The sequence below is a fragment of the Xiphophorus couchianus genome, chromosome 8, assembly GCF_001444195.1.
Source record: "Xiphophorus couchianus chromosome 8, X_couchianus-1.0, whole genome shotgun sequence".
NCBI lineage: Eukaryota > Metazoa > Chordata > Actinopteri > Cyprinodontiformes > Poeciliidae > Xiphophorus > Xiphophorus couchianus.
Window position 1 is genome coordinate 24665600 of NC_040235.1, and position 72089 is coordinate 24737688.

Below are 72089 nucleotides of genomic sequence, written 5' to 3' on the forward strand. Positions count from 1 at the left end.
AATCTTTGACTGAATGTCGTTTTTATGACCCAAGGCACTTCGAACCGCCTTATCGCTGAAATATACCATGCAAGTAGACTTGATTGATTGGTTGTCTCCTTTTCTTCTAAACTGAATTCTGGTTGTTCATTAGCTATATTCTGAATCACAGAAATGAGCAGAACTTTGTGGTTCTGAAAATATCCGCATGAGCCTCCTGAATGAACAGCGCGCCACTCTTCCTCTGAACCAATTTGCAAACTCATGCAAGCATGAGTTTGCTTGCATGCAAACTCATGTTCATCCGATATGAGCAGAGAGGGGGAAAGAGAAAAAGTTCCCTCTATATAAACACGGTGTAAATGTTTAAGTGCATCGTTGTGCTGAGGTTGTGGCTTGCTGTGGTTAGAGGGAGGGAACGAATGTAGAGCAAGACATCATAGCTATTTACAGACAGAGAATGCTGGTAACTAAGCACAACAGGAAGACATAAAAATAATAATAGCTCACAGAAAAACAAAGCAAGATAAATAAGAGACATTAAATGCAACAATAGTCTATTACGATAAAGCAGAAATGAGTGTGGAGGGGGGGAATTTGCCTCTGAAATATGGAAATATAATGTAGCGACATCAAAACGCTACAATTCACACAAGTCAAATAGCGTTATCGAAGGCTATGTAAATTAACTCAAAGACAAATCGACTTTGGTCGAAATTTAACTCGCGCCAAGTCTCAAAACTTGAGAAGTGCCTCGGCTCAAAGTCAAAGTTTCTTTCTTTTCCTATAGGCTGATTAATATGGAGGAAGAAGTCTCCGTATGGTCTTAAAAATAAAAACATGCCAATGACAAAGTCCATGAGTGGCCATGGCCGTCCATCCGTCCCGGGTGTATGATGTGCAACAAACTGCAAAACCTTTTAAACACGTTACAAACCGTAAAGTGAACAAAGACATTTAAGAGAAGCATGCCTGTCTAAACCGTCACCATGCTCCAGAACAGACATAAAAGTAGCAACAACAAGTTGCTTTCAAGCCTCAGGATCTGATTCTGAAATTAAAAAAACATTTTAATCTCAGCTTCTTCACCAGCTGTTGGATGTGCGACGGATGGATGGATTTCACTGCGGCTTCCACCTCTGACACGTGTCACCGTGCACTTGAGCATACCACTAAAACCCACGTTACCTACCAGTGTGTGCATATGTGTGTATGTGTGTGTGTGTGTGAGTGCTCAGTCCGACTACAAAGAGTCTGAATAGTACAATTGGGAATCCATTTACCCAACTGATCCATGGATCTCTGTCGCTCTTCCAGACTTTCAGAGGATCTTTTGGCTGCTGCTCCTTGATCTTGAACCACCGATGAAACAGAACTCAGGGAGACGTTCTAATCTTGGGACGTGGTTTCCGATTCTAAGTCTGCTTTAAGCTCTTCCGTGACATTCTCCCCGAGTTCTGCTGTGCTTGGCCTTCGCGGTGGTCTCATGTTCTCCAACAGACCTCTGAAGTCTTCACAGAGCAACTGGATAAGATATTAAGGCCATCGAATGCTCTGGGTTTCACTGAAAGGCGACTGTTGCCTAGTTTCGTCTGAGGAATGGCTCTGTGCGGTTCTGTGAACTATTTTTCGTCTATTCCCGTTGTGCAAGCGACCCGCACAACTAATCCGTACCATACCTACAGCCGGGCCCCTTCAGCTGTAGCTCCATAGGACGATGGTACGGTACGGTTGGGTGAAACAGTCATTTAATTGTGCTATGAAATAGCACAATGTAGGTGAAAAACAAGTAATACTGTCCTTTCAAACTAAAATGAGGAGGTTTATTGCCAAAACAGCAGAAAACAGTCAAAAGAAACCCTTTAAACATCCTGTTGGTAATCAACATGTTTCTTTCCCGGTAGCTGGTGTAAGTTTGCCGTCAACACTGTTCACCTTCACCTCCACAGCATGCAGTCTGTCTATGCTGTGGAGGTGTACAGTTTTATCCTTACGTAAGAAGTTAACATAGCAAACACTGAGCAGTGCACACAAGCAACCCAGAAGGCTCACCGCGTTTGAGTAAATAATTTATCATCTTGGGAGTTTCTGATGGAGTAAGACCACCTGGTGTGAGAATGAAAAAAACCAGCATCCAGCGGCAGCGTCGTCAGGTATCAGTTTTCCCCGGACGCATATGTTTATCTACCCTTCAATCAATAGCTGATGAGGCTTCGTGGCTGTTTAATCACTGAAGAGGCAACAACACCTGGACTCCCAGAGCATCTAGACCGTGCAGTCGGCAATACATGAGTGATTTTTTTCAGTTCCAGCTCAGCGTTGCACGTGTTGCAGCTGCGCTCCGTTAACCTCTGTTCAGTATGAACACGTATGAAACCTGACCAAGAAATGAGAACCCGGACCAGTTTCATTTCTGTCAGGTCTAAATACCTATTAGAGACAATTTAAACAAACACAGGAAAGACAAGAGAGTTAGATTCTTTTGTACTCGCAATTTCATTTCCAGTAAAATGGATTACAGTGTTATCTTGAAACTGGCAGTAATGTGAGTGACGGGAAAAAAAAAAAGAAGAAACAGCACATCAAATCAACTCTAACATAAGTGAGGGTTTCAAAGGCCAGCTGGGAATTGTAAGAGTACTGTAGTACTTTCGCAGAAATGAAACTGAACTACAGAAAAGGGGACTTTCCAGAGGAAGACAGGAGCTTCTAGGCTTCTTGCAGAAACGAAAATCCACATAAGCCTTTTATATCGCAACTTATCGTCTGTCTTTGGTCGGCAGGTAAACTTTATCTATACGACACCTACAAAATGTAAATGATAAACAGATGTGTAAAAAGGTGAACCGGAGATGGAACATAACCATGTAGGGCGGCGTTTCTCCATTCTGCCGCCTTGCAGTGTTTGAGATGTTCAGTGCTAGCACACCTGATTCAGATGATTGCATGACCTCCTCTGCACGCCACCGTGTGCTGCAGAAGCATGTCAGCCACCCACGTATTTAGGTCAGCTGTGTGGCAGAAGGAGAATACCTAATAAAAACAAACTCCAGGGCTGCGGTTCTTGAGCACAGGAGTTAAGAACACGGATGTAGAGTCAAATCAGTTTGCATGATTCATTTTATGGCTTTCAGGAGCATAAACAGAGATTCGCAGTTGTCTTCATTCAGCTGGAGAAGATTTTTTTTTTTTACCCATTTAACTTCTTATACAGTCGAATCACCTGCGTAAAGGAGTTGTACAACTGATTATCATCTGCAGAGCAGTGGCATTTTTAGCACGTAAAACAGAAATAAAGGCTCCAAAACACAACCCTGAGGTACGCCATAATGAGGACAAACTGCTTCAAATACTTTTTCTGCCTTCTCTTTCCTTTAATGCCCTCACTGGATAAAAACCCAACAGTCAGAAAACAAATGAAGACATAAGTGAAATTTTTTATGAATCTGAACAAATATAAATGTGACAAAAACTAATTCTTGAATCTCATTTTAATGAAAAACATTGTTTGGGAAACAACGTTGCGAGAGGAAAAGACCTTTCATGCTAGAGCTGTGCAATGTTTGGATGGGTCGGTGAGATTCGCTTCATTGCTACGTCCACAAAAGACGCGTTTTGTGTCTGCTTTCTTTTTGCTGTTGTTATCTTTGCAGCATTGTGCTGTCGTTTTTCTGTGGGATCGTTACAGAAAACGGCGTCGACATACTGTACACACAAGCCAACCGGTAATGTCAGCGATGCGTCGGGCTTTAGCTACACAAACAAACTTTCCGGAGAAAATAATCCATCCTGTAATCTACAGAGCAAAGTAAGAGTTAACAACGGGAGCAGTTGACACGAAGCTGTGGTAGCAAAAAAAAAAAAATGTTTAAAGAGTGGTGATGTTGTTCTGCCCTGGCCAACGGTTATGTTGTCAAGTAAACTGGCCTCCAATTGCTTTATTCAGCCTTGGAATAAGAAACAACACAGGAACAATAATCGTTTCAAACCCATTTCTGTTGGATTTTGACTTAAAATCTAACAGAAGTTGATTTTAATCCAGTTTGAGAATGTTTAATATCTGAAACTTCAGATTTTAGAGCTTGAGAATGTTGTACATGCCAGGGCTGCTTTAGGAAACACCCTGCTGTTTGTTTACCTTGGCACACGTTGAAAGAAGAAGGAAAAGAAAGGATAAACTGAAATTAAAAAACAAAATACAAACACTAAGAAATAAGATCCTACAGCAGTTCTCTTTGCTAATGTCATGGCAGAGAGCCACTGTGCGTACAGTAGGGCTGGGTTGCCAAATGTCCTATAACAGCAGAATAATCTTTGAATAAATACCAAATGGGATTTGTCCAAGTCCTCTTGAACATGGCACGTTCTTGACCAAACGTTTCTTTTCTTGCCTTCCAAATTAAATTTTAGATGTACAAACTTTAATAGTCACGGCACACACACGCTGATGTGAACCTGCAGAGCAGAGAGCAGATGCGTACGTACCTCTGGATAAAAGGACTCATAGGCACATTTCCTCCTGAGCTTCCAAGCTTCAACATTACACAACTGAGCAAACCGACGTAATATTGGTTACTATCTAAAACAGGAATGAGTTTGCTTACTCTCCGACGGAGACTTCTCCTTTCACAGCGAATGCAAATATTTGGTTTCAAATGCGCACTGGCTTTAGTCACAATAGCAGTTGAGGCAGAGGCCTTTCATTAGGAATGCCATGTTTCAAAACCTTCAAAGCACAAAAAGAAGGGAGAAAAAAAAACCCAAAACAAAACCGAGTCAGTACCAGAGCTTCCAGAGGGGAGGAGACGACGGAACCACCTTCGCTCCACAATCATGAGAGATTGTGTTGGCTCATAACTCATGGCCTAACCCTGAGTGCATGAGAGGAGGAGAACAAAGGTCTGAAGAAACCTTGACTGCGTCTGGAGGAGGGAAGAAGTGAGAACATTTCAGGACTGAGTGATGTGCAAAATAGTTCTGGTAAAAGACGTGTGAAAATCCAGCTCGTCATTTGTCAAAGTATCACACTTTCCACAGCCGTCTTCGCCAGTAATGCAACACTTCGACCTCTACTGTAACATATTTCTATGCTCTCCTCTCTATAGCACACACCAGAGTTTTTCTACAAGACAGCCAAAGTTGATAAAAGATTAGATCATTTATTTCCATTGCGCGAGCGTACAATGTAGAAGCATTGCGGAAGTATTCATTAGAGTTTCCAGCACTATTCTTAAAAAAAACCCTCAAACGCCATGTGTCCTGGGTGAGTACGGTCCATCGGAAAGTTGCGTCGTGACAGAAAGCTCTGGTCATCGAGGGAGGGAAGATGGTGGCTGATGATGGTTTTTTTGGGTGTTGGGTTAGTGGTCAGAGGGTTACCCTAACCCTATCCTCTGACCAGCGTCAGAAGGCGCCTCCTAAATGTTGCGGAGAGACTTCCGGCTGGTGTCGATCTCGGCGGTAACGAGCTCGTGTCAAGGCCTCGTCACACCGACAGAAGAGCAGCTCACAACAGACAGATGAACACTTTAGAGCGTTTCTCCTTTTTCAGTCATGGGAATCGAGCACAGCTTGCTTGGCAAGCGGTTCACCAGCAAAACCCTACGCTAACCACGCACTCGTCTCTTCTACTCCTCCCTATTTATCCGCATCAAAAACACGAACGTCGCTCTCTACTGTCCTCCACGCCTAAAAGGGTTTCATGAAACGCACATAGCAGGTGCTGCTGGTGCATTTGACAACTTGGTTCTTTTCATACCATTGTTATCAAGTCAGGTCTTGCCCTGTCAGAACACACCTTTGTCTCACATTCCATCGTTTGTCTTACGATCACAACTCCCTGTTGGAGGAAACGTCTGCATTGCTCTCTCTGGGTCAGAGTAAGTCTCTGCCTCAGAAGTGGTGGCAGAGACATTATCTCGTCTGCATTATTTACCGAAGGCATTGTGTCTTCCTTCGCCACAGAAATGAAAAACCCAATACGCAAAAGTGTGAAAAGAAAGTCAAGTGATGTTTATTTCAAAGTGCTTCGCAAGATCAAAGTGCAACACAGCAACCAACCACGAAACAAGCAACCGGCGTTAAATTTTTTTTTTTCAAATAATAATCATCATGAATTATGCTCCAAATGCATTTGTCAGTGTTCCAGTTATTAATCTAACTCTAAAAAAATATGGGGTTTATCTTTGATTTGAAGGAGCTCAGTGTTTCGGCTGTTTTGAAGTTTTCGGGACGTTTGTTCCAGATTTGTGCTGCGCAGAAGAAGTTGGATGCAGCTCACAATCAACCAAAAACTCACTCTTTGCAATTTTTCTCGATTGCTTTCGTGCAGCTGCCAACTCAAGTTCCACGTTTTCAAAATTGCCGACACGCAGACAGTAACGGAGGCGCCTCTGGTCAAAGTGACACGTTTTGTCTGCAGAAGGCTTTAACCGGGCCGAAACACGGAAAAACGTGAAACGGAAGCAGCCTGACACAAATGCACAAATTGTTGTTGAAAAGGTTGATGCACAGAGTGTTCATAACGTGTCTTTTCACATAATTTCATGTTTGCTTTTCACCTGTTTGTTTATTCTTTAGAATAAGTAGAGTTGCTACTCTTCTACCTCAAAGGGAGTCAGTTGAGGTCACTGCATTCTGGGCTCATCTTTCGAAGGTTTTCTGGGTACCCTCCGCTAGCAGAAGGCCCCTGCAGCAGACCAAGATCTGCCTGCAGGGACTCGATTTCCACTTTATGATCACCCAGGAGGAGCTGGACGGATTCCCTTTTCGACCTTCTTCCCTTTTCCATCTGACCTCGTAGAAGCAAAACACAAAAGGTGACTTTTCCCTTCGCCTAACGTTTCGTGGCTGACGCTTACCCTTTCTTTGCAGCCCATCCACCTCTAAAACAGGTGGGTGGGAACTTTAATCTGCTGAGGGAATCTTTTCTAAGCAGGTTTTCCTTGCCTTGACTAAGATGAGTCGTGTGGGACGAAGGTTTTTGTCTGACACTCAAAGTGAAACGTGCACAATTCTGGCCATTGAGGTCTCTGCACGGGCAAGCAGCACAGAGTGAGGAAAAGGTTGAAGCTTTAGGCACAGCTTTGTGGCCCCTCGCTGACCACATGTCTCAGCGGTATTAGGTTTCTACCAGGACTGCATTGCTCGGCCTGCAGCAGCCCTGAGTGACAGTGTTGGACATTGTGCTTGTTGGCAGCAAACACACACACACCTCAACACCAAGTACTGCACTACAGTGTCTTCTGTTTTAAGGACAGTTTTGTTTGCATTGGCAGCGGCTCAGGCTTAAGTTGCACAAGGAAATCGGTGTATAGACCTACTGGAAACATTCCAGAAAGATTTCAGTTGACTAACTGGTTTCTTATGGTGTCAGAAAAAAAACAACAACCTCTAATCAGCCTCTAATTAAAAGGCTGATTAGATCTCGTGGTTAAGGTGTTCATGAGAAAAAAAACTGCTTACCTGACACAAATGAGTTTCCTCCATAGGTGTTTAGGCTTTTCCTCATAGGGTGAGAACCTATGATGGGACTCTGAGTAAAACCGCCGATTTTCTACGTCAAGAAGAAGCAGTTGAGGTGGCCCCAGCATCTGATTAGGATGCCTCCTGCATGGACGCCTCCCTGGTGAGGCGCTCCGGGCCCGTCCCACCCAGAGGAGACCTAGACAGGAACCAGAGGAAGATCCAGGATACTATATTCCTCAGCTAGCCTGGGGTCGCCTCAGGATTCTCCCGGAAGAGCTGGCTCACGTGGCCAGGGAGAGGAAAGTCTGGGCCTCCTTACTTAGGCTGCTGCTTCAGCAATTCAACTCTGGATAAGTGGAAGAAAATGGATGGATGGATGGATGGATGGATGGAATTGTGTGTTTAGGTGTTCAATTGTTTAAGCGTGTCCACTAACCTGCTAAGTTCTCTTGCTTATCTTACGTGTTTCCATCATTCAGCCACATTTAGGCCTCCTGCTTGTTGTTTCTGAGGTTTTGCTAATAGCTCTGAAGAGTCCTGACGTGTCGGGGTCATCTGAGCTCTCCACCTGTTTCCATGCGTCTGCCAGTGAGTCATGAGGCAACTTCACGGTCTGCTATAGGCTTCAAGAACGCCGACGGCTTTCAACCCTGTCAGACACTAAATTTGCTGACTTTTTAAATATGTTTTACTCCTTTAACTCACCTCTGAACTGAACCGTTTTAAGTGTAAATCGCAGGTTTTTCTTTGCTGCAATTTACAGCTTTTCATTTCTGCTGATAAAACCACATTGTTCTACATTGTTCTATCCTGTTTATGCTGCCACAATGAAACTGCTTAACTTACCTGCAGGTCGGCCTTTCTGTGGAAATTACAAGCAAATTTCATTAGAGGCAGGAGAGAGTCTGAAGTTTTTTGTTCAGCTTAACAAGTTGGCTTCTCATTGTTCTGTCGCTTGGATCACCTTAGCCGCAGGTAAGTTGTGTTTTTTTTTTTACAAATTTATTGTCCTGAAACAGATCTACTATTTTTTTTTTTTCTGCAGCACTTTTCGCAGCGAGAAGTCCAACATTTAGCCGTATGTTTTTGGATCTAAAAGAGTCACGTTCAGTTCCTGGCAGGGACTGAGTTGCTCAAAATGCTTTGGTTTAAAAAAAAAAAAAAAAAACTGAACCTGGCGCTTTGGTTTTCATTTGCATTTTGTCCAAATTTTTGAGGCCAATGAGGAAGAGAAACTGACCCACAGCATCACTGATCTTCCGCTAAACAGTGGTCGTGAGGATCTTTCCCTCACGTTCATAGTTTGTTTCACACCAAACTAAGCTGGAGAGCTGCTGTAGCAAAGTATATTTGTAATATATTTGTAATAATATAACAAAACAAAGCTTTATGATCGGTAACTCTAGTGTACAGCTGGCATTTAGTAGTTGCTATGGAAACAAAAGGACCCTGAATAAACTTCTTTTTGCCACATTCTGTGCAAACAGACTTTTTTTCTTTTTTTTGGGAGATTTTCACCCCTTTTTTTACCATCTAATCAAAAAGGATTTATAAGAAATGAAAATCCTTTGGCCACATTAATGGGATCTTTTAGGAGTCTGATTCCTAAAGTTGGGATTATTAGTTTGAGATCTTGTTAAAGTCTCAGTTAGAGATCTCAGCTAAAGATTTATTTGCTTTAAAAACTGTTTGCTCGTCTTTTACAAGGGTGTAAAAATACAGCAGCCATTCATCGCCCCTCTATGTGCCAAACGTCAAAATTAATCTTTCAAAATGCAGAGACATAATGTTTTCGTGGAGTGTGGAAAGTAAAGTCTGGATTACAGTTTTTCTTGGTCGATTGGGCCCGCTTCAAGAAACTGCTCGATAGGTTTTAGTTTTGGTTCACGTTTAGAGTATTTCCTGGAATTTTTACAGTTTTATTTTTTTTTTCAGCTTTCAGTCACAGTGTGGAAAAAAAAGAGAAAAGGTAATGGAATCAATAAAATATGCATCAAAACATTTCTGATCCTGGATTAAACTTTTTCCAAAAAGAAAAAAAAAGTCTAAATTAGGCACTGAGTGTTGCATTTATATATATATATATATATAAATATATATATATATATATATTTGCCCATTTTTAACGATTGATTGGAACAGCTCATGCGCTTGGCTCTAAGTTGTGTTGTTTGCTTCTGTTTCATATTTTAAATGTTTTGGCAGAGTTAAAGCCTTCTGCAGACAAAACGGGTTTATTGACCACAGGCATGAATGTCTTACGTAATGACACACGCTTTCATTTTACTCACTCAGTGGTACATATGAATAGTTAATGTAACTAAAATAAACTATGAATGACAAGGAGTAGGAAGAAGTACAAACCATTCACACTCAAAGAAAAATAGCCATTCAGCTCATAAATCAATTGCAGACTTGTTTCAAATACACAGCAGCTTATTCAATGCCATTCCGCTTCATCGTAATGATTTAGAAATGTCTTTTAAATGCAGAGGAAGGGCTTGGATTGTTTCATCTCACTGTCAAAACTGTTCTTTGAACTGACGCCGTTCTGAATCGTAATCATTTGAAAATCTCAGCTCCGTTCAATTTGTGTTTCCTTTCTCTTTTTACAAATCTATTTTTGATTAGTGGTTGGTAAAATAACTTTTTTTTTAAATATGTATGCGCTTTGTACTTGAATTTTAAAACATCGTGTTTGATCAACATCCAATGAGTTTAACTGTATAAATATTTGGGTTTGTGTGACGTCTAGATCCAACTTCCACTTCTATGACACTCTTGATGGAAAAGTCAAATCAAATCCCAGCGCCGCACTTTTACGCAAATGCCGTTTAAGGAGGATCTTTGCTTGCGCTTCGCATTTGAAACGTCCGCAAACAGAACCGGTGTTGCAGCTGTTCGGTTCAGGCCCGTGTGGAATCTGCAGCTGAAACGTTTTACGGTCTCGCCCACTCGAGTGACTCACACTGTCCACCGGCCAGCGGTCATGATTCCCTTTCGCTCTGCTGAGAGTTTCTCACATCCCAACATCTCATGTAACCCTCCAAAAACGATTCCTGCCGGGGGCCACTGGGCCCCAAAGCCAAACTTTCCACCTCCCAACACTGAAGCGTTTGTTCGTGTCGGAGAAGACAAGTTGCTCCCCGTCGGTAGGTGCTGCTGCCACACAGATATTTTTTACTCACACACTTATCTTAACGGCGATAACAAATCAGCCACTTTCTTCTATACTTAAACGCAAAGCGTCACTATTTCTTGTGGAAAGTGGCACGAGTGACACTTTAGAAGTACATTTTCGGTTTGGATTTGATTTTAGGAGGTTATAGTTTGCAGCTGTGCTCATATATAGTCTATACAGAGCAGACAGCTCAATGTTTCCAAATGTGCTCAAATGGTGGGCGCCACTGCCACCTGGTGGCAACTCCGCCGTACGACAACTTCCGCTCAACTTGTCAAAGTGGAGCTAACATTTCAGTGAAATTCAGTCTTTGTAGCATTAATGATTCAAAATCTGTTTACAGAAGTCTAACACACATGGGATGAAAAAAAAAAACAACATATTTTTTATTACTTACTGTCTGAAGTTAAATCAAATGAAACTTCTCTTGTTTGAGCCCAGTTATTTTAACCAAATTATGTTTATTTGCTTAAAAGCAGAAAACTTTTTTTTTTTTTACAAAATTGTTTTTGTCACTTTTTTCAAATAACTTTTTTCCACACAATTTATTTAAAATATTTTTTTTCTTTCGCTGTTAATTTTAAAAAAATATATATTTTAGTGTTCTAAAAAATATCACAAAACTACAATTGAAAGGGCGCAAGTTTGCAGTTTTTTGTTATTTGTTGACATGATATAAACTGATTAAATTATGTGTATGCTCACGTTTAGTTTGTACTTTATTTTTGCCTTCATAAAAGCTTTTGCTGGACATGACTCCTTTAAATCAGGACTGACATCCCACCTGGTTAGAGTTGCATTTGGTTAGTAGAAACTGAAACGTTGATCAACATATCTGATGCAAATCTGCACTTTGAACTGCCTTGTTGCTGAAATGTGCCTTACAAATAAACTTGACTTGACTCACTGGATGGGACAGTGGGGAAATCTGAGGAACTCAATAGATTTAAAAAAGGCCAAAAGATTAAAACTATTTGGAAAAGTCTTTTGGAATCATTTCTTCCAGTTTAAACAATGTTCAAGTTAATCCTATTTTTCAAACTGTCCTAAATTCATTGGGATGTTTAGGAAAAACCTGACTTATAAGAAATTTAACTTCCTAATTTAACACCTTCAAATTGGGTCTATGTCTCTTTAAGAAATGTCTGATCTTTCTGACCTCATCACAACATGGCTCCTCTATGATGCCTTTAGCAACGTTTTACCAGTGTTGTACTGAACAGTTGCTCCTATAATGAGCTCAGCAGATGTGCAGTTAAAACAGATGTTTGCCGATTACTGTTGGCTAGTCTGAAGGAGCAGAGAGGCGGATGCTCGCTCTGTGAGGTGGAGGAGCATTTGCTTGGAAACTGCAGCTCTGAGGAGGAGGGGCTTCATCCTTCGAAGGCGGAGCTAGGTTCATCCAGGCGTTTTTGCACAGCTGAACGGTTGCCATGGACATCAAAGGATTTCTCAAACATGCATGAAGTAATCGAAGCATCAACTCAGGTGTGTTTTCGATGAGGGAATAAGTTTATAAAATGATATAAAGCAGAAAGAAAATGAAGAAAAAAGTGGAGAGATTTTCTGTTCAGGAAGAGGTCTCACACATACACACAAACTCACACACATCGTTTTTTCCCCGCTCTGGTGTTGTGACTCGTCTTTCTGCTCCATCTCCAAGCAAAGCTCCAAACCAGACACCCGTACAAAGACGGGGGGTTTTGTTGTTCTTGTTTTATTTTCTTCTGCCTTGAGCGACGCAGCAGGTGGGGTGTTTTAGTAATCTACTGTTGTTGAGTATTTGATCACATTATGAGTACAAGGGCATGCTACGCTGTCCTTCTTCTTCTTCATCGTTTGCCTCTGAATCCAATTAAAAAATCCTTTTATACTCTCACACTTATGAACTAAAACTGTAAAGTTATTTGAAGTAAAATGGAGCAATAATTAATACCAGTTGAAATGGGAGAGGATTTTGTTTTCTCGAAAAGAAGATTATTCTTATTTTTGTTGACGTCCTGTATAGACTCTTTGTAAATGTTTTTTTTTTTTTTAATAATTACTGTATGGCAGCCTGGGAGCCTTTACATTCTAGATTAATTTCTTAACATTTTTTTTTTATTTTTTACAAAAAACAAGGACATTTTTGACTTTGAAAAGTGGAAAATTTACTAAAAAAGAAAAACACCCAGAAATGTTGAGATTAATCTCAGAAATGTTCTAGAGAAAAATGTGAAATTCCTGAATTTTACAAGTTGAAACATTTTTTTGTTTGTTTTTTGAAGAAAGCAAATTTTCAAATGTCAAATTTTCAAACTCAGAAATTTCCACTTTTCTAGAAAATTTCTGAGATTAATCTAAAAGTTCTGGAGCTTTTTGGAGCAAATTTTTCACTTTTCACACTCAGAAATTTCAACCTTTTTTTCTAGTTTTTGGGCAGAAATTTACTCATCCTGGTTTTTTTCTTGTACGCTGTAGTACTGTTGTAGTACTGTTGTCCTTCAGCCATCTGGAGAAATAAACCCAGTCAGAAACAACCAATCAGAGTCACGGGGAGGAGCTTAGCGCTGTCAATCACTCTCACTCATTACTCTCTTTTAAAGGTGTTGTTTTGTTGAGATAGATCAGCGCATTAAACTGCCATATTATGCCCTTTTGCAATAATAAAGTATTTAAACAAAGTATTTTTTTCCTCTTAATCTGAAAGAGTGATGACTTAAAATTAATAAAGTAATTAGCTGGACAAATAATTTCTTTCACAAAACTCACATGTTGTATATTGGAAAAATATTTATATGGGTTTTATTTATCAACTGAACAAGTTATTACAATTTACAACTTGCTTCTTAATTACACAGCATAAATATTGAGGATAGAAAAATCAGACTACTTACAATTTAATTTTTATGGGATTTTTTTTCTCTGTAATTAGACATTTCTCAACATTTCTGCATCTTGGTGAAGTAGGAGCAGCAGCTTCAGAAGTTGGTCCGCAAGGACATTTGGTTTCACTCAAAGAAACGATGAAACGAATAAAAAAAAGAACACTTGTATTGTGTGGTGGTCAGTGAATAACCACAAAAAAATTAAAAAAAAGCAAACTATTTCTCGAATTTAGTGGTCCATTATATTTAAGGAGCATTTTAAAGAGACGATCTCTTATATTCCACAAAGTAAAGAAAAGATAAAGAAAACCTTATTAGAACAATCCTTGAGGATTTGCAGGGCCAACGTGTTCTGCTTTAATAGCATTTCCATGGTGACCTCTGTGAAGAAAGGAAAGTATGATTCAATATATTTTGGTATTCCGAGAATGACCTGTGGTATTAAAATAATCAGCTACTTTTTGTGGAGGGGGGAAAGAAAGAGGGCGGCTTTAAGAAAAAGTATGAAATAATTAAAATTCCCCCCTGACCAAAAACATTCCCAAGGCTGTGATGCGTTTTTAAAGTTTGAAGGAAGAAATATTTTCAGCGTCCAAATGAAGCCCACAGTCTTAAATAGTTGTGAACGTTTTTTATTTTGTTTTTTTTTGCATTATTGGTTCAGTTTTTCAAAAGCTTCTCTGACGTTTTTGCCGCTGTGACACGTTGCTCCGAGGGTCGTAAAACGTTTTTCTACAAGGAGGAAGAAGAAATATCAAACATCAAGGTTCTTTGTTTCATTTTTGTATTTTGTATTAAATCCCTTTCATTTTCACCCTTGTTCAAAACAATACAAATTTCTCAAATATAGGAAAGAAAACCAGGAAAAAAATGAATCCTTAAGGCAAAATGCTGGATGTAAAGGTCGTTATTACACCTCAGATTTATACGTTTGTTTTTGCAAAACCTGAGAAATTACGTACATGTATGAACACAAGTGTTGCACTTTAATTAAAACACACAGTTTGAAATTGTTCACGTAGGAAGTTATCATTGATTACTGATAACTCTCAGTGATTTGTTGCATTTTGAGGAGTTTGGGCTTTTTCAAAATCTTCCAGCGAAAGAGCACAGCAGAAAACACAAGTTCAATTATTGCATGTTGAACATCAACTAAATTGAGCAAAAGAAGGTGGAGAATACATAAGTCCTTTGAGCATTTCAACCATGTGACAGACAGACCAGAGCCCAGACAGGTTGATGCTCCCTCTTTCAAACCTCTTGAAATCTTTCTCTGAAATTGTGGTGATGTTGTTATTTTGCCTCCCCAAAGACTCTTAAAGCTGCTGCGTGGACCGGGTTATGTTTACCAAAGTGACTAAAACCTTAAAAGTAAAGGAAGAGAAAGAACATGAGCGTTGGTTGTCACACTAGCTGCATTTCAGTTACAAATGTGCGCAAAACCTTTGTCAATATTCTCCTAATGTTGGACAAAAAAAGACACAATGTCGCAATAGCTGTGTTTCCTTTAAATAGGAAACTCAATTAAAATCACATGAGTAAGTGTGCTCATGTGATGGGTGTTTAGAAAACATGCCGCTCCAAGATCCTCCAGCTACTTCCCGTCATCTTCTTCATGATTCTGGTGACATCCAGTTGTTGATCATGTGACTCGTGATGCGAAAAAAGTGTTTCCATTGCAGTTTTGTGAAATAGGCTAATTTCAGTACGGCAAAAAGAAGCCGACACATCATAACTTATGTTCAAAATGTCAAATTATGCAATGACAACGGTCAATGGAAACATAGCTATTGCTTGTTACCACAAGGCAGTGGCTGTATTTCCATTGATTGCACTACAATTTGACACATCGAAAATAAATTTGCAAAGTAGAAATGTGCCAATTTTTAAAAAAAACTCTTGTACGTTGACAAGTTTTGGCGTTAGGGTGAGGTGAGTTTTTTTGGCCCTTTGGAAATTAGTTTATTTCACAAAACTGTAAAAAGAAAAAAAAAACCTTTTTTGCATCACGAGTCACATGACCAACAATAGCAGCACAAACCGCGAAGAAGAGACAGGGGGAAGTGGAGCGTCATGTTTTTAATGAGTTTTTTGTCTTTTTTTTTTTTTTTTTTACTCATGTGATTTTAATTGCACTTTTTATTTAATGGAAACACCTCAGTTTGCTAAATTAGGTTGTTTAGCAGAATATTGAGAAAGTTTCACACACATTTCTAACTGGAATCCAGCTGGTCTGAAGTTCTGTTGCTATAACCAATTTAAATTGACCGTTTTCCCTTTTTGCTTGGGTCACTTTGTTGAAATCACACCAAAGTTTATGAAGAATGTTTTTTTTTTTGTTTTGTTTCCATGTGCCCAAAAACAACTAAACCAGCTTGCAGAGGTCGAGACAAGACGAGCAGAACATGAAACTAGAGCAGATGAAAACTGAGGCCCTTTTATACAGAGGAGATGTGATCAAAAGCACAGGTGGCATTCTGGTCATTACTCACATTTTCCCTCAATATTAAGACAACCAATGATTTTTTTCCCCCATAGTATTTATTTATTTTTCCTAATTTTGCTGTTCGTAAGAGTACAAAATAAAATTTTTCAGGTTGGTGTACCTGTTCATGCGACAGACTGGCGACCTGTCCAGGGTGTACCGCGCCCCTCGACCGGAACGTTAGCTGGAGATAGACAGCAGCCCTTCCTGACCCCTCTAAGGGTGTTAGAAAATGGATGGATGGATGTCGGTGTACATGGCCAGAATGTTCAACCGTTACATTTTACTTTTCTGCTGCAAAGAAAAACAACTAACCTAAAATATTCCAACAGGAGGTGTTCCACTTTTTTTCTTCAAATCAACAACAGTTCATCTAAACTGTTTCCAAAAGTACAAACAGCAGCCGCCTTCTCTAACGCCGCATGAACCCAACTTCGCACATCTGTTTGCAAACGGCTGAGCATTTCTTTACGTTCCGACGTTTGTTCGGTGTGGTGGATATTTGTTTTGGCACGTCGCTTGTTTTGCGGAGACTGCTGGACCTGAAAGGAAAGCCACCGATTGTGATGAGAGGTGAAAATGGAAAAAAGTTAGTTTTGAAGTAAAATGAATGAGAAAATAAAAGGAGATAAAGACTATTTTCTACATGAAGTTAGAAAAAAATCATAGTTAGAAAATCAAAGTGTTTTCTCCATGATTTCAATCTTTCTATTTTCTTTTATATAATACTTCAAAAGACTGTGATTATGTGGCTCCTTTGTTGCTCTAATGAGATGAAAATTGTTATTTTATTTTATTTTTTTCTGTACACATTTTTTGACCTTGATTCCAGCAATAGTGACATTCTTAAGGAATCAATTCTCTGGATTCATAAAGCGCTTATTATCAGCATTTTTATTTCCCCGTCTGGCCCATTTTAACTGTGAGTAACAAAGGTTTGACTTTCAATTCATCCTCGATCATTTGTATCCACGGTTCTCACTCTTTTTTTTTTTTTTTTAGCCTTTTTGTATCTAAAGCTCTGATCAGAATACATGCAGTACCGCTTGGGGTCCACTTGGTGGTGTTGTGGCTGCACAGAGGAGAGTAAGGTCTAGATTCAATAAAAGATAGCATTCACGTCCTATTGTGTCCTGTTAGACAAAAAAAGTTACAGTATTAGGTTTCCGAATGGCAAGAGTGTGAAAGAAAATGAGAAACACGGATGTTGTTGATTAAATGTTTGGTAAAAGGCAAGGGATCATCGGATCTAGGACAAATGCTTGTAGACTATCTGGTGCTTTTGGGTTGCATTCGATAAAGTAAAACAAGAGGAGGAAAAGAGTTGAACATTTTTTTCCAAGTTTATGTCCCATTGCCAAAACATTCTTACCAGACTTCGGGAGCAACTCAAGTACGATAATTCACAACTTAAAGGAATTCAACTCCAAAACGTAAAATGCAATAAAGTGGAAATAGTGTTAGTAAAATATACATATATATTTTATAACGACAGCTATGTGTTTTGTCAGAGAAACTGCTCTCCAGCATTGTTCAGGTGTCATTTTGAACTACTCTTGAACAAAAACTGAAAGGTACTTAGGATGCTATTTTATGCACTTTAATTTTGAGTTTCTTCCATGGATTTTCACCTGAATTTGGGTGAACAGAAAACTTTATTGACCATGTGATCAAGCTACCATTATATCTACTGTACTTATGTTCAGACTCTTATCAAGAACGTCTTAGTGAATGTGATTATCATCATCCCTTCCACTGTAGGAAGCATCCAGCACCACACACACCATAATCCTCTCACCTCCAAACCTAAATTGTAGGTAAGGTATTTTGGGTTAGCCATCTCTCTTGGAAGCAATGACAGTTTGCTTTTTCTTCAGCGGTTGAGTCTTGCGCAGTATCAGTGCATGAAGGTTATTGATTTCATGGGGAAAAACGGCACCCTTTTAATTCCAGGCATTTCTCAATCATGATTAATTTATGGTGAAATCACGTAGCTCCTGAACTGCAGTCTCTTACTTGCCCTATTGAAACATTCAGATGTTTAGAAATATATCTGGGGGCGTGCTGTGGTGGCGCAGGGGGTTAGCACGCCCCACGTTTGGAGGCCTTAGTCCTCGACGCGGATGTCGCGGGTTCGACTCCCGGTCCCGACGACCTTTACCGCATGTCTTCCCCCCTCTCCTCACCCTCCTTCCTGTCTGCCTACTGTAGAAAAAATACGAGCCACTAGCGCCGCAAAAACTCTTCGGAGAAAAAAAAAATGGACAAAAAAAAAAAGAAGAACTATATCTGTAACCAGTCGGGTTGTTTTACAATAGGAAGGTTACGTGCAACGTGAGAGAGCCCTCTGACTTCAACCATTTTGTGACATGTTGGTTATAAGAAACCTTTTCATTGGCTATCAATTAGAACTAAACCGATCAATAAAGGTTTCTGCTGAACCTTATTTTTCTTAGTGTGTTGAAAATTTATTCCCGGTTTCATCTTATTTGCAATATCTTACAACAGAACACAGTTGTGTTGTGAGACATCACAACATTGTGACATTACTAAATGGTATTGTTTTCTCTTAGGTGTTTTCAAACCACTAATTACCGTTGTATTGTGTGTATGGATTGCATGCATTACATTGGGGACATGAAATTTAAGCAATCTTACTACCTGTTCATTCTCCAACTGTCTCATTGACCGTTGGAGATAGGAACCAGCCTCCCAATCAGAATGACTCTACAAGGTCTAGACATGTACAGACAATGGCCATCACCATGTTTCGCTGCAGGGACGATGTGTTCAGGGTGATCTACAGCATTATTTTTTCAGTAAGCATTGTTTTTTGCACAAAGCTACATGTTTGTCGGATCTCTCCAGAGCACCTTCTTTCACATCTTGCTGTGTCCCCTAACCCAAACATTAAGCAGGACTAGCCTTTCTTTTGACTACGGCGTTCTTCTTGTCATCCTTCTTTTGAGGCAAGAATTATGGAGCAAACAACACATCCATTTTCTGTGAAAACAACATACTTTTGAACATTGAATCTATGTTCTCCCTGTCTCTTTTGCTGGATGGTCATGCTTTATAATAGATTGAACAATGCTTGATGACACGATAAAAGGTTTGGATACAGTGGACGACCCAACTATTTGTGGTTTAGCATTCACAGATTTTTTGTGTGAATCTTATGAAAATATTTGAAGAAAAATGCAACTTTTGAAGCTAAACTATGTGTACCTAATTCTATGTGGTATTTGCATAGCAGCCTATCCAGGAGAGACCTTTATTTTCTTTGGCACTGATTGGTTGTTCCCCTAAAACTTCTAATATAGAAGACTGTTGAAATGAAATTCTGCGGTTGTGCTAAGACGTTTTCCACTGTACGTATGAATACTTATTAAGGTATACTTTGTGTCTTAATTATCAAATTAGACAAGTTTCTTTCAGTATTAATTATTTACGGATCTTATTTAAAATTTTTGAAGGAAAATTCAGCTTTACAGATCTTAAACAAGATAAGCGTAAGTAAGCGTTAATGCTATATGTCCAACTTTGTAGATTTTTGGATCTTTTTACTTCACAGTAGCTCTGTTTTCATTCACCATATAATTACACAAATTGGAATTGGAAATGTATTTATTTATTTCAAAAATAAATACATTTATTTTTTAAATTTATTTCAAAACTAAATTTGTTTAATGGAAACAAGACATTTTAAAAAAATAAACATGTTTTATTTTAAAAAGTTTTTGCATTATAGACTGAGGTGGTTTGTCATCTTTATCAAAATTAGTGTATTTAGCAAAACTGCAATGGAAACACTTTTTTCGTCTCGCGATAACCGGATGTTACTACTGGCAGAAAAGACGAAGAAGAGTCAGGAAGTGGTCAGAATGACTTCCTGTGAACTAATTTATTCACACATGATTTTAATTGAGCTTCTTATGTAATGGAAACATCGCAGTTGCAAAATTGTGTTTTTGCGACAATGGCAAAAGATAGTTTGTGCACACTTGAAATGGAAACGCGGCTATTGATGCAACACTTTGTGTTTCTCTACCACATAAATCCTCAGTAGAACAGAATGAATTTATGTTTCAGGAATCAACATGAAAAAATAACATGAAAACAACATTTTTGCATAGTTTTACTTAACCTTCTACCTTAAAAATAATATCTTGTGTTGTTTTTCTTTTAACAATGAGCACACACAAATTAGGTATTTTCTTTACATTTTTTGCCCAAATAATTCAATTCAACATTTAAAAGAATAATAAGGAAGTTGCTCAAAAAAAAAAATCAGCATCTGTAGTTTCTCTTCACCAGAGTGTCGTCATTTCTGATATCACCCAGACAGATGTGACTTAATGTGTCCTAAAGGTGCCCACCTGGGTACATAAACACTTGGCCTGACGGACCCGGCCATGCATGGCTTGCCTCCGCTCTATTTATTTTATGGCATGGCGTATATCACTTTATGGCACCCATCTATCTGGCAAACCTTGAAAAGGCTGTTGAGACGCCGAATAAATCTCAGGGTGACGCTCTGACAGTCCCTGATCTGCCTGTCCGTGTTGCCTGAAATCTCTCTCGGCGATCATAACTTTGCTCTCTCACACGTCCTGACACATTCCTCGCTGAAGAGGAGGCCCGGGAAGAAGTGTTTGCGGGTGTGAATGTGTGTGTGTGTGTGTGCGTGTGTGTGTGCATGCGCGCAGCATCAGATACAACACCTCTGCTCTAATGTCACCTGTCAAGATGCGGCTGAAAGGGAAACGCATGCAGGAATCTTACGCGGTGTGACACGGCTCATTTTGGAGTTTGGTGCCCCGCACGAACGGCGGTGATCGGAGTGTTGCGCTCAAGTTTGGCATAAATCCATGTTTGTGTGTATAAAGGAGTATCTGGGTGTAATTAATGATGTGTTCCTCCTCTTCATTGGATAATAGGATTTACCCACCCCGGGCGGTAAAGGGAACGGACGGGGTGGGAGGAACGGCTCCGCACATATGTATGCAGGAGAAAAGGAGAAGAGTGTGTGTTTGCTGCGGAGTCAGTGAATGGGAGCCCGATGTAGTGATACCAATGTGTGTATGCGTGTGAGTGTGATAGGGGCAAGAGAAGTGGGGGGAGGGAGGGAACAAGCGAGTGATTTATAACAGCTACTTCAGGTCTCTCCTCTCTACCACAGCAGCACCATAAACACATCCATTACAAAAGCACTGATGTTAATGGGACGGTTTGGGTGTGTGTGTGGGGAGGGGGGGAGGGGGGTGTAAGTTCGTACGCAAGTGTTGGGGTGTGTGTGTGAGTGAGAGAGAGACAGAGAGAGAGAGAGAGAAAGAGAGAGAGAGAGTGATAACCAGATGCTTCTGGGTGAAAAGGAGGTGAAGGTTACCAGGGTTGCTGGAGGTTTACTGGAGCACAAGTTTCTTATGTTTGTGTGTGTTGGTGTGTTGAATTGTTTTGGATTTTGTTTTGCAGAGAAGGCTCATTTCCAAACATTTCAGGGGTTTTTTCTTCATTTTGTTCTGTTCCTGTGTGTGTGTGTGTGTGTGCGTGTGCGTGTGCTTGTGTTCCCTGCTCTGCTGGAGATACGCAGCTGAGGAGATGGAGTGATAAAACCCAGAATTGAGGAAAATACTCCAGAGAGTAAACAGAGGGAGCAAAGAAGAAATAAATAAAGAGGATGTAGAGCCTCTTGGTAATGGACTGGTGGATGCTGGGGAACACATCCGAGCTTGTGTGTGTGCGCACAGGGGTGTGCGTGTGTGTGTGAGAGAGAGAGTATATATGCTCAAACAGTGTGCGCCTGTCTCCTCTCACATTACCCTTTACATTAAAACCAGTCAGGAGGAAAATTACTGCAGACCTGGGCCACCGTCTGCCCACCTGGCCCCACAGAGAGAGGGCTGGACGTGCAGCCAGAGGATGGGATAAAGAGGGGGATAAGGGGATGAGGGGGAGGTGGTGAGAGGAGAGACTGGGGGCAGGGGGGCTGGTCAAGGGATCTGGAAACGGTCCAGACTGCCCGCGCTACTGGTCCGAAGTCAAGCCAGGATTTCCTGTGTGTGCTTCATGGCTGCATGGGAACTCCATCACTGTTGTCATGGTTAAAGGGACGGGTCCTGCTTTCACTTTACACTCTCCTCTGTAATGTGGGAGGTGTGACTAAAAATGCAAGTGAGCATTATTTTAATGTCATGACTGCTGGAAGCGGAGCCAGTTCATTAACGTCTGTCTGTCTGTCTGTCTTTCTGGAAATGAGTGCCAACATTTTTCTGATGGATGTCTAGAAACCTAGCTAGCTAGATAGCCACCCAAAAAAAATGTTGGGACTCATTAGTAGGAATTTTTGTTATACGTTACATGATTATCTCCCCAATGCAGCACCACCATATTTGGCCATCCAGCTAGCTAGATATCTGCCTAGTTATTTAGCTAGCTGCCTGCCTATCTGGGTTCAACCAGGGTGCCATTTATGTAAATAATGCTGCTGGTCTAGAACAGATTGAAAAAAACAATAATATTCTGATTTACAAATATAGTTTTTATACTTTTTTAAAATATTGCATTACTGCTTCCTGTTTGTGGATCATTTAGTTTAAACAATATCAGAATATTATCAAGAATAAAAGAGAACAGAGTCTGTTGATTTAAAAAAAATTTTTTACCTCCTTCCTCTAAAACTGAGAAGTGGATACAAGCATTTAAAAAACAAAAAGACAGTCCAGCTAAGAGGACTAAAGATATTAGTTTAAAACGTCCCAAACCCTACAATTCACAAAGAAACTGAACACATAGTTTAGATTTTAAAGTAGAGTATTGAATTTTCTTTTGTGCAAATGTGATCTAGGAGGGACCTTTTGCACTGTGAGAGCTCAGATTAGTGTTTAATCCCTCTGTAACTTCAGTTCCAAATCCAAAGAGAGGAGCCTCCGGACATCCAGGAAGCAGAGAGAAACCTCCACCACTGGTCCATCCCACAGGCAGCCGTCTGGCCTCTCAACCAGCTGCTTGCTCCAGGAGAGATTTGAGCATCAGTGGTGAATGTGGAATCATACATTTGCAGAAACCAACGGGGGTTCCCAAAATGCAAGTAGGCAACAATAATGCATGTTGGACCAATAGTAAGGAGTCTCACACCACCAAGTACTGGTGGTATGAAACCAGCAGCTGATGGATAATCAAGACGGCTCCAAGTTCACCTTTTATTTCTCTTTCTTTTCCTAGAGTGAGATTGATAAAATAGGTTCTAATATAAAAGCCTTTTCCTTTTGGCTTTTAGCTTTAATTGCCATCACTTGTGCACTCTTTTACTCTTACCCTTTCTTGCTAAGTAGCTTGCAGATTAATTTATGTTTTCTTTTCTTTCATTTTAGTCAGTTAGCTGCAAATAATAACTAATTCATGAACTCATTTGTTGCTTTTTCATTCACGGTAGCCTCAATGTTTCCTTTACGACCTTTGGGTTAATTTTTCAAGTTGATTTTTATACCATGTGACAAATACTCTTTAAAGCTAACAAAACCTTCAGAAAATGTTTGACAGATCCTGGTCTAGACTATAAGACTGATTCATATATTTACATTATCAATGTTTATTGTAGCTAATCAACATTGATTACCCATGCAAATGCATTACGTTAAATTCCCGAATTTAACGTAATGCATTTTCCAGTTCTGCTCGGTCCGAGAAATCCTTTCATCTCCATCTCAACCAATCAGCCGTGCAGAACGCCTGGATGTGCAAAGCGCCGCCTCCGAGACCCCTCGATTCCTCCACTCAGCTCCTTTAGACTAGCCAGGGGCAATTAGCAAACACCTGGTGGACACTGAGCACCTGCTAATAGAAGCTACTTCTCGCTGCAACTCTGGTAAAAACGTTATTAGAGGGTTAATAGAGGAGCCATGTTGTGATGACTTCCTGAAGGCGGATTTTCAGGAACAACAGGAGTTTCTTAAAGAGACAGAGGCCCAATTTCAAAGCTTTAAATTACAAAGTCAAATTTCTTTAAGTCATATTTGATATATGTATCCATTTTTATAACTGGAGGTACCATAGTTACTTTATTGTGCTACACAATGGCACTATGTGTCTGGAAATTTAATAATGCCACCCCTTAAACATATGATGTATGTAACTTTACCTAGAATGGACACTACAAACCATTGGACCTTTAAGAAAATTTGCCTAATTCAAGCGCATTACCCTGCAATTATTCATCACAGTTGATAGGGATGAGTTAATTGAAACTGCTTTGCATGATATTGGGTGTTTAGCTTTAAAGCATTTCATTACATTTAACAAGCTTATCCTGTCTCTTGTTAAGACCTTAATGGCCGAGCTAAATGGTAGGTAGGTCATAGCCGCAGCATCAAATTATAGTCCGGCATATTAAAATGTCTACAAATGAAAAGATCAAACTAAAAACAAAAAAACAACAGATTTTCACGTTTTAAGAGAGGTTTTATTATCAGTGCTATTTACATAGAAATAATACAGCCTTGCCCCTTCCATCCTCCCCGCAAGTCCCCCCTATGCTCCTTTAAACCAGCACGCACTCACACAATCACCGAGCACGTGCACACTCACTCACACACACACACACACACACACACACACACACACACACGTTGGTAACCAAGAATTTCTGGAGATAAGACACATTCTTTCTAGATCTCATACAATGTCCAAAAGAAAACACAAAATGATCTGAAAACAACACTACAGCAAACTCAGAGGTGGCATCGAAGGAGGAAGGACTGAGCTGAAATTGGCAATGGAGTTAAACTTTCTTTAAAAAACAAAAAAACAAACAAACAAAAGAACCCAGGAGCCCTGATGAGACTTGGTCGTGAACTATTACCAAAGAGGAAAGGGTAAAAAATATATATATTGAAAGGCTGTTGTCCTCTGGTGCACAAGTCAAACTGAGACCCCGTGCGCTTTGAAAAGGCGACCACTAGATGGCAACGCGCGCCTCGGAGGAGACAGCCGAAATGTCACAGATGCTGTCTGCCCCCTCTTTTGTTTTCCGCCTTTAGAGGAAGGAGACCTCAGCTGCTGAAGGACATTCTCCATTATGGGTTCAATGTTCTTTTGAAAATCATTTCCATTAAAACATGTTTTTTAAAAAGGGACAGTAACAAAAGGAAGGTCAGGTGAAGCAGTGAGCGGAGCAGAACTATCAGGGCCGCCTCAATGGGTGTGATGTGTGTGTGGGGGTGTGTGTGTGTGTGCATGTGTGTAGGAGGGTACAAGTGTCTGTATAATTGTGTTCGTGTTTTGAATAATAGTGCAGACATCCTTCTTTCAAGTTATGATCAAGAACACTTTTTGAGCATTAAGGGACTCTAAGCCAGGATGTGTGAGGGAAAGTCGGTGCGTGTCTGTCATGCAGCAGCTGTTGATTTGATGTTTTGTCTTACACAAGCAAAAAAAAAAAAAAAAAAAAAAGCATGTTTAAAATGAGATTAAACATACACTGCCTGGACTGCGACGGATGCATCTGACTACGAGCGTTGAGGTCCAAAATTGTCGTTAAGTGGCAACGAAGACATAAAGCGAGAATTGAAATTGCTTTGGAGCAACATTTTTTTCTTTAAACGTGGTGTGAAATTAAGAAAACTAGACATGTCCCCCCTTTGGTGTTTCTCACTAATGTGTTCCTAGAGAATTAGAAGATAAGGGGAAGGCGAGAAACATTTCTGCTGGATGGAATCTCTTATTCAGTCCCGTACCCAGCAAGGGATATATGCTTTGGAGCATCTACCGTGCAGCAAAAATAAAATTTTTCCTGCTTCGCGTTACGTTCTTTCCATCAGTTTTTTCAAATGTTGAGATGAGTCTCTGATTTTAAAAGGTTCTCTGTAGACATTTCAGCTGTACTTTCCCCTTCTGACGACGATGTTGATACGTCTCCTGAATTAGCCGGGCAGACATTCGGCCCATGGTTGGTCCCTGGTTTTTATTGTTACTTTGTCCTTTCACCAGGCGCCTGTTTCGCCCATCTCCTGGCCCTGGTGGGACATGGGAGCGCTGTAGCTGGAGTTACTGGCCAAGGAGAAAGGGGGACTGGGTCCGCCCCCGTATGCGTCCCCGGGGACCGGCTGAAGGGAGCTCGGTAAGCCCGGTTCGGGACTGGGGGTTTCCGCGTGAGAGATCATGTCCGTGTACCTTTGGTCGTCTGATGGGTGGTGTCCGGACCCTTCTATGGCTCCGGGCCCAGAGCCCAGGATGTAGGGGGACTCGGCCGGAGACTGGGCCTGAGAGGACGGAGGACCATGGGGAAAGAAGTCGTAGTTGCTCCCTGGTCCGTAGTAGTCGCCTTGGTATTCTGTGAAGAGAAACACGGGAGTTCATTTTTCCTCAGACTTTAAACACATAAAACATTCACAGCTCGCCCTAAGCAGTACGTGTGGTTTTACACACAGCTCCACCCCTACCTAAGTGGGGAAATTGATCATGTCCAATTTCTAACCAACCAGTCTCCAACAGCCTCATTTGAGTGTATAAACAACTCCACACCTCTCCACCTCAGTTCTCTCGCCTCCTCCACAGTGCATTCATCTCCCCCTCTCATTCAGCTCGCAGCCATGCGTGCGCCTCGATGGATTCTCCCGCTGAAAACTTCTGGGTCTAGATTAGAAATTCCAAAATGAGATTCCAGTCTCCCCGGCAGATCTGCCAGGTCCCGTCGACTGCATCTCTCTGTCACGTCTGATAGAGCCTTAGGCACCGTCCCTCGGCTCCGCTTCGCTAAGCCATGCTTATTTCCAAAACCGCACTCTATTTTCAGCTCTCAGCTGAGCTACGAGCTGCTTCGTTTTATCGGTTCATCTAAGTGTTATTTTTAATTACCCAGCCTGCGTCTTCGTCACTTTTGTCTAACCATCAGTTCATTAACTAGTTTGTCCGTATGTTTGCACTTAGTTTTCAATCCTGTTGGACCGTCTGTACGGTGTTTTCTGATGGCGGCAGGACAATATTAGTTTGGGTTTGTTGAAGTAAAGTTATTATTAGACAGATTTCTCTTACTTCACCATAAGTCAATAAATTCTCAGACCCATTGAAAACTAACAGCTCGTGAGATGGGAACCCTATTGCTGATTTTAGTTGTTTAAAGCCACCGAAGCTAATTATTTTAACAAGTTTTTGCAGATATTATCCATTCACTTTTTCGAAACACACTTTTACAAGGCGAACTACGCTGAGAATAGTGTAGTCCTTTGTTCTACGCTTCGTACGGTAGAGTTTGGGCTCTTGGCTATTGAAAAACGATTACTTCCTGGAGGTGTGGACCATGTTGAAGGTTTAAATCTTACCCAGTCGCCAACATTAGACGTCTATAATGTGCCAGTTTGCTGCTATGAAATTGCCTGCGCTGTAAACAACCAGAAAGATAAGCGCCGAGCCGAACAAGATGGCTGTTAACGTTAACTCAATATTTAGAAATTTGGCCAAAACAAACTGAATGGCTTTGTTCACTTCCTCCGCTATCATTACTAAAAATGCAGGCAGACTACAATTCTAAAACCGCGCAGAGAATTAACGTCATCTTTTAAAACCCCTCCTGCAGCTTGCTGATTGAATCCTACAGAATAAATTGAGCTGAGTGGAAAAAAGCCCAGATGAAGTGCTGAAGGAAAATAAGTTGAATTGCGTAGGAAGGCAATGGCCAGTCTACGTTGACAGAGTTTGTCAACTTTGTCAGCTTGCTGATAATTAGTTCATTGGCCTCACTTCTAAACTACAAGAAGAACTGGAAAAGCTTGAGAATGAACCATCTTGTAAATGACAGCCACTTTGCAAATTCAAAAATTTTACAACACTATTTGGGAAGTTAGAGAGGACAGACAAGTTGCACCGATGCAGCCGACAGCCTCACAAAAAAGAATTCAGGTTGTAACATGGACATTGTTCGGCTGGGAAAGGCAATCTCTTGTGAAAAGTGTTATGCAATATGTAAAGGTAATATGTCACGATAAACAATAAATCAATTAATCGCACGATAAATTAAAACTATCGACGTCATTTTAATTATCGGCATTATCGTCTCTTCCGGCCTTTTTCTCTTTCTGTTGATGACACTGAATGAAAAAAGGCTCAACTCCGGTGCTCTCCACTGACCCTCCCTTCCTCATTTTCTTAGTGTAAAGCCCAGCGCACACTACACGATCTTAGAGCTGTCGGCCGATTGTCGGCCCATTTTCAAAACCTGACAGACCACACATTAGCCGACAGAAATCCTAGGTATAACGGTTTGATCGGGTTCGTTCCTGCCGTGTGGTGTCCAACAATGGGCACAAAATAATGGCTACAAGTCCAGTTAACTAATTTTAAAACCAGGCATTAATCAATGCTTTACTACAATCTACCTGCGATGCGTGTGGCTAGTGTCAGCGTAAAGTCCTGACCGAATGAAAATCATTAGAACCTATTTATGTCACGTTAACGAAGAACAGCTGAAAAGTTACCGGGTTTATCAACTGCGGCAGCAATTTCGCTCCAACTCCTCCTCTTGTCATTTCTATATTCTTTGCATGTTGAATAAACATTAATGTTGTTTCCACACTTCGGGTTGCGCCGTGTCAGTTGTTTGGGATTCCCCTCTATAATTTCCCCTCAGAAAACACAGAGAGGAATCCTTGCTTTCTCATTGGCTACCTGTCACATTCAACAGGCTGCGTTAACGCTCCAGCCATGACGATCTACCGTAACACACCACGCACTACAGGATGATCGATTATGAAATCACAAGAGTCAATTTTAGAAAGACCAATGTTCTAAGATTGTCATAAGGGGGAAAATCGGGGCAAAAAACTATTGCATCAGGTAGTCAGATATGTCCATTTTCTCTATTTAAATTTAATTATTACTGAAGGGCAACATAGTATACAGACTTTATAATCTGCCCTCTTTTGGCTGAATGCAGTATTTATTTCCACTTTGGCTTTATGTTTTTTAGTTTTTTTTCCAGTACATTTTTTGTTAATGGAGACTGAGAATCCATTTTATTTTTGTTTTTGGTTGTTTTGTTTATTTTGTTTATCAGCTCCAGTGTTTAGTGTTCTTTTGAAAATAATGTGTATCTATCTTTGGCAGGAAATCGCATGCATTATTACGTCATTTCCATTAAATCAGTGTACAAAGGTCTTCAAACAATATTATCGTTTATCGCAATAATTTTTGAGACAATTAATCGTTGAGCAAAATTTGTTATTGTGACAGGCCTAATATCACTAAGGCCGAACGGAGTTACGGAGTACCCTGGACTTTGAAATTCTGCTAATTTTAAAGGCTAGCAGCAAGATTCTCTAGTAATCACTCATAAGCGATTGATACTTTTATAATGTTAGCTATGCAAAGCTCGCCACTTGCTAATATTGTAGCAATTAGCTGCGATATTGGAGTCAGAGTAGATTCTCATTCATCCCAAACATGAAAAAACAAAGTGTTTAAATAGAAGGCAACTGGACTTCCTGTCCTCATTAAGCTAACATAGGACTTTTAGGAAAGTTAAAATAACAAGTTATGCTTTTTCTTTGTTTTAACCCCTCAAAACCCCTAAAATGCTTTCATGTTATCAAAGGAGGCCATGAGAACAATGGGGATAAAACTGATACTAAAACCTTGTTATAAATCAACTGGTCTCTCACAGAACGGCATGCTTTCCCCATGGATACTAGGAAAAAACAGTATTTGATTTAAGATATCCTTCATAAAACAACTAAAGAAAACCTGAAGTCAGATTAAATTGGTATCAGTAGATAAATAAATTTTTTCCGTTCAATGTGAATGTTGACACTTGGAGACGGTGCTGCTATCTTGCCAGGTCGCTCTTGAAAGAGAGTTTGTAGATCTCAGCAAGGTTTTTATCTGGTTATTATTATTATTATTATTATTATTATTATTATTATTATTATTATTATTATAGAATAGAATAGAATTACTTTATTCATCCCAGCAGGGAAATTATTTCGCAGTTACAGCAGCATAGAGACAAGACACACAACATCCACCACTGAGTATCAATGTAGACAAAATAAAAATAAAATATAACATGCTGTCAATATAAAAAGCAGCTTAGAGCAGTCCTGGCAAAGATTCAAGAGATTATTATTATATATATAACATATTTATTATAAAGATTATTATTATTATTATTATTATTATTATTATTATTAATAACGTTTCAGAGGAATCCAGATCAGAAATTATCCACAAGATTTTGGTAAGTGCAACACTAGTTAAAGTTTGCTAATAGAGCTTTGATTCCACAGATATAAAGATTTAAAGTTTAAATTTCTTTTTAAATGGAGAAACTGTTAGCCTTACAACATTAAGAATTTTACCACTTTTATACATATTTAATGGTATAAAGTCTTTCCAAAATAGGTAAGAAAACTCTTTTTGATACCTTCAAAAAAAATCCAGACATTCTCTTTACCTCCAAATATTCTTATTGTCTTGATTGTACAACATCCAATCAACATTATAGATGCTATAATAAGTGAGCATCTCAACGGAAGTCCCTACTATTACGCAGGGAAAACGTATGTGAATCACATTCATGTTATTGTCCGTTTTATCCATAAAAGAATTTAAAAGAAGCCAGTCGGATCTGTGAACACGGTAGCTCAACGTTGAGCAGTTGTAGTTTCCGTCAGCTTTGAGGATTCGGACTCGGCGCGAAGTTGATCATCTATCAAATTATGAAGGTAAACAACGCCTCCTCCCACATCTTTCCGAGTGGCGCCTCCGTCAGCTTTGATTAATGACTTCTTTTCCCGGTCCTGTTAAAATTTGTCAGCATTCAAGCTCCATCTCTTTACCTGCCGCGAGGAAAAGTGACGCCTCGCTACCAGAATCCAGTTGTTTGTGAGTGGATTCCTCTCTTTGGATTAGCATGTTTTGTGTCTAACCTGTGACACTGACTGGCGTGTTTATACCCCTGAGAGGTCTTAGCTTTTGTTTTGACTCGGCTGTTCAGGTTTGACGACACCGGGCTTTATTATCGCTTGTCCCTCTACGAATACCGTTATTAATAACTCGTATTTCTCAATCGGTTGACTTTATAATTAAGGGTCTCATTAACTGGTTTATGATAAGTTGGGAGATGTAGAGAAGCAGCGGATCTGTTTCTCAAAAGGCATTATGAATTGAATTTTTTTGCTCAAGTGGAGATTAAAATTAGATCTTGCTCCATCCAGTGTCAGACGCAGGCTTTGAAACGAAGCTACGAGAGACACAAAACATTGCGGGTAAATTGTGTCACTCAAGCAACAGTCTTCGGTCAGAGGCTTCTTCAGATTCGTTGGAAGACTGACTGCTACTGGAGATCCTACCTACCAACAGCATCACCAAAAAGTATCTGATTACCTTATATTTCATGAAATGCATCTCAAATTCATAACCGATGACACCTCTGCATTAAATTCCCACTAATATTTCTCATGAGGACTGGACAGAACCAGATATGTTTTTTGTGTAACTTGAAAGAAAACAGAAATATTCAAATAAATAATTCTTGTACAATCAATCCCACACTGTAAGTCAAAACGATATATTTAGTATTATTTATAAATCAATACAAAAGAAGTTGCTCTTTTTTAAGTTATGTCATAATAACAAAAAAAAACCCTGAAAATAAGGTGCTGCTGTAGGACGGCATTGAGAAATACAATTTATTCACGTTCAAATATTAACTAGAAGTTTCAAATAAGCAAGAAATTCGTTTTTAAAAAATAGAAATATCCCTTTAAGTTAAATAATTACTAGAATAAATTGAGATTTCACACCTTCAAATCCAATATGGCTACTACATGTTTCGCTTTTGATTATGGATCCTGGGCACTAAGTGAATTAATCAGCAAATATATGTAACACAAATAAAATATATCACTCCCAGATAAAATTCTGACTTTAAACAACATGAGTCTTTTCATCTGCTTAAGTTTTGTTCCTTCCCTCAATAGGATCAGAGCCAATTCTGCTACAAAATGACACATTGATGATACATGAGCTAACGTCTATATTTTCCTGTTCTTTACTTGTAGAGGTCCAAGAAAATTTGGCATAACCAGAAATAGGCAGCTTTCACCTGATCTAGTCTTATTAGCTGATGTCAAAAGATTCCACCTGACTATTACACTTAAGTAGTTTCAAAATGCTAGCCAAACTTTTTAATTAATTAGGCAGAATGTTTTTTGTAAATATTCCACACTGACAAGAAGCACGCATAAAAAAACTTCTCTATTTCACCAAAATAGGTTTCCTGTTGTCGTCTGTCACCTTGGTGGAATGATGAGATGCAGTGCAGGCCTTTTAGGGTGTTTTTCTGTTCCTTTAGAACAACTCTGCGCTAATTGAATTTATGTTTTGCTCAAATGTTTAATTAAACCATGAAACATAGACTGAGCTCTGGGTCTGAATACTGCCCGTAAATCTCTGAATGCTGCCAACCTGAAAAAAAAGCGAGATGGTTTTTTGAGATCAGATTTGTGTATTTTTCATGCGGATAACCAGTCTGAGTCCTTTTCAAACTATCCAAACAGCGTGACCATCAAATGTTTAAATCTACACAAAACACAAATAACAAAAAAAAAATAATACCTGCGCTTATGTTAACCTTTTGATTGTCTTTACTTTATTGATTCATACATGGAAAAAATAGTTTTGTGATTTTCAGAAAATGGCCCAACGTAAGTCATGGATTCGGACATGAATGGTAAAGTTTACCAACTTTATTTTGGTCTGCAAAATAAAGCAATGTGACTTTGTTTATGAAAATATCAAAGAGCGTTTTAATTTTTTGCTGTTGTCAGCAACAGCTTTAACAAAAGCAGAATCTGAATCTTTCTTTTCACATCCAAGCCAGCATCAGCACTGCAGCACAGTCTGTCACTGCAGGAAGTTAGAAAGGTTGCAGTTTAACTATTGCGCTACAATTAAGGCAAAATGTATGGGATTTTTTTTCTTCATTGTTTAAAACTTTTTATATGGTTCAGCTGGTAGACAGTGGCTAAACTGTCTTATATGTTTTATTTGTGCTGAAAATGTTGTAATATATTAATAGTAATATCAGCTATTGTTAGCCAACATGACAAACGTTCCTCTGGCGTTGAGTTCTGTGCTGTCATTCCCTGCAAAAATGATTACGTTTATGAAAGCTGTCATGTTAATAACTCAAAAAGGACCTGAACATTTATTTACTGCTCCAAACCCTTCGCTTTCTCTGCAGTGCTCAGCTCTGCACACATGAACACATTTGTTATGTCTTCTTCAGCATCGTTCTACATACAGTAGCTGATACAAAACTGACCTTTGAACCCATTTGTTGCTTAGTGGAAATCCAGTTAGATTTTTCTTTTTTTGGTAGGAAATTGATCTAAAGAATATCTTAGTTGCTCATAGGTGAGACCTCATAGATCTCAGCAGAGGTGGGGACTCGAGTCACATGACTTGGACTCGAGTCAGACTCGAGTCGTTAAAATCACGACTTGAGACTTGACTTGAAAAAATGCTCAAAGACTCGGACTTGACTTTGACTTTCATGCCATTGACTTGGGACTTGACTCGACTTGAAGCTGTTTACTTGAAAAGACTTGATATTTTTTACTCAAAGTCTTAAAATTTAAAACACATTATTTATAAAGTGGCGTCATTAATTAATGTCACTCATTCCGTATCAATATGCGCAGACCGTCACTATGGTTTTCCTCTCTCCTTATGTATGTATGTGTACGTAGCTGCAGCACAACCAATCAAATTAACAGGATCTGGACGTTTAAAAAAACGCGGCAAAGCTACAGAGCTCAGGGAACGAAATACGAAATAACCGCTCGAATATGCTTCCGCGAGTAATTTCTTTTGGCTACGTAGGTTATGAACTTTCGACTAAAAAACGAACTGCAACTTGTAAAACATGCAAGAAGAGAATATCGGATGGAGATGCCACGACGTCCAACTTTGTCCGGCATTTGAAGCTTCACAAAGATCGGTAGGTGGCGCTTTTCTTTTGCTGTAAGATAGCTGACTTTAGCTAACTTCGTGTTAGCATGTGTACTCCGGGTTAAATTGGTGATTATTTACCATAAATCCGGTCCTTCAAATGCCTCCACAAATAATGTGCACCGTGTTAGCTCAGGAAGCTGGTGGATAGTGAGCGGGGCTCCGGAACAGAAAGCAGATTCTGGACCTGAACACAGGGAACAGAGTCTCTCTGTCCCATCATGATGATGAGCCGGGTCTAGTATCATCTAAGGATGGTTGGTGTATTTGAAGACATCTACGTTGGGAAATTATATTGACAATATATTGTTTTGACAGGTCAGAGAAAAGAGGAAAAAACTGCTGTTATGGTTCTTTGTATTGTGCTGTGGAAATGTCAGCATTTTCCTCTTTTTTTATTGAATATCAAGTTTAACAGAACTGCGCAATAAAGTGGTCCAATTTAAAAATGTTTTTTATACTTTGTGTTCAGCTACACATGTTCTATCATTTGAGATAAATACATATTTTAAAACGAACAAATGGTCTATTATTTGAATTTTATGTATAATTGCAAATTATAAAAAAAAATAAAATAAAAACGACTCAAAATGACTTGAAATTAAAGGTTCCTGACTTGAGACTTGACTCGACTTTTGCCTGTCTTTACTTGAGACTTGACTCGGACTTGAGGACAAAGACTTGAGACTTACTTGAGACTTGCAACACAGTGACTTGGTCACACCTCTGGATCTCAGAGTCAAAATTGGATCAATTTGGTTCAAATGTGGAACTTTTATATTTGTCTTCACTGTGCTATAGCCATCCCAACACAGAGCAGAGCCAGCTGCACCATTAAAAATGTCTTTTTTTGCAACATTTGATGAGCTGAAAACTTTTTCTGACTACTGACAAAGCCTCTTTACTTGATGAGCAATACATCAGCATACCTCACAGTGCACAGCAAATTAATGTGCCAAAGCCATTTCAAGATTTTATTTTTGATGTTATGATATTAACGACTTTTCTTGTTGTGAAAATTAAATGAAAATCCATTCTTCGCGTGTCTCTGAAACGTTCCGTCAGAGCCGTGTCGTCTCTAGCAATCCGGTGGCAGCGGTGCTGCCGCAGACCTGGAGCCGTTCTGGTCGGAAATTACAATTCATGCCGAGCGATTGACAGTTTTCTTTAAAGACGGCAAACAGAATTTTGTCTCTAGTAATATCGAGACAGCGTCTTGTCAGAGAACAGCCTTTACAGACTGAATGTTTAACATTCTGGTTAATGTTATAGTCTGAAATTAGACCACTTTAGACCAGGCAATTTACCTGCTCTAACCCTAAGACAAAACCGATACGAAGTCATATGTAATACACATGTTTACTATTGAGTCGTGTCTAAATGAGGTCTATGTAAGGTCCTAATGAAGAAATTGGGTTTACTGATCAGAGAGGAATCTCTGAAGTAGGTCATATATTGTGAATTTTTTATATTTTTTTAGAACAGAAACGATAACCTGCGCTAAGTGTGAGACTAAAAGAATATAGATTCTTCCTATTTAGGAAGTACTTCTGACTGATTTTTGAATTGTTTTTTTTGTTTTTTTTAAACTACAGACAGAATTTAGATAAAGTTTATAGATGACTACAAAACAACAGAAGAACAAAACAAAATGGTCCGGTTTGGGTTTTTTTTAAGAAACTCAGTGAATTATAATTTGAGAGCAAATCAAAGCCAAACATTTTAACGTGAAGTTGAGAAACTACAATGCAAAAATGACAAAAGTTCAAGAGGAAATCTGAGACTAAAGCAGGGGTCTCAAACTCCAGTCCTCGAGGGCCGCCGCATGTCCTGCAGTTTTTAGATGTGCCACAGGTACAAAACACTGGAATGAAATGGCTTAATTACCTCCTCCTTGTGTAGATCAGTTCTCCAGAGCCTTAATGACCTAATTATTCTATTCAGGTGGTGCAGCAGAGGCACATCTAAAAGTTGCAGGACTGCGGCCTTCGAGGACTGGAGTTGGAGACCCCTGGTCTAAAGTATCGACTTTGTCACGCTAGAATTGAGCCGATACCAACACAGACTGAGTTTCGATATTATCGATATTTTGGACCGATCCACCCACCTGTGACTCTTAAAATGGTCACTCTGAATTTGAATCTTTTATTTTTACTACTTGAAGATCATTTCAGAACCTCTTGCTCCATGATTTTTAGAATCATTAAACCAAAAGTAGCACAAACCATTTAAAGAGGATTAAAGCAACACCTGTATGCTGCTGCTGCTTTAGCTCCATTAACAATTACAAACCTCCATCTGCCTTCTGCCTCTCACCGCCTTCCTGTTCTACAGTTAAACTAAAGCCATTTTGTCTCAGCAGCACTTTGAGCCAAGATCGACTTTAGACTTTATCCCGGCGCCCCAGATGTTGCACTCGCATTTCTCCGAGTCCCGCCATATGTTCCCCGCGCTGGCATCCTGGTCCGGAGCGGGGAGCAAGCAGGACCTAACAGGTTAGATATCCGCCACCTGATTTCAATTTCAGCGTGTTCTGCCTGCGCACGCGCCCAATAAGAGGTGACGTCGCTCTCCCCGCACGTGCTAATTATCTTATGTGCCCAACAGGCCCGCGCGCTAGTTTGGGTATAGAGCCCGTCGTGTTGTGAATGTGAGATGTGTTGAGGGGAGTGTTGGAAACCGCAGACTATAATTACACTCACACATTCGGCAGCATCGAGCCGCACACATACACACCCACCCACACACACACACAAACACACACACACACACACACCCCGGCAGCCCTGACGAAGAGAGGCGTCGGCTCAGATAAAGGGGAATCGGCCGGCCTGTGCCGCCGCGGCACAAAAGGGTGTGAAAAGCGGCGCGCGGAGACAAGAGCGAGATGAGAGAAAGAGAGAGAGAGATGGAGGCATATAGGTTTTGTCCTCTGTTTCACCCCCTCCTCCCAGCTCGGTTCCTCGCAGCCTTGGCGGCTCCACTTTATTGTATCCTCAATGCCAAGGCCTCCTCAGGTAGGTGTTGCAGCTGTATGGAGACCACGGCGCGCGCTCCGACTGTCCATCAAAACAATATAGCTCTTAAACATGACAGTTGCGTCTGCTTTATTTCTCCTGTTTAATTCGGTGCCGTAGTTGTAGGTCGGTTTTGTGCTCAGATATTCCTGTCTGTCCGTCGAGCGCTGAATTTCTTTTGGCAAAGATTTATTTGCTAATGCTAATCCAGCGGGCGGGTGATTCTACTGTATCTGAGCAGTAGTGGTGTCTTCTTCCGGGTTACAAAAGCTCTCCCAAGTTTTTTGTTTCAATGTAGTGATTTCTACTCGTTATTAAAAAAAAAAAACACTAGCACAAATGTATTTATTATTATGGGAAGAACCTGGAAATCTAAAATATCTAAGGTTCACCTGTAACGTGGATTTTAAGTATTGTTTTGGTGAAGTATAATATTATATAGTATATATATGCTAATCCTCAATAAACTGCATGTTACTAACTGCATACATTTTGAGGCCACACCCCTGATGCTTTCTAGAACCTGGACTATTGATGCCACATTTTTCAACCTGAGACTAATAAAGCCACATGTTTTAATCTATGAATTTCATAACTCTAGCACGTTTTGATGATAATTGTGGATAAATGTATAAATGTTTATCTGATATATCATATTAATGTTCAACTTGCAAACATCATATGGCTTTCTTTTTTTTATGTGACAGTGTTTCAATTATCAATAGATTTCCAGGTAACTCCCCAAATTTCTAAGGAAAGTGTCACATTTTCAAACCTTTGCGATTTGAAAATGGCCAAACAGAGGTGGTTCACTGTCATAAGAGTTTACACAATACATTTTCTTTCTCCGACTATGTTTGCCTGCATGATTGCTAGGAAGCATGGGTCAGCATGAGATTACCACAGTTTGATAACCAGGAGTGAACTAGTAAGGGCAGCGCTGCATGACGCTATGATTCAAAAAGCCGGAGAAAACTTCAGTCGTTTCGTCACTGGCGTCGCCTTAAAAGAACTTTCAACTTTAGGAATGATCTCAGTTTTGAAACTGAAACTTTTAACCCCTTAACTGTCACCCTCAAAACGCTTAAGTGCAAGTCAGGGGGGCCCAAAGCGGGTCCTGGAGGGCCGGCATCCTGCGTGTTTTAGTTCTCTCCCTGGTTTAACGCACTTGGATCAAATGATGGCTCGTTGGAAGGCCTAAGGAGAACACTGACGTGCTGAGAAGGTTGTTGGTACCACCAAGGAGAGAACTAAAACATGCAGGATGCCGGCCCTCCAGGACCCACTTTGGGCACCCCTGATGTAAGTCAATCGGTTCATGAGGACGCCGGCGTCTGTATGATAGTTAAAAGGGTTCTGATGTACCTTGATAATGGTAACTAGTCCATGATGTTCTGCCATGCAGGCATAAGTAATCTAATACAAAAAAATGGTAGATGCACTTTGAGAGCATCTACATACACATTTTATGTTGTCAATGTAAGGTTTATTCATACAGCAGATTAAAAAAAAAAAAAAAAAAAAAGTAGTTAAAACAATACAATGAGAGCCAATAGAATCAATTTAAAAGTTACAATTAAGGGAAAAGTGAAAAAGATCAATTCAAAGCAATGATTTGAAAATCTCTATGTTCTGAGTTGTGAGCTCATGAATTGATAGAATCAAAGGGTGGGCAATATGGACTGAGAGCTTTATCGCGATATTTTGCAATGCTATTATGATAGCAATAAAAATAATTATGAAAAACTATTTATTACTGTATGGCACAATGTCATAGCTCCACAAAAATACTGTTCTTCAAAAAATTTGAAACAGACTTTTACACAACATTACTAACTTAAAGAAGTGTGATTTGCATCACTAAGCTGCACATAGTAACTCCATTTAGTGATATTTTAAAATTTACTGATATTTATTGATGCAAACAGCAGAGAGAACATTAAAAATAACATTTACATTAAAGCCAGCTTTTTTAGAATCGATAATTGAACTTTATCGTGATAACGGTAAATCAAAATCCTCACGATAAATGATAAACGATACGATAAAAGTCCAGCTCCTTCGACAGAGTATTCCCTAACGTTGGACTACCAAAGACAAACCGGCTGGTGGACCCGAGTTCTCTCACTGGTGTGTGGATGTAGCAGAGATCATTTAAATAGGGTTGGAGCAAAACTGTTAAAAGCTTTAAAATCAAGTGATAAAATTAAGAAATCAATTTGGGATGGGACGTGAAGCCAGCAAAGAGAAGCCAAGACTGGCGTGATGTGTTCACGCGTCTTAGTGCCAGGTAAAATCTGATCGGCAGCATCACAGTGGTCCAGTTGTGATGTGATAAAAGCATCAATAACTCTTTCCAGCTCTTTAGCAGGTAAATAGGGCTCAACCTTGGCAACAACTCGCAGATGGAGGAAATTTCACATCACATTCTTAAGACACCACACAGAGCATGATTCCTTTGAGATAGCAGGGTCTGTATGCGAACACTGCTGATATGCTGAGTAAATATTTATTCCACATCTTTTATCTGCGACATGAAGCGATTCCAGAAGCTGCCTGACCAGCGTCTGCGTAATTTTTTTTCTTTGTTTCTCTCTTTTCTTCTGGAGACCTGTATCCTGGATTTTTTTTTTTTTTCTGAAATGAAAAGCTACCTTCCCGTTTACCTTTTGTTCAAACGGACGTTGTGTCATTTAGTTGCCGCCACGGTATTTGTTCGCATTTCACGCGTTCTTGTCTTTTGTTAATTCCAAAAATCAACTCTGACGTAAAAGAGGAGAAAAGAGACGAGATTCGAATCATACCGTACCAAATCACACACAGAAACCAAGATTATCTACAAATATTAACTTTTTTATTTGATGCAACCCATAAATAGTGAAAAGTACTTTTTAAGTTCAATTGCCTGGGTCAGCGATTTAGCAAAATGTCACAAATGTACGTGTTTTTCAGCCATCCATACCTATCAAATAACCGAGAACCATTTTAAACGGATCTGTTGCCATGGATTTTCCAAACAGACCCCTTGTTGCTCCTAGTTATTTATGTATTTCATTTATTTGTTTGTCTTTTCAAACATAAGAAATTGGATATTTCAGCCACAGCTTTTCTAATTTGGATAAAAACTTGTTTGAATTCCTCCGCATCCTGCATCGGTTAACTTCTTTGCTGATGACATGTTCATATTTAGAGCAGAAAGTTAGTAACTTTGGAAAGCAAAGCTTCAGAAATATGTAGTTTATTGCTGCTTTTTATCAAAGAAAAGTGGTACTTTTATACGTAATGATGGTCAGAAGTGCATCCTTTTAGGCATTTATCCCAAATAAAAGGACTTTTTTAAAAATATTTTTCGATCAAATTTGTGGTTTTGGTAATTAGCCAAAATACTTGGTTTTTTATTTTGATTTGGCAGCTGGGTATCTGATTCCAACTGAATAGGTGGTATTCAATCATAAGCACAAAGATATATTAACAAAAGTGTCCTTTTATTAAAAATATCAACAAAATGACTGGTGTGTGCCTGAGTCAAATTAAGGTCTTGGCTGTATTTCTGAACACAAAAACAAGTAGCTAATGGAAACTAGTCTGATATCCAAAAACACTTTCATTGGACTGCGTCCACAACACCAGCACAACAAACCATTTATATCATGTCTTCCTGTCTTTCCACCCACACTGATAATGTCAAGTTTTTGATACAGATGTTCAACCTGGATATGGATCGTGTTTGCTTGAGGCCGGATAAAAAGCGTGTGAAAATGAGCAAAAGAGTTTTTCCCTTCCTACCTCCATAGTAACCGTAGGGCCCAGGTCCTAAAATGTCTGGATCCTCCAGCCTGCCTCCTAGAGGCCTCATCCTCCTGGGGCCCCTGAAGAAGGCGTGGCGTCGGGCCCCCAGGGCGCTCAGCTGCTTCATTCGCCGCTCTTTGGATCTTCTGTTCTGGAACCAAACCTTAAAACAGCAACAACAACAAAGAAACGATGACAGAGCTGATCAGTGGCCGTTTTTTCCCTGCAACCTTTTAGCTTTCCATCTGGATTCTGTTTCTGAAACTCTCACGCACTTCTGAGATCCACCTGATCACATCTGTGGCAGAAAAAGTAGACGATGCACAACTTCACCATCACTTTGTTTTGTCTTTCTTTCTTTGTGGCACGGATCCATTTTGTTTTTTGAGCTCTTTTTTGCAGAGTTTGAACACTGAAAGCCGTCATTCCCATCAGCCTTGACTTTCACTCAAGTTTCTGCCTTCCTTGAAAAGCCATATTCAAAACGGCGAAGGAGTGTTTTTGAAAAATAAAGGAAGGATTCACTTCTGACCTGTTTGGATCCCGTTTTAAGACACCTCTGCCCCCATTTGCACGAGTGTTTGTGCTTTCTTTTGTGATGCTTAGGTTCTTTGATCTATGAATTAATACGGTTCAAGAAACTCACATTTTTTTCTTTTAACCACACTTAAGATTAAAAGTAAAGACAGCAGTAGGCTGTGAAATGAAACTTTAGATTAATTACAATAAAAGATTTACAGTACTAGGACTTTACTGTTAAAAGCTGGAATCCTTTTCTCTTTTTTCGTCGGTGCCGGAGCGCACAACAAGGCCTGCCACGAAATTTTTCTGGACAATGAATTTTCCCATTAGTTATTCCGAGAAACAATGATGTTGTTCTTTTGAGACCATTTTTTAAGTAATGGTAACGCCGTAAAATGCCAGAAAACCTTGTCAAAGATCGGTAAACTTTAAATCCCTCTTAACATTTATCACTGGAACTGGAAGACTTTTTTAAATATCCAAAATGAATAAACAAAGCAACAGAAACAACATATAAAATGAAATATGAAATCTCTGTAAACAAAACTGTCCTTCAAAAAAATGGTAAGTTGAGACCAAAGCACCAGACTGAAGACGTTTGTCATTCAGTTTTTAGTAGAAAGAGAGAGAAAAAATTAATGCAAATGGGAATTATTAAGCTTTTAAATTATCATGCGATTAATTGATCTTTTGCTAATTGCGACAAGCCTAAGCACAACAAATTCAAACCAGACATAGAAATTGCAAACGGAAGAAAAAAATCCAGCAGATAAAACACCCTTTGTTGCATGTTGCAGTTTATAAAGGAGTTTTTCTCTTTGTTACACTACTTTAAGATGAGCCACAAAGCAACAGAAACGGTGCGAGCCCCCAACGGCCCCCGCGCCGCAAGTTCAAATAAACGGAAGAGAATATGCTTAAATAAACTATCTTTGAAAAGCAACAAAGGAGGATTTTTTATTTCTTTCTTTCTTTTTGAAAATTTGCAAAGCCTCCCGCGCCATATGGAGGAATGCTCTTTGCATTACAAGCACATAACAGGTCGCGTTTGCGCCGTTTGCATCGCATGCTGCATAATGATGTATGTTCACACCATGCTAGGCTACACCAGAGGCAGAATCCCACTGTGCTACAGATTAACAAAACAACACACACACACACATAAAGAAACAGCCAAAAACCACTTAGGCTGTGCTCTCCGTGCTCCAGCGGCAAAGGCAACACCTGCTTATTGAGAACAATCGTCTAACTGTAGGGTACATTTTTATGGAAATGCTCTCGCTTCCCTTGAGAGAGCCTTGCTTAGGGATTACATCCACATGCTGGAGAAGCAGCGTGGCTCACAGGGCTCCCCGCGTCGAGAGCTGCGGTATTTAACACACACCGAACGAGGAGGGAGATGACGAAACGCAGCCTCCATTTTGGCTCTGAGCAATCACACACACACACACATATATATATATATAAAGGGGTGTGGGATGAAGGGAGGGATGGTGCGGCGGACTCACTGACTGACTTATTGACTGGCTTTGGTGATTGACTGTATGATTGAGCTCTCTGTCACACACACACACACACACATACGCGTACAGAAAATTGCCTGCAGTGTATGACATAGACGAGGCCGTGGAGATGCGGAGGAAACAGGCTGGAAGTGAGTAAGAGCGGAGCGGAGAGGTGGGAAAAGGGGAGGGCGGTATGTAAATCTGTGAAATCAGCGATAATTACAGTGAGTGCACAAAAAGCCACATCACAGTTGGCAGAGATGGTGCTAATCATCCTGACACAGTCTGCACCCAGACACCCGACTCGTGCATCCACGCGTGCGTATACGTGTGTGTGTGTCTGTGTGTGCGTGTGAGTCATGGAGGATAAAAGAAAGCAGAAAGCAATGTGTGTGTCGGGGTGTGTGTGTGTGTGTGTGTGTGTGTGTGTGTGTGTGTGTTACGTTGCACAACATGTTTGTGTCTGGGGTTCCTCTTAGCCTTGGCAGGCAGTGAGGCTAACCTTTCTCTCATTTCATGGCTGTGAAACATGTATTATTTCCAAATAAACTGCCGCCTCCAGTGTAAACATGGTCTTTATCATTCCCAAAGCAGTCCAAAAAAATAAAAAAAATAAAAAGGATTATTTTATTTTTCGAGATTAAATTAACCTTTTGTCTCAAGGATAAACTTTAAAACTGAACCCTGGTATATATATATTTTTTTGTGGTACTATTTTAAATGTATTTATGACATTTAAAGAAAATCTAAACTGCAGAAAAAAATGAAACAAAATGTTTAGAAATACTGAGTTTCATAAAAAAAATATCACTTTGAGGAGCTACAATAACAGTCGGTGATAACAGAATTAAAAACTATGACATCTCTGAACTGTTTTAGGAAATTATTTAAGCTAGATAATCAAAATTGTACTGATATTTTGAATCATTTTTTTTTTAAATTAAATGTACTTACAGTTGTGAGTTGTTTTTGTTCTTATTATAAATACTTACTGTAACCAACACTACCTTTAGCTATATATTAAAATCTGTCATATATGTTGTTATGTATGTTAACTGTATTTTTTTAATCTCTTCCATCAACCTGCTAGGAAACTACAGATTAAAATTAGCCTCTCAGGGTAAATCTGGCGTATTTACATGATGCATTCATGTTGACTAATAAACACTGTCCTCTTTTAAATAAATAAATCTAAGCTAATATAATAACAATAATACAGTAAGTAACACATCTAACAATCAGAAAATACACAACAATAAAAGTTAAATAATATGAACATTTGGCAATTAGCACTTAATAAACTGACTTACAGTTACTTAAATACGTGGTTTGGAAAAGTAACTTTTTTGGTAGGTTTTAAGATATTTTTCCCCATAAATGCTGTTTCACTGTAATATGCCATGCGTTTGTATGGTTAAACATATTAACAGGCCGTTATTGCCGCCATTGTTATCGTTTTATCATTATTACCCAAATAGGTCCATAATGTATAGACCTAAAAGAAACATTTCACATGGCGTGCAGCTGGTAAATTTGGATCTGTAACCCCGCTAATGGTCCACATCATGTTTTGACATTTCTCTTACAGATAATGAGGCTTTCAATTAAACGTCCCGCACACTTCGGGAAAATTAAAAGGTAATTTTACTGATTTATAATCCGTCATTTGTCTCCAATTTGTCTTTGTCTCGGTGAGTCCGTCTCGCCTACTGTGGTTCAGCAGGGATGGGGAGACCCCCCCCCCCCCCACGTGGTCCAGCGGTCCTGTAAGCATCTTTGCTCTATGACTGCAATTTGTTTCTTTCCTGAATGATGAGTTTTAATGACTTGCAACAACTGTCATTTTTTTAGAGAATGTTTTTTTTTAATCATTCATTTATGATGTAATAAAAATAAAAACTGTAGATTCTAGTATAATTTAGAAGTTTGGGGTTGCCAACCCCCCCTATGGCCCATTGTAAACTTTCTAGAGACGCCCCTGCGTTACAAAATCAACCTTCCATCCAAGTTTACAGTGAATACATGTAAAAATGACATTATTACCAACCATTTAAATGTGACAGAACGGTGGTTGGTGTTCATGACATAACCCTACCCTAACCCTAACCCTTACCAATTCAGACATTCAACAATATTTGCTTTGAATAGGCCATAAAGGCTTCCGTCTATGAACAGGTGGGCAAAGAATGAAACGTGGAAAAGACGTTCGGCGAAACTCGGTCGTGTTTGCTCGAATGATCTCTATCTTTGCTTCCGCTCGGCAGGTTCAGTTTTTAACTGATTATTCTGGACTAAATAAAAACAAGGCCGACGAAATGATCGGAGAGACAGACGTCGATTTGACCTCCGGTGGTTCAAGGTTGCTGCATTTGTTTCAGCGTCTCAATGCGGTGTCTAAATAAAGTAAATCCTAAATATATATCCGTATATCTGTTATTAATAATAATAATAATAATAATAATAATAATAGTAATAATAATAATAATACTCTGAGTTTACCTGGATGACTCGCATATTCAGCCCCGTCTCCTGCGCGAGCTGCTCCCGGATGTGCCGCGTCGGCTTCGGCGTGGCCACGAACGCCGCCTTTAACGTCTCCAGCTGCTTGGCCTTGATGGTGGTCCGGGGCCCCCGCCGCTTGGTCCCGGAGTTCTGCTCCTCATTTTCAATATTGTTCGTTTCCTTATCTGAGGATGTGGAATTGTCCGTCTCCTTTATGTCGTCCTGTATCGGGTCCTGGAGATCCGGCGATAAACTTCTATCTGTGCACGACGAGACTGCAGGGGGGGCGCGGGGGGCAGGGAGCCCCGGGTGGGTGAGGTGGGGGGGGGGGGGGGGTGATGCGAACAAACAAGGAGGGGAAGGTCACGATCCGAAATGTCAAGGAGGGAGGCAGAGAGAGGGGAGGGAGGAGGTTTAATTGTAATTAGCCCAGGTGTTTAAAAAAAAAAAAGAAAGAAAGAAAATTGAATGTAAGATTTCAGATGATGCTCATTTTGAACAAAATATTCCATTTCACGCTCATTTTGTTTTTCTTTTGTTTGTTTGTTTTTTTTGTAAAGAGAAAAGAAATAAGCAGCCATTTCATTTTTCATCAAATACACTTAACAATAAACAACAAACAATAATATTCCATATGAATAATCGGAAAACAACCGAGCAGCTTGAGCATGCAGGGTGGATGCTGGATACTGTCCTCCTGTGTGTGTGTGTGTGTGTGTGTGTTTCTTTTTTTTTTTTAAAGGCCTAATAGACAAGAGAAGCAGCATCACGCGCCTCACTAACACCCCCCCCCCCCTCTCCCTCCCCGCTGCATAAAACCAGAAAGCTATTGTTCTGTGGAGGTAAATATTGAAACTATTGGGGATCCGCTCTCCACAGACCCCCAGTCTTTGTTTATTCTCTTTATTTCTCTCATTTATTTTACTTTATTTCTCTCCTCCCTCCACTCAGACCTAACAAACGCGCATGCTTGTAACGATTTCACTCATGGCCCCCGCCTCTCTCCCCCCCTTCAACAAAATTTGTAAATCAGCTGTTTATTTATTTATTTATTTATGGGTTGTTTTTTGTATTTTTTGCAACGTCGCTCACCTGAGTTCAGGTTGACTTCCTTAATGGCCCCGGAGCTCAGGTAATCTTCTTTGCACACGAACTTGTTTTCGTCGATCACGTAGAGCTCCTCTCCCGTGGACAGCTGCTTGTTACACACCATGCAGGTGAAGCAGTTCAGGTGGAACACCTTGCTGCGGGCTTTGCGCACCAAGTCGCTCGGCGAGATTCCCTGCAGACAGCCCGCGCATTTTGTGCCAAAGCGCCTGGACACATAGAAAGAAAAAAAAAAAACATAAATAAATCGAATCAGATTCAAATCTTTCCTTACTATTAAATTCCTCTGTTTGTTATTTAAAACACTGATTATGTGTTTTTGTTTTGTTGTTTTTTGTTTTGTTGTTTTTTTTTTTTCAATATTTTGTGTGTAGATCTAAAAATGTGTTTTAAGCCCGACTCCATGTCGCGTTCAGGCTCATGCGTTACGTTATAACTTATTATAACATTTTATTCAGAATTATTTAGACAGAAGAGAAGATTCCCAGCTGGTGTGGCTGAAGACAAAAAGAACGTTCTAATGGCGCGGCTTGAGTTTATCAGAGGAGCAGAAACACAGCCTTACTTTCACTTCTTTTTCCAGGTATCAGACATAAAATAATCTGTTTTCCCAGCTAAATATATATATATAAAAGCAATTAAAGTTGAGAAGACGTCAGCGTAAAGACGCACGTGGACGTTGTTTTTAAGGTTGTTGGAATTGAGAAAAATGACTTTTCATAAGCCGGAAGAAGATGACTCTCTCTTTCTTTCTTTCTTTCTTTCTTTCTTTTGGTTAATAGGTGAAAGGTGAATAAGCGTCGTGGTGGTTTGTGAAACGGGACATCTAAGCTTGACTTCAATGTATTTATTTAGGTTCAAATTGGGACCCATATGGGATTATTTATTTTTTTTTTTTTTAAAGAAAGAAAAATCTATATCCAATATATTTTTCTGGGCCAAATAAAGACAAAGACAGGCCACCCTTAAGCAGAAAATGAAGGTGAAGTACATTATTTAATAAAGATCCAGCACTGCTCCCATGCGGCTTTTATTCCATTTATTATGAAATATTTTTGTCTTAAATATGAGGCCATAATAAACGCTTATTACAGGACAATTAAAAAAGAAATAACGTGATTAATATGAAATAAAATTCAATAGTTATTGTAATTTTAAAATTTTTTTTTATTTTTTATTGCGAACTGATTCATCCTTACTGGCAGAGCTCTGTGATAACAGTAATAATAATAGTAATAATAATAATAATAATAATAATAATAATAATACAGGGGGAAAAGGGAGCTAATTTTGACGGAGGCGCTCTGACAATAACCCCACGCAAAAACGTATTAGTGACAATCAACACATTGTAGCCGCGGATATATTATGGGATTAAACAGAGTGGGGGAGCATCTTAGCGTGGAAATCTTCCTTTAATCCACATTCAGCCGCCTAAATAGTGGGACGACTCATCAGTTTGATGCACAAATATAGAGCAAAATAAATCCGGTCCTCCAAATGTGTAAAAAGGAGAAAAAAAATAATACAGTTTTGTTGTTGTTGTTGTTGTTGTTGTTTTATTAATTGTAACAGAATTCTATTGAAATGTGTTGCTGCTTGAGCCTTTGGGGTGAGAGCAAGCTGCCTGTATTGTGGAGCTTTGTTTTGGTTTTTTACACCAATCTGAGCTGGTTTCCCCATTTGCAATGGGATCGCTTCACCGCGCGCCTTTCACATGCATGGCCAACCCTCCTCCTCCTCCTACTCGCCTCTTTAAAAAAAAAAAAAAAAAAGAAAAAAAAAAAAGGGGGGCACAACACTACTTACACAACAAATGGACACATTAGGGTGATTACTGTTTCGCCCGGCTAATGGCTGGGCCATTTCAATCCAGCGCGCTTGATGGGGACCCGCGGTAATATGATGGCCAAGGCCGCGCGAGGGGCCAATAACAGCCCCGGCCCCCCGACTAAAACATAGAGGGGGGAGGAAGGGGGGAGATGACGCGACTTACATGTCATTAGACAATTTGGGAAGAGTAGGACAGTCACGTTGAAAAAGAAAATGATGCGACAAAAACAAGGACTTCACTTATATTATATCACCCAATTACCTGGAGCACTTTTGGGGGGGGGGGGGGGGGGGGGGGGGGGGGGTAGGAGGAGGAGGAGGGGGGGCTGGGGAGGAATTGGGAACCAGTTAATGGCCTAATGGATGTTTGGGAAGTGCCACCAGGAGCTGAGAGTGGACTCTAAAAAATTAAATAATAATAAAAATACAAAAAAAAAAAAAAAAGCAAAGCAGTTTCCTCTTAAATAGAAAAACATTGGAGCATATATTTATTTAAAGTTATTTTATTAATTGGCATTATAAACTGAACCTGACTGCACTCCTTTGTATTTGTTTTAGATTGAACTTCATCTAGTTGTATTGGACTGATTTGACCTGAATAAATATATAACACTGATTTGAATTATTAGGCCAGAGTATTTATATATAATTTCTTAAAGGCAATTTCACTAAAATGTTGCATGAAACTGACTGTTGGTCCTGCGTTGCTTTTATTGATTTGACTTTAAGGGTGAATTATTTTATATTGAACATTTTCGGTTCCAAACTGATTTGTTTTTGGTCCAATATGACTGAGAATGTAATAACCTTTTACGTTTTGGGTCAGATTTTTTTTTTTTTTTTTTTTTTTTTTTTTGTCGCGTGAAATTATACATTTTGACCCTTAACCGTATAGGCTACGCAAAAAGAAAAATGAAAAGGAAAAAAAATATATATATCCTCCCAACCGATTCCAGTCTTTCTCCGCGTTACCTGAAAAAGTCCATTTTGCAATAGAGCTTTCCGTCCCGGGAGAAGCACTTCTCGGTCAGGTTGCAGTTGCATTCGCAGCACTGGACGCACTTGGCATGCCAGGCTCTGTCCAGCACGTTGAGCAGGAACCGGTCCAGGATGGGCCGCTCGCAGCCGGCGCAGAGGACCATCATGTTGCCGGCCCTTGAGACGCCGAGTGCCGACCTCCCCGCTGCACGGACTGCGCTGCTCGGACTGGGGCAAGGCGGCTCTACGCGGAACAACGTCTTGGCTCCTGGTTGATGAGCTCTGCCGGGGTGAAAAGTGGGAGATTCTCCCCCCCAACCCTCAATCCACCAGAGGAGAGAAGAAGAAAAAAAAGAAATAGAAAAGAAAAAAGAACTGTTCCGGTCCTGAGTCCTGGGTCGGGATGCTGTCACCAATCCACAATCCAAAAGAAGAAGAGAGGGAAGAGATTTCAGGGCTGCGTGATGCACAAACCAACCATACTTTCTCTCTTCTGTTCCTTTCAAACACCTAAAACATCATCTTTCATTTATTAGTTTAGTTTAGTTTTTTAAATATTATTATTTAAAATAATCCCTTCATCGCTCGCGCCTTGTTTTTAGTCCATTAATTTCCTCCGGGCTCACCTCACGTTGCCACTTTCACATCACCGTGCCTGGGTTATCATGAGAGAGGTTTTTTTTTTTCCGCCAAGCGCGGAGCTGCATCCGGAGCTCAGATTGGACGAGGCCCCTGTTAATTCCTCGCATCAGACGAGCCAATCAGAGCGCAGTTGTCATGGTTACACGCTCATAGCTGTGTGTGTGTGTGTGTGCGTGTGTGTGTGTGTGTGTACAGCCTCCGAGCCAGGACCCCGAAGCGCAGAAATACCTGGGCCCCGTTTGTGGTGACGCCGGTTCATGGAGACTTCACACATGAATTCATTCACTCTGGAGATTCCTGTAAGCACACTAAGATCAAATTAAACACACAAAAATGATAGTAGGAGTTATCCAAAACAATGCTTTCTGATACATACCCTCAGCGGCCTTGTGTGACAAGAGGAGGAGGAGAGGGCGGGGGGCCCCTCGGGGGGCCTTTCTCATGCACGCAGCTATTTACAGGGAAATGCGATGGATTAACTGGAGCTTATCAACGGGGAGAGCCCGGTCACCTGGTGCTTTAACAGGGCGGCCCCCAGCCGAAGGGAATTTCAATATTTACCAACAGGCTCGTTTTGTTAGTTGCAGTTAAGCAAACAAGCGAAGAGGCAAATTCGTGTAAGTGGACGCAGGAGAGGCTGGTTCTGCTCCGCCTTAACGGGGCTTTATATTTGGGGTCTTGTTTGAATGACTGCAGGTGTGAATTTTCACTCATTTTACGCGGCTGAGGTCATTGAGGACGATAATGAGAGTTACACTAGGGAGGTGTTAGCTAAATATACAATGTTAGCTTAAATACGCGATGTTAGCTTAAATACACGGTGTTAGCTTAAATACACGGTGTTAGCTTAAATACACGATGTTCGCTTAAATACACGGTGTTAGCTTAAATACACGGTGTTAGCTTAAATACACGGTGTTAGCTTAAATACATGGTGTTAGCTTAAATACACGGTGTTAGCTTAAATACACGGTGTTAGCTTAAATACACGATGTTCGCTTAAATACACGGTGTTAGCTTAGATACACGGTGTTAGCTTAAATACACGATGTTCGCTTAAATACACGGTGTTAGCTTAAATACACGGTGTTAGCTTAAATACGCGATGTTAGCTTAAATACGCGATGTTAGCTTAAATACACGGTGTTAGCTTAGATACACGGTGTTAGCTTAGATACGCGATGTTAGCTTAAATACGCGATGTTAGCTTAAATACACGGTGTTAGCTTAAATACACAATGTTAGCTTAGATACGCGATGTTAGCTTAAATACACGATGTTAGCTTAAATACACGGTGTTAGCTTAATCACACGGTGTTAGCTTAGATACACGGTGTTAGCTTAAATACGCGATGTTAGCTTAAGTACACGGTGTTAGCTTAAATATGCGATGTTAGCTTAGATACGCGATGTTAGCTTAAATACACGATGTTAGCTTAAATACACGGTGTTAGCTTAATCACACGGTGTTAGCTTAGATACACGGTGTTAGCTTAAATACGCGATGTTAGCTTAAGTACACGGTGTTAGCTTAAATATGCGATGTTAGCTTAAATACATGATGTTAGCTTAAATACACGATGTTAGCTTAAACACACGGTGTTAGCTTAAATACATCACAAAGTGATGAGCTAAAAGCAAAAGACAAGGCTTTTTTCCCTTCAAATGATTCCTTTTCGTTTAAAACCTTTGTTCATGTCAATGTGTGGTGTTTATTTTAACCTCTAAATACGGGACATGAGCAAATAAGTAAGTAAAAATAAATTAGTAAACGTTTTATAAGGAAGTGGACAGATGGGAGTCATTGTTAACCTTGGGGTTTGGGACGCGAACTCGAAAAGGCTGAATTTCTGGGGGGTTTATTTGTGATGCAACTTTAAATTAAGGTCCAGGAATAAGAATAAAAAAAAAAAAACCCGTTAATATTGATTGTCCGAAACAGTCTACAACTAAAATCAGCTGATTTGACAAGTTCCTATAGTAACATTCTCTCTCCTAAACTAATGTTGACTTTATTCGTTGGATTTTGGTCATTGAGAAAGGACAAAAAGTGCAAAACGATAAACAAATAAATAAATATTACGACTTTTAAATCATTGTCCTGTCCAGGCAGTGGAGAGTCAACATAGGGAGATTACCCCACTCCTGACTGGAGACAACCCAACTTTTAGTTGGGTTGACTGGTCCAGGTCTGAGCTTATGCAACACAATAGGATTGTTTTATGGTCAGCCCAAGGAATACACAAACTAAGACGCTTCTTAAGAACCCCAGTACAGCAGGGGGCCCCAAAGACCTTTTAAACCGCAAATAAATATTTCAGAGAACAATAACACCCTTTAGATTTGTTGTTGCGTTTATCAAGAATGAGTCTACCTTGAAAATGACTCTGAATGTCTCTGAATATCAAATATGGGGGAAAAAAAAATTAGGTCTCTATTAAATGTAAACCCAATATTATTGAGGAAATGCAAAGAAAAATCTTTGTACGTTAACAGCCATATTTGAATGCTACTTGTTGAATTCTTTCTGCTGGTAGAGATACGTGGAGTTATATTTCATGAATGTAACTGTAAATAGATCAATAAAAAAAATCACTGAAGGCAAAATACAGACTTGATGACAGTTTCCCATAACTCAGATTCCTAAATGAGTAATATTAATTTTTGTATTCGTATTGTCAGCTGAAATTTACAATCAAAATGATCAGATTGACCAAAAATTAAACTCGAATGACAAAGTTCACCACCTCCATGTGTAAGGAACCTCAGGCTTCTTCACATAGTTTTTAAACACAGTGTTTTATACTGCCTATAAAGTCTGCTATGCTAAGGTGTTAAGCTTTTTTGTTGTTGTGTTTAATAATTGAACTCTTAAAAATTTAAACGCAGAATTAAACTGAAAATTAAAATCAATTTTAACCCCCTTTTAGACTCTTGTCTTGTCTAAAGATGCCTGTTGAGTCATATTCTACTCATATCACGGATCTATTGGAAGTACGTTTCCGCCATCTAGAGTCAAGAGTGCGAATGGCATCCATTTGTGATTTTTTTTTTTTTTTACTGTAAAAAGCTGTACTAATGGACAGGAATGGATTGTACCGAAACTGTAATTAAATTTCAAAATGTAGTTCACCAAATTTGAAAACAATCTACATACCTGAAACTGGAAATTTTACTATTACGTTCAGTTGTGCCTAATGTAGCTAATTTAGTACAACGCCTACTTTTGTGCATGCTGTCTTCAAATCTTATTAAACTCACTTGTTGGTTTTAATGTTATAGACATTAGACACTGTAAAAAATTGGTTGAAGCATTTAGTGAAACCTGTATGGCAAACCAACCCCAAGACCAGTAGTGGACACTGTTTCATCACTTGAGTCAAAGTACTGATCCTACTGATTAAGTATTACTCCAGTAAACTCTGTCATATTATTACTTAAGTCAAAAAATATCTAAAGTATTGAAAGTACTTAAAATGTGACGTTTTTTGACGACATCTCTCACTGGAGTGTAATCAAGAATAATTGGCACAATTTGCTCCTATTTTGTACAGATCCCAGCTCACCAATAATAATGCATTAATCTTTTTTTATTTTTTTTTAGCTTTTCTTACACACTCAAAGACACTGTACTATTTCATGTATTATTCATTCACGTGCCTGTAAGGCAACACCAGCAGAGCTAAAATGATTCTCGTTCTTGTAATCGATTTAAAGTTGCATATCTCCACCCAGGGGTGTTGCGTGTAATTTCACTGTCGGTGGAACAAAATGGACAAATAACAGAAACCTTTAGCGAAAGATAGTGAATTAAACAGAATGATTATATTGTTAAAAATTTAATGGAGTGAAAGTGTGAAGGTTTTGGGAAAAAAAAAATTCTACTCAAGTACATGTTCTGAAAAGATAGGGGTGAAATCGGCCTCAATTGTCTTGATTTTGGGAGATTGGTGATCAGCCAATACTTACACGTGAAGCCAATCTTATCCACCGATCTTATTTAACTCGGCAACGGCCTAGTTTACGTTTGACTGTTAGCCACGCCCACCAGGTCTCCTCCGCCAACTCAGTGACTTCCTTGCAATATTTAGCAACACTTCATCCAGAAAAACCAATAAGTATCGGCCAAGAATCGGAATCGCCAGATCGGGCTTTTTAAAAGATCGGTAATCTGCCTTCGGTCAGAGAACTGCAACCGGTGCACCGCTAGTCAATTTACATTTTTACTGCCCACTTCTATTCTGCCCAAATTGGTCTGTTTGTATAACTTTAGCTTTGAAACAAGAATCTCCGCCGTATACCAAAGTGTCAGAGTGTGGTGGACAATTACTTTTCTGTTGCAATATTAAAACTTTTTTGCTAAAGCTTAAAAAAAATAAAACAGAACTGAAACCTTTCCCATATTAAAGGAGGAAAACAAAAAGAAACAGGGAAGAAAAGCACCGGGGAGCACATTTGAATGCGGCTACATGGCACAGTTGTGGCAAAAGAACAAAAAAAAAAAAAAAAAAAAAAAAAAATCCCAGTTTGCTGCTGCTTTTGTTGCGCTGCGCCGCGCGCCGCAGCCTCACCTGCGGAGAAGAATGAGGAAGCTGTCCGTGGTGCTGAAGGCAGGGAGCACCAAGGACAGCAACAGACTTTCTTCTTTTCTCTGCAAAAACCTCGCACGCACGCGCCGTCTGCGCTCTTTCCATTTCGCAAACCCCGGCTCTGTTCTGTAAACACTGCGCGCGTGCGGCATTCAAGGGGATTTTATGTTTACGTCACCATAAATCCACCCAAAATGACTGTAAATAATCTCTTTTTTTTCTTTCCACCACACAAGAAGACTATCAAATCACTAAGCCAGCAGTAGAATGCGTCCGTCTTCGTGACAATATGCCTGACAAGAAGTCAGTCAGTGTCTCTTTCTGTACAAACGTAAACATTCTTAAAATTCCAACGCGAAGCTCTGTTACGTTAGGATTTACTTGAATTTTAATCACGTTCAAAGCTTAATAATGAAATCTTTCATCAACACACACACACGCACACGCTCTCTGTGTGTGTGTGTGTGTGTGTGTGTGTGTGTGTGTGTGTGTGTGTGTGTGTGTGTGTGTGTGTGTGTGAAGAAGGCTCCAGTCAGCATTGAATGCTGCAGGATGTCTTGCATCCATTCAGAAAACACACACCTGAAATCCATCAAGCCCAGCAAAAACCCACAAAAGAGGATCCGGTTCTTTCGGCTCGCTTCGAAATTTCGTTTCATAACGTTTTTCATTTAGTTGTTTACGAGTTTGTTTACAAAGAAGAGCAACTTTGATAGTCCGCTTGTATGTGAATTTGTTTTTTTTTTTTTTCTTTTCTTTTCTTTTTCTTTTTTTTTTTTACCCAAGGACCAACATCTGAAGTGGCTTAAGAAGAATTTCCTTTCTCTCTCGTCAAGTGTTTGTTCATAAAAGGTTTGCATTGCAGTATCTGTGGCAAGAAGTGGTTTTTTTCCACTCCTTCTTTAATTTACAGTAATGTGCAGCAAAGGAAAATGGAAATCTCAACAACATTGCGTGCTGAATCTTTGCGTTTTTGTGTGTGTGTGGGTTTTTTTTTTCTTCTTTTTTGAATCGGTAGAAAACCGCGACGGCTGTTTGTACGTTCAGGTGCATTCAGGTGTCAGAAATAAAAAGGTAAATGTTTCTGATAATTAAAAGACTTAACACCCACTCCTGTAATTACGAACTCGAAGGGAATCTGTAGTGGTGGAGGGGGGGGGGGAAGAGTCAGATGAAATAAATAAATAAATAAGTAAATAAATAAATCAGATACCACAACCCAAAAAAAATTAAAGAAAAAAGTGGTTTCTCTGCCCGGGTCTTTTCCACTCTGCACCGTGACAGCCCGGACACCTGAGCACACCGGTTCTAACCCCCAGCCCCCCCCAACAAAACCTCGTTCCAACCCCAAAGGCATGCACATACGCACGCATATGCGCTCTCTCTCTCTCACACACACACACACACACACACGTTAGACCACCTCCGGGTGGGAGGGGAGGCGGGGGACGGGGTTGGGGTGTGGGGAGGGGACCCTCTCTGGCAGGGTCCGTCCCAAGGGAGAGGTTAGCATGATGGATGTCTGATTGGTGGCCCTCCCCGGGGGCCTCCCTCTCCGTCACCTCTCTGCGCTCTGAATTAAAAGGCCGTTTGTCTCCTCTGAGTCCTCAGCTGTAGAGCGCCGGCCTGCAATTTCACAGCACTCAGAGAGAGAGAGGGAGACCATTACGGAGGAGGTTGTCAGGGGAGCCATCAGAGCCCCGGACACGCCTGAGGGACTCTCTCTTCTCCCCACACACACACACACACACACACACACACACCCCTCCATCCCCTCTCTATCTCCCCCCAGCTCCCGTCTCCTGCTCAGCTCCACCAACACCTCTATCGCTCTGCAGCCATCCAACCCGGAACCCACAAACAAGAGAAATATTCAAGCATCCGTGGACTCTTATACAGATAAGCAACGAGCATGTGTGTCTGTGCGCGTGTGGGGGTGGGTGTGTGTGTGTTTGTGTGTGTAGGGGGATTTCACACATCAGTCTGGGTTTCATTTAAATTTTCTTTCTGTTTTTCGCTTAAATAAATTAACACATCCAATTGTATGTTGAAAGACGTGCAAAAATATGGAAAAAAAAACACATTCTGTGAGGAAACGAGTTTAAAGTGATAAAATTTACCTTAAATCGGCTGAGGGCACGTTAAAGGTTTGAAGATATGTATATTTTATTTATTTATTTATTTATTTTTTACATATTCAGATTCAATTCAATTGATCCCAAATGGAAATGAAATGCTGCAGCTCACATTCGTTTGAGGTTCTTCAAAGACTGGCTATAGATGGTGACGGTTTCCTGTAGTGGTCTGTGTTGCAGCGAATTTAAAGACGCTTCTGACCAAAGACGATTCGTGAATGTTTCCTTCCCGAGCAAAGTTTAGATTTGAAGCAGGAAACAGAATTTGAAAACCAGTTATGCAATCATGTATGTAAAGTAGGCGAGAATAAATGCTACATATGAAAGTATAAGTACATAAAAATACAACATTTCCACTTAGAATATGTCAAATTCAAAAATACTTTCTTGCGTTTTTGTAGCTCATATTAATTCAAAACTCTTCAAAGAGTTATTGCAGATGGTGAGGAACGATCTGCTGTAGCAGTCTGTGCTACAGCGAATTTGAAGAAGTCGCTGACTGAAGACACGGATGGTCCATAATATTCCTGATCCCAAATGGAATCAAAACGTAAGATGAGCGATTATTGGAGACTTACATTGTATAAAGGGTAAAATCAGATTTTGGAGCTGGAATTCCTGAGCAGGAACATATGCGACAGAAATCAGTTGCAACTGATCTTAATTAGGTTTTTTTTAAGTAGGTAAATGATTTTAAATGTGCCTTCATGACACAGAAATACTCATTGGAGCATCATAACGGAATCTTGGCGAATCATTTCACTGTTGTGCCAGATTCTTTTCTTAAGGAAAAAAAAAAAGCTTCGACTAGCAACAATTATCAAATAGACAGGTGTCCGCTTAGCGACAATAACAAAAGTTGAGAGCGAGACCTCTTGCTCTTCTGGGCTTGAAAACGGATCAAATTGTTGAAGAGGATCCATCTCCTTGGCTCTCACTGTTAGCACTTTCAGACGTTTTTGCCCCCAGGGCTACAAAGCAATCGGAGACTCAGGTTTGAAGGACGGGGACACGACAGAGTTCATGTGACGACTACGACGGGTAAGGCGTCAGCAGTCGGGTTGTCAAGGAGATTGCAGGTGTTGCATGTGAGCAATTGCTATGGACCGAGTTATCAAATTGTATCAGTTAAAGCATTTTCTTAACGGTTACCCACAAAAATCAGCTGCAAAGGCGGCTTGTTTTAGGATCAGAATGCTGGATTACCTATAAGCTAACGCTAGTAGGACAAACATGGGGTGGCTGCAGTGTCAGAGCTAAAGGCAAAAGGCAGGGTTTTGTTGGAAGGGAAACAGTTTTGTGTTTCTTTGTTTTTTAAATCAATGACCATGTGAAGTTGACCTCGGCAGCCATGTTTTCTGTGAATTGGAATGTACGTGAGCGACATCGAATCAATGTAAATGATACTGACTGTGTTTGTCTGAATACGAGTCGAATCTGTCTCCAAGTGTCTCGAGAGAACATGTGTTGAGTCGGCATTGACATGGAAAAAAATGTAACTGAACTAAAAATGCCCCCGACTGAACTGGATCAATCTGAATTACGTTGAAATCCCATCAACAGAACTGAATTGGTCTGGAACACAACTGGACTAAAGTCACTTCAACTGCACTAAGCAGGAATTCTTTGAGCTGAACTGGTCCAACTCAACATGGCTGAACTGGATTCAGTGGAAATGAAGTGAATGGACTCGACTGAGCTGACCAGAACCGAATTTGATTCCATTGAAATGAACTGAGTTCAACTAAACTACATGAAACAAACCTGACCAAAATTAAGCTAAACTAAACCGCTGAACTAAAGTGATCAGAACTGAACTGAACTAAAGTGATCAGAACTGAACTGAACTAAAGTGATCAGAACTGAACTGAGTTAAAATAAGCCAGCTGAACTGAACTCAATGAAATTGAAATGACTCATTTGAGTTGAACTGGACTGAATTTAGCTGAAATGACTGAACTGAGTTGAACTGAACTTAACAATGTGAAATTAAAGTGAAATGAAATTAAAAGAAGTGAACTGAACTGACACAAACTAAACTGAACTGAACTGAACGGAATTGAAGGGATCTGCAATGGACAGAAGATTTGAACTGAATTGAAAATAAATGAACTGAAATGATTTCAATCATATTCGGTATTATTGAACTGTGACTTAGTGACAACTATGAACAGACTCTGAACCACGGAGCTGCTTTAGTGACTTTATTTATTTGTGCCATTTTCTTTTATACTCCGACTGCAGCTGAAATGCTTTTCTCAGTGCTTTATGAAGACACACATAAGGGTCCAAACCTCTAACCAAAGTGTATTTATATACTATGATACTTGCAAGGAGTTTGCTCTTTTTATAGTTTCCTTTGAAGCATGCACTTTAGTTGGACTCCCTTACTTATCGTAGCTTATTGCCACGTTAAAGCTGCCTAAAGCTCAATTTTGAATTGACAAGTTTCTTCTAACAATGCTTGTAACTATGCTTGGCACAAGCTGTCAACTCTTTCGTTTTGCAGCGCTTTCTTTCTTTTCAGTAGTAACTGTCACACCCTTAGCTGGTGTTAACACCCTTCAAAAGCTGCAGTCGATATATATCTAGTGTGCATCTTCGCACCAAAAAAAACCAGAAAACATCATGACTGAACTGATAGTCTTTTGAAATATCCTCCTGGTTATTTTCCTTTTTCAGTAGTAAACACAGATCTAAAAAAAAAAATAGAGTTTGACAAATTTGACTAATTTTTGGTACTCTCTGAATTGAAGTTGAAGAAATTAAGTTTTCCTTTAAAGTCTGTTCAAGGCCATGTTTTTTTTTTTTTTGATGGGACAGGATTGCTTAGTTATTGGTTGGTTGCTTTAACACGTTCCATTGTTCTGAAAATGCTTTGTACTCTTAATGGGAGGTTTCTATTAAATGTCGCGTGTTAAGTGTCGATTCAACAGGTTCTAAGCCAATATTCTCTGAAAAGCTCAGTTCTAAAATTGATCACTGATGTTTTCAAACCAAAGTATAAAAATAGGAGAGAAGCAGTGTATTAAAGTAGCAGATTTATGTAAAAATTGATTTGTTGGAGCTCTACATCATGTTCTAATTTTATTCCCTCATCAAAAACATTCCTGGAGTGTTGTTGTGATTCTTTCAGGCATGTTTGAGAAATCCTTTAATCTCCACATCAACTATTCAGCTGTGAAAAACACCTGGGTGGACCTAGCCCCGCCTACAAGGTGCAGCTCCTCCCTCAGTCAGCTCCTTCAGACTAGCCAGCAGCAATTAGCAAACACCTGGTGGAACTGCGCATCAACTGTGCTCGTTACGCTAGTTACTTCTGATAAAAACCCTTATTTAAAGGGTTAATAGAGGAGCAAAGTTGTGATGATTTCCTGAAGACGGAGTTTCAGAAAGAGCAGGAGTTTCTTAAAGAGACAGAGACCCAATTTCAAGATGTTAGATTACAAAGTAAATTTCTTTTAAGTCATATAAGATATATGTAGCATTTTTATAAGAACTGAACACTACATAGTTATTTGATTGTGCTATAAAATGGATGGAAAACACATGAAGCTGGTGCTTTAAAAAGATTCTAATAGTCATGCAGCGCTAGTTTCAAAGCATATGTTAACCACCTTCTGCATTAAAAGTGTTTTCACACACTAGCAGGCGATGTATCTTAATGCAGTTCCCCCACCCCCACCTCTTGCTTGTCGGCAACTCTGCAGAGCAAAATTGTCTTTGCACCTGTCTTCCAGGTTCTCCACGGTGGAGTTTGCATGTTTCCCTTGTGTCTTCTCGCCTTGTCTCCTCCCACAGTCCAAAAAACACGCATGTTGGGGTTCAGCGGTGTCTCTAAATCACCCTGTGACGAACCAGCCACCGCAGTAAGACGGGAGTCCTGCCATCTTGAAGCACTTTCTGCAAACCTGCGAATGTCTTTAGGTGAAAGAGTTCAAATTGACAGTCATGACAGGCTGGGGAAATCATCAAGGGAAGCAAACCTAACCGGGATCTCAACTCGCACACATTACAGCCTCAATTCCCAAGGATGAAGCTCTACTTCAAACATCTACGCTTCACCTAGGTACGCCCGCACGTATGAAATGTGTCACTGCATGGAGACAAACACATCCAAACAGAGGACTGCTTCCTGCGTGGTGCGTGTGAGTAGATAATTGGAGCGTCATTCAGCAGCAGGTAAGCCGGAGTCGCAAGTTGCCGTTTCCTGACTTGTTGGTCTGGGCCGAATTGGTCTCGGCATGCCGGGTGGTCGGGATGGGGAGGTTGGGTGGAGGGTAAAAGCCCGACTCGACGGCTCGGCTCAGCGTGCGGAGTTCAGCCCGCTTCAACGACACATAATGAGAGAAATCACCTTTCGCTGTGAGCCATCCTAATGAGGTAATGACTGGGGGGTGTGCATTGCACCTTTGCCCTCACCTACTCTATTAATCAGAGTATAGGGTCACACATAGCCACCAGGACCAAATCCCTCCCCCCATCTGGCAGAAACACTGGACTGAGAGATGGACGGAGGCTGGTTTTCCTTTTAAAGGAGAGGGAAAGAAAGAACAAGTGGGAGGAAGTCCAGGTTTGTGCTGCTGACTGAGAACTCCATAACTGGAATTATTTCAGCTTTATTATCTATTATGTCTTCCTACCCTAGCAACAGAGGTGGACATAGTAACCAGAAATTGTACTCAAGTCAGAGTAACAGTACGTTAACTTATTTTTGCTCAAGTAAAAGTAAAAAGAAGCCATCCAAGAAATTACTCGAGTAAGAGTTAAAAAGTAAAAAGTTGGATTAGTTATTCACGTACTGAGTAAATAGTCCAATATTCAATCACCTAATGTTTAAAAATGACATCATCAGATGGACCAAAATGTAAAGTCAAGTGGAAATTTGGGTATTTTCAGGACGAAAATAACAATAATTTATATAAGTGACGTAAAAAACAAAAAAACCAACTCGGGCAAAAAAAATGTTTTCCAAATCGTTTTCTTTCAATAAAAAAAAAACTTATGAAACTTGAACAAAAACTGCAGGTGTGTGTCTGTGTCTGGTGAACGTTTGGTTAAAATATGTTTGTTTTTCATTTAGTGAAATCTGAAAATCCAGAAATTTTACTAGTAAGAATTACAGCATTTCATAATAAAATGAATAAAAAGTGCAACATGGTAAAAAATTGTCTTAAAAGTACATCTTTTCAAAAAAGTTACTCAAGTAAGCAAACATAAGTAGTTAGTACTTATGTACTAACTACATAAGTACTAACTTATGTACATTACCTAGCGATGTCCCAGGTAACAGTCATAGTCATAACATCATAACCAGCCAGCTGGTAGCTGCTACAATGATACTTTACCTGTTGATTGTTCATATCAGGAATATGAACAAATGGTCTTGGTGACATTTTGGTAGTAAAATATCCAAAGATCCTGTTTAATATGAAACATTTTGAAAGGTTGAGAAAAGTGGAAGCACTTCTTGTGAAATGTTCGTCCACTGAGTTCAGTATCCCTGAGTGGGTCAAAGGTCAGACTGAAGTGGTTTAATCAACACAAACAACCTGAAAGTATCATTCCTCTAAAAAGAGTCCGGTACAGAAATCAGATGAATTGGACTTGAAAACGTAGAGAGCTCTCTCTCTCTCTCTCTCAAAAAAAAAGATCTGAAAGTGAAAAGAAAATTGATGAAGAAAAAATTGTTTTTTTAATCAGCTTTTACTGGTGAATTTAAAAGTTTCAGGATTGTTTTTAACTACGTACTGAGCTACTGACTCCCATTAAAAATTTACTTTTTTTAAAAAAACCAGAATGATTTCTATATGCAATAGTTTTTCTTTTCCTACTTTTTAATCGTTTGCACGACATCAATATTTTTTTTTCATTACTGTAAGTACCTCCATATATTAAACTGGAAAATATATATTTTTGTTTTTACGTGGCATTCCAGGGATTAGAATTTCAGAAAATACATATTTAGTTTGTACTGCTAATACTGACACTGACAAAAGAAATTGTGAACTATATATTGATAAATGGCATTTGTATGTCAAACTTTAAACAACAGTTCCTTTTGCTAGCTTCCAGTGTATCGGCGTTTTGTCAATTTTCAGCCCTACCCTCCCGTCCATCCATAAAAACAAATCTAATTTTCACAGCAAAGTTAAGAAAAACACAAAATCAGCTTCGTTTTTCACCTATTAGCTCAAATTAGCCTCAAATCATAAGAGAGTTGAACAAAATGTGTTGCAAAATATCCGTGATTGTTAAAAATGTGCTTTTTTTAATATGGAGACACAAAAAGAAGGGACCCATAAGCAGGTAAGGAGGTGCTTATGGGTACCTTTTTGGAAGTTGGTCAGAATGTCAGACTATTTTAAAAATGAGCAACTCTGGTTGAGATGGAGAGGAAGTTTCCATGGCAGCAGGAAGCTGTGTAGGATCTGTCTCAGCTGACACTGAGGTGAGTGGTGAAGGTCATGGATGGAGGTCAGTGTCTCCCTGAGTCCACTTCAGGCCCACTGAAGAAAACCCAGCAGGACAGAAGCTGGAAAGGTTCGCCATTCTATTGTTAATATCCTGTAGGATGACACATTACAGATACATTCAGTAAGACTTCAATAAAATCTGACAACTACTAATTAGGGCCACTGTACATAGAAAAGAAAGGAGTAAATTTCCACAAAAAAATTCAGAAATTTTCTACAAAAAAACTTTGGAAGTTGGGAGTTTCAAAAGTTGAAAATGTTCAGTTCTCCAGGAACTTTTAGATCAACCAAAGTCTGAGTTCTTTTTACGGAAAATTACTAATCCTAAGATGAGATGGGTTTTTTTCCTCCAGCCTTTCTAAATAGACGTATGTCACAAAACCTTTTCCGCATCGCACGAGTCACGTGATCAACAGCCAGATGTTACTACTGGAGGAAATGGCAAAGAAGACAACAGGAAGTGGTAGGGGAATGATGGATTCTTCTTGGGGTTTTTTTAAACAGCATCGCACAGCTCATGAAAAGTTGTGTGTCATTCCAACGTGTTGAATCCACGGCTCTTCTGTAAAATTGCAGGCTACAATTTCCCCGAAACGCAGCGTATGTGGCTGTTGCTATGTAGGGTGGGGCTTGTTGCTCCAATAAGATGCCGACGACGTTTCCTATGATTGGCTGATAGATGATCAGTGCTAGCGTCGTGGCTGAATTATGAATATATCTCATGTAACTGTTTACATTTGTTGCTGGCATAATTTTTGATGACCTGTCGTGTGAACAGGCTCATTCACTTGTGATTTTGATTTCCTTTTTGAAACAACGCAATTGCAAAATTGTGTGTTTTCAGCATTAGCAGAACACAGACAAAGATTTGCACACATTTGTAATGGAAACGCTGCTACACAGACACTCAAGACAAACAACCACGCACACACACACACACGCACACACACACACACATGCACACCCCCACGCCCGGATCTGGAGACAGTTCAGAGAAACTAGTCAATGCTAATATTTTTGCAGAGGGGGCTCAAACCCGGACCAGCCCCCACTTCCTTCTATTATTTTCACAATTTGCCAGTGTGGTACATCGTCACGTTTTTGCTAACATTACAGATGTGGGGGCCCTGAAATTGATAAATCTGAGACATTATTGTGGTAGTCCTTAAACAAATTTACACACTCAGTAGTTGGGCACAGAATCCTGGATCTCACCTGCTCTATTGTCTCCATAAACTGGATCTGATTTCACCATCAAACACAGCAGAGTGGAACAGTCTGTGTTGTACAGTAGGACTGATTTAAGAGACAGCTAGACCTCAGTTTTATATTACTGCTCAGAGATAATCCGCCTAAAGTGTAGACTGACTGAAACATCCAAGGAAGTACGTAGGCAAAGAGTTAATGTATTTATCTGGGAACATTTCGTATTTGGTACGGGGTTATGGTTTTGATGATATGTTGGTTACTTGTTCTTGATAGGATACAGATGTGAATGGATCAGATGTTAAGTGTTGTTTTCATCCAACCTTTATGCGTTTCCTGAGCCACTCTGTTGAACCGGAGCAGAAGGCCTCTGAAACCTAACATGAAGGGGCTGATCGTGGAACGTCCCATTTCTAATGTGTTTGTTGTATTATGTTTAAAAAATAGGTGTGTGTAAACAGACAAACGCATTACGTCACAGTTTTGTCAATATGTTTTGTCCACTGTTCCGTGTTTTCTCCATTTTGGAACAACGGCTTATCTCACTGGAGTCCAAAACCCTTTCTGATAGACATCGATGACGCTTCCTCGTCTGTTCTTGATTCTTCTTACCCTACGTCATGCTGGTTCTATTTAAGCAATGGAACAAACCTTCTGAAAAATGCCTTGTCACACTAACTCTCTTAAACCAAAGCAATCTGGACTACCTTAGACCAACTGATTACAACATTACAACCACAAGATGCAAACAAACACGCCGGAGCCGTTTCATAAAACCCCGTTAAGTGATCAGACCCAAGCTGTCCTCTTTGAAATTCATCTTTCATTTTCTTTCCTAAATGCCCAATATTACGCAGCGCATTAATCTCATCATGTACACGATGGTCATCTGGAAATGGACCGGTGCTGGGCTGGCAGGGCGTGAAGAGAGACGGGGAGGCTAAAGAGAGAGTGTTGGGGGTGGAGGGACATAATCTCGGCTGTGTATGTGTTGTCAGCGTCCTGTTCTCCCCTGACTAACCGCGCCGGCGGCCACTTGAATTAGCAGCAGAGGATTATGGGCAGAGAGCCTCATTAATCTGGGCAACAAACAGTGGCCAGTGTGAATATTTACACCCAGAAATTGAAAAGATTAAGTCCTATTTGACAATGACTGGCAGGCTCAGCGCCGCAAGAGGCTACTGTTAAATATTCATACGCCGGAGTCTCTACTTCGTGTTGCGTGCGAGAGCAAGAGCGAGTGGTGTGCCGATGTGGCAAAGGAGATTTTGTTGGTCATTACGAGCAACTGAGCGTCCAGGTTGAACGCTGGTCGATGCGAAACGACAAAATTTCTCCTAAAACGGATGAGATGTGGCGTTTTCTTTGCCAAAGCCAACGGTAATGAGATGGGGGGGGAAAGGGAAAGAGGGTCGACGGGGGTCTGCTGCAACAGCCCGTCACTCCGCCGGCCCCCCAAGAGCCTGGCAGGAGACTCCCGCCTGCAAACGCTCAGCAAATACACCTGCTATTCATTTCCTACAAGGCAGAGAGGAGGCTGGCCAGACCTGACAGAGCTATTTACCCACCTCCAGCCCGGCCTGAGCAGACGCTATCGCGAATGTTTTCCCTTCTGCAGGAGATCAATATGTTTGGAGGCAGACAAACAGCTCCGCTCTGCCAGGCAGGCTCCCTCTTCCTCCTCCTCCTCCCCTCGTTTAGCGGGGGCCACCACTGGGGGCCCCCCTGACAGCAGATGTACACAAGCGAATCAAACAAGCGACGCTTCTCCTGAGTCAACACCGGACACAATCAACAGAGCAAGATCCGTGGCGCCGAGGATGAACACGGCGGTCCGTATGGGACGGAGACTCTATTCCGTCGCTCGTGAGCCATCGAGTGAAACCGCCGGAAGTAAACATTAGCATACCGGGCATTCAAAAAGTATTCATACCTCCTCGGTCTACAAGCGCTAGCATGTTTTATTAGGATTTTTAAGTTATAGACCATCATATAGTCATTAGGTCGTCATTAATTTTGAAGTGGGAGGAATAGAGACGAGGTTTTTACCATTTCTCATCAGAAAACAGAAGGAAAGAAAGAATACAGCGCCGCTTTAAGACAACCAGGACGTGGTTGTCCATGCCAGCTCTGGAGGAGCTGCAGAGATCCACGACTCTGGTGGGAGAATCTGAAGCAGGACAACCAGTAGATGTTTGTGAACTCCACAAGTCTATGTAAAAGTGAGGAGAAATTCATCTGTATAATTATGCAGAATGGACTTTGCGGACCTTCACATCATGCTGTAATGTTGCTCTCTCATCAAATACATTCCTGAAGCGTTGCTTTGAGAAATGCTCCAATCTCCCTCGGCAACCGTTCGGGTTTGTAAAACGCTTGGTGGAGCTGCCTCCTCAGAACTGCAGTCTGTGACCTCACACTGTGTGGTCAGCCACTCGGCTCCTTCAGACTAGTCAGCAGCAATTAGCAAACACCTGCTGGACGTGACAGATGGACATTCAGGAGACAATCGGCATAGAGAGAGCAGGATTATTCAGGCTTTTGTCCCTCCATGTTTCTCGTCATCCCTCTCTCCTTTCTCTCGTTTGCTCCTCACTTCCGTTCTCGTTTCGTTTCACTTCCACTTGCTCGCCACCTCCTCCCCTCCACTCTGCGCTCTCGCTCTCATTTCCTCTGCCTTCATTCTGCTCTGCCACTCAATTTGTATCCACTCGCCTCCCGTCCCCTCTTCTCCTCTTGCGTCTTCTCCACTTCTCTTCAAATTTCCTCTCTCCTCCCTTCTTATATCCTCTCATTTCCTCCCTTCCAATGCCACTCTTCCTCCTCTCTCTGTTTTTCTCCACTTATTTTTCTTCTTTTTTTTTAATCAACAGAGAAATTACACTTGTACCAAGTAGTTTTTTTTTTTTCATTTCAACATAATCTGAAATATCACCGATTTGCTTTCTTTTTTCTTTTTAGCAGCAGAATTTCGACTAGAGCAGGTATATTTTCAGGAGGGCAGCAGTGGTGAGCTGCAGGTAAGAGGATAAATGAGGTGGAGAGGGTCAGCGGAAGCAGCAAACCTGGCGGCGTGTGTGTGTGTGTGTGTGTGTGTAGAAGGGATACACACAACGAGTCGATGCCGAATCCATTTGAATATTCCGAGACGGAAAGCAGCTGCGTGCAAATGTGGGTGTGCGGCAAGGTGGCCACAGGGTTGATTCCTGTCTTTACGTGTGTGGGCGCGCGTGGTCCTGCATCTCTGTGTGTGTGTGTCTGTGCAGGAAGAGCAGGGTGATTGTGTTAAATTGTTTCTGCGTCGAGGAGATAACACAACATCCTTATCAGCTGCATCAGGGAGGCTTAAGACAGCGATGGGCGTGAGGGGAGAATGAATTTTCCTCACTACTCTGCATTTTACAGGATTACACTGCACCTTTAGATATGCTGGGGCTCAGCCTCGCTGCGCCTGGCGGCCATGTGCACGCAGATTACTGAAACGGGGCTGTCACACTGGCGGACGCACCGAGGCAGCGCCGGCTGCACCGGGCCCTGACATGAAAAGGAGGCTGAAGTTGGATTTGTTGTGTGACGCCACTTTGCGTATTCATGTTCTTGTTTTATTGTTTTTTTAAGGAGAATATCACTTTAAAATCTTCTTCCCTGTTCCTTTTCTTAAATTTTTTTTTAATGTATCTTTTTCCATCACACCTTCCAAAAGTGTTTACGTGCCTTAAACTGTTTCACAGTTTTGTAATTTGTCATCGTTCGGCCCAAATTTAACCCGACGCCGCTGAAACAGGGGTGTCCAAAGTGTGGCCCACGGGCCGTTTGTGGCCCTCTTCATGATTTTTTTTTGGGTCACGACTCTAGCCTCTCCATTGCATTTTCTCTTTTTTATTATTATTATTATTATTATTATTATTTCTCATTTTTCACACTGCAAAAACACAACCTGACCAAAGATTTCTGGTCTGGTTTCCAGGGCTCTTCAAAATAAGATAAAACTAACTTACAAGTAACTTTTCGGCATGACACATAGGAGCTTGTTTTAAGTCAGTGATTCCTAAATGTTGATGAAAAAGTTTTAGTCATAAGAACGAGTGACAGGAAACTTAAAACTCATGAGAACAAGACTAGATCAGATTTCAAGGAAACGTCAAAGATCAAATTTATGCTTCAAAAATTCTTCATTCTTTATTTTCATAGGTTTCGCCACAAACTCAAAGAACTGGTCTTTAATTTTCTGACTTGTTTTCATCTTTCTTAACGTACCGTTAGACGTTCATCCAGCGGTTGTTATAGCGACGCTTTCCGCCTTCTTTTTGCATCTACTCACACGTTTCTGTTGTCCTGTCTGTTGCATTTACAGCTCCAAGCGGAAACCCAAAATTGGGCCAAACAACTGATTTAGGTGAACCTCTGGGTGTCGTCCATGCTGACTTTTTCAGCCAAAACCATGGCAACCGCAACCGGCAAGCGATCAAGAGACAACGTCTACCTCAACAGGGAACACTGTGATGTTTTAGCATCCTGAGGTCTTGCTACGCTGCTGCCAATGGAGCAAGACATTTAACCAAAAGACATTCTGAAAACTGTCTTTTTTAAATTTGATATTTATTTGGTATAGGTTCAGACATTTACATTATTAAACTTAAATTATGTTTATGTTAAATGATTCCATTTTTCTTCTTTTTCTTTTTAGTTTCAAATGTGTCCAGTATTTTTTAATTGTTTTTTTTAATTTTTTTTTTGCCTTGCTGGTGTTGATATCCATGTCTACGCTGCCGGGGTCACACCTGACTAAATATGCTAATCAGGAGTCACCGTCATCTATGGGCGACTTCCGTTGTTTCAAAATGGGTTTTTTAAAAGTATCGCAACGGGAAAATCAAATGACACAGACGGGGGAAAAAACAACCTCCTCCTCCTCAGGCGATACGGATGTGACGTAAAGCCAACAAACCCAAACTGGACTGGAGGCGTCAAGAGTAAGGGTGGCCCGTATGGACTTTATCGCCATATTTTATAGTTCTGTTGTGATAATGATAAACGTGACGATAAGGAACATTTATTGCTCCTTCTTCGGGTGACTTTAGGTGACGATCGCGGCTCCACAAACACAAATCCCGCCCTTGGAAAACAAATTTGTGGTTCCCGAGGCCACCGGTCACATAAAGCGATTTGTATCAGTGCGCTTCTGACAGTAATGGCTTTTAATCACATTTACAAATGTATTGATTATTTATTGATACTCTCCATAAAAATAAAAAAATAAAAATAAAAACGTGGGGGAAAAAAAACTTAATCTCCTCTTTCCCCATCAGCGCCTCCTCCTCCTCCTCGTCTCTCGCTCCTTACAGCCTCTGGCTAATTACTCCTTCTTTTTTTTTTTCAAATGCAAAGCAGCGGCGGAAAGTGAGATGATTTCTCAGTGGCCGCTTTTGGGGAGGGTAGAGAGAGGGGGAACAAGCGGGCAGAGGAAAAGAAAGAAAAGGCACAGTGAGAAAAGAGGAGAAGAGAGAGAGAGAGAGTGAATGGAAGAAAGAGGTGACTTTCTTTTCCTCGCCTGGTGGGGGACCTTTGAAGTTGAGTGAGTCGGAGAGGAGGAGGAGAAAAGAGAGAGAGAGAGGGAGAGGGTGGGTAGAAAGGGCTGTAGGTAAGGAAGGAAGAAAGGGGGGGGAAAAGTGAGGGAAGATCGTGTTAACGAGATGGCCTCTAAAGACGAATTAAATGGTGGGAGAAAAGAAACACGATCAGGCTTGGCCCTACTTATAGACTCCTCACAGACTCGCTCCTTTCAGCGCCGCCGAGGTGTTTCTAAGCCTGAATTCCTCGGCTCGGCTCCTCAAAAACACTTGGAGTGTGTGGGGTGTGCGAGTCGGGGGGGGCGTCTTCGGGTCACACATCCCGGAGGCCCTCGGTGGTGGGGGGGCGACGCGGGGAGGTCAGGGACTTCCACACCGACGGAGGGGTCAGAAGTGGCAGGGATTACACGTCTTGCTCTAAGTCCCCGCTCTGTTCGCTCGCTCTCCGCCGTTCGTTGTTTTGTGGCGAAGCAGACGGAGGGGAGAAAAGGAGACGGTCGGGGGAATTAGTGTAAAGCTCAGGAGATGAATGGCCGTCTTATTCGCACCTCTTGTTGGCTGTTTTTCAGAAGCCCCAAACAGCCCTCCCATTCCTTGTCGGAGTGAAAAGCGCGTTAGGGTCGCCTTTGTGCCGACAGAAAGGAGGCTCCCCTCCTCGGCTTTCACGGCTCCTGGTGGGGCAACAAGAGGATTTGGGCCCGCCGCGCAGAGCCCCGAGCTGCCCCCCCACAGCCCGGCCTTTGATTGGACACCGGCGGGAGAGAAGAGCTCTGCTTCTCCTTTTCTTGATTAATCAAGTGATTCCACTGCTCTCAGTAACACCTCCTTTTTTTAACACTCCTTCTCTGAGTCCCAATAATCCCATCTCTCTCTCTCTCTCTCTCTCTCTCTAACATCATGTCTGTCTCTTCTTTTCACCTGACTGAAAAACATTTTTGTCATCCACTTTGTGTGACTTTGAGCTAATCTGATGCGTGGGTGTGCTTCACGGGTTTTTGTTTTTTTTGTGTGTGTTTTTTTCTCTCTCCATTATTGCTGCGTGACACATGAAAACATTAGCGCCACTAATTTAGCGGGTTTTTATTCAAGAGTGCTGACCAGGAGTTGACCCGGCGTGTTGTCAACAACGCAAAGCAACTTCAACTTTTCGATCAGAGGTTTTTCTCTCTTTCTTTAGTTGTAAATTCACACGATGATGAAATTGTTTCAGATATTGTTTTCTTCTTGAACTATCGAGTAAAATCAAGCTCAAGTCAATTAAGTCCAGTTCAGTTCAGTTTAGCTCAGCTGAAAGGCTAACACGTTCTGTCAGCTGGTGCAGACAGGAAACTGGACAGCTTGAAAATGATTTTTTATTATTATTATTACCAAGTGTTTCAGTGGTCAAAAAGAAATGATGATAAATACATAAAGAATATGTATTATGTTTTTGACGCAGTAAGGGTTTATGGGACAGAACCTTTATTTTTTATATATAGAGAAGCACTGCCGTTTACACCGGCAAAAATTTAAGGTGTGTAAAAGTTAGTAAAGCGTTGCAGAACGTTTTCTGTCTGTCGATCTTGGTAACCTTTTTGTAGCGCAAAAATTGGACAAGTGTCGACGGATACAGATCCAGAGTACCTGAGGCCGACCAGAGTTCAGGAAAAACTGAAATTATTCCAACAAGTTGATTTCTCCAACTTTTACTGTGTTTCTGTTAGAGCAAGTAAAGGAAGGCTGAACAGACGTGCTCTTGGTTTTGGCTACTGCAGACTGAATTTAGTGTACTTTCACCGCAGAAAACACATACAGGCTAAGGAGTAGTGAAACTAAAGTTGTCTACAAGAAAAGCGGGATTTACAATTGGGAAAAAAAATTAAAACTTCTTTTCCTGTCAAGCGGATTTTGAAAAACGCATTGCCCGGCTGCTCTGAATTGAATTACACGAATAAAACGTTGGGTGTTACATCTTCGAAGTGTTGCGCGCCACGTTTTACGAACTCCTGCTGTCAATGCTGCGTTCGCTTTCGGATGAATGCCATGGAATTCACGGTGTTCTGCTGCGTCAGGACAGGTGGCGTTGATTTTTTTTTTTTTTACCATATTTACTTCACTTACGTGACTATTTTCACATCTTGAGGTCCAGCCGACTTTCTCGGGAGGAAACATCAATGCCCAGTCAGTGCGCTTTTCCCGCAAGCAAGGTTTGTGTTGCATTGTGGGAATGTGGTAGAGCGCAAGTGTCAAAAAG

General features: G+C 40.4%; 1 protein-coding gene across 1 annotated transcript; it reads right to left on the reverse strand.

Moving 5' to 3' along the window:
• Positions 1–24418: 24418 nt before the first annotated feature.
• Positions 24419–50038, reverse strand: lhx5 (LIM homeobox 5). The gene is made up of 5 exons (XM_028024571.1): positions 49233–50038; positions 46413–46636; positions 45318–45595; positions 40789–40954; positions 24419–26309 (listed from the first exon to the last, which is right to left on the reverse strand). Exons 1-5 carry the CDS (start codon positions 49403–49405, stop codon positions 25960–25962), a joined length of 1191 nt encoding a protein of 396 aa, XP_027880372.1. The 5' UTR covers positions 49406–50038; the 3' UTR covers positions 24419–25959.
• Between the last annotated feature and the right edge of the window lie 22051 nt (positions 50039–72089).

Coding starts and splice junctions, on each gene's coding strand:
- lhx5 (XM_028024571.1), bottom strand. CDS start 49,405: ATGATGGTCCTCTGCGCCGGCTGCGAGCGGCCCATCCTGGACCGGTTC. Junction 46,637..49,232: donor TGCAAAATGGACTTTTTCAG/GTAACGCGGAGA, acceptor CTATGTGTCCAG/GCGCTTTGGCACAAAATGCG. Junction 45,596..46,412: donor GGAAGTCAACCTGAACTCAG/GTGAGCGACGTT, acceptor CCCCCCCTGCAG/TCTCGTCGTGCACAGATAGA.